This window comes from Pholcus phalangioides, unplaced genomic scaffold, assembly GCF_987345545.1.
Source record: "Pholcus phalangioides strain wild (caught in Gottingen) unplaced genomic scaffold, Ppha-v1.0 ptg000017l_1, whole genome shotgun sequence".
Taxonomy (NCBI): Eukaryota; Metazoa; Arthropoda; class Arachnida; order Araneae; family Pholcidae; genus Pholcus; species Pholcus phalangioides.
This window is the reverse complement of record NW_028301610.1, coordinates 37,032,343-37,097,793: the sequence shown is the minus strand read 5'-3', so window position 1 is coordinate 37,097,793 and position 65,451 is coordinate 37,032,343. Positions and strand designations below refer to the sequence as shown.

Here is a 65,451-nt window from a genome sequence, read left to right as displayed (position 1 = left end):
TTACTATCCTAGTTTAAAATATCTGTTTAGTCAACAGCTGGACATTTTAAAAATTTATCTGTGCCATTTTTTAGTGATGTTCAATTTTTCTCTTATTTTTATAACTGAGATATGTATTTTGTAATTCAAAGGTTTACAAAGCATTGAAGCACGTGCTAGACTGATGTAAGCAGACTAGCTATTGTAACTCATTGTATGGATTAATAAATGACATTTATTTGCACATTTTTTTATATTTTTACTTCATTGGTAGAAAGTCTCCAAGAGTTACTTTTTGGGGGCATTTACAGAATTCTGTATTTTCTTTTATTGATCTATATTTGAAAATGCTGTAGTTTGCTTATTTCATTATTGGAATTTTGATAATGAATAGTCCCCCATAAGCGGGACGATTGCCCCCACCCCACCGATGAAGAAATTGTATTATTGGCATAGGCTGGAGGGCAGAGGTGGACATTTGCCCCCCCCCCTCCCTCGTTCACTATGCATACTTTCCAAAAATTCCGGTGAAACACGGGCTGAATGAGAGATAAATGCACCATTCGCAAATTTTTTATTCTTGAGCAGAGTTTATGTATCATGTGAATTTCTTAGTTTTAAATTATCAGTATATGAACTTGTTGGTGTATAAATTCTTTTATATACTTTTTCTGGCTTCTATGTTTTTGAATGCCAAAATATTAGTTATTCAATCAAATGGACTTGAGATTTTGAAATAGTGCTCGATATATTAAGATTTTCTCCCCACAGTTGACAAAAAAGAAGCAGCATTTGAAATACATGAACTTTTTTTCATCAAAAAACGTATGCTGCTCTCTACAGCTGCATTGGATAAAAATACAGTTGATGCCGCTTATTATAATCAAGGACAATGTTATCATTTGGGTATTGTTTTTACTTTCGCAAAACATGGAGCCGACCTATATTATATGAGAAAAATTTAATAAAATTAATTAAAATTTTTCATCCAAAGTTTTTTTTGTGCATTTTCAAGCTGAAGTTGTACCAAGCTTTCTTTCTATCTAGCAATCAGTCTTAAAGACTGTAGGAGGTCAGAATGTGTACCCCTTTTCTTATTGACAATTGTTTCTGTACTTGGTTCAAAATGTTTAATCAGGACATAGTAGCCATCATAAACCAAGTACGTGTGGAGCTACTTTTGCAATGCCTTTCTATTATTCAGCCCGGATTGTTGTGAGGTTCAAACATAAGGTTAAAAAAATAAAGCTCTTGCTTTATTTCAGTTACCAGATTCATACCTCCTCGGCTAAAAGACTCCCTCAAGGGATCTATAGAATGTACAGTTCATTAAAAAGCATCGTAATAAGCATTAAACATTCATTCTGATTTCTCACAATGACTGAATCAAAAAAAAGGCGATCACAGCTTTAAGGGAGAAAAAATTCTGTTTTGGAGCACCATGTTAAAATGATAATAATTAGAGCCTGGATTTTATATGCAAATGCATATGTGTTTGCATATTTTGGCCTTATTTAGCATTAATGTATATAAATGCATGAAATTGAATAATTTCCAGAAAATGTATATTTTTGAAGCGTTATGGAAGCTCAATCCCTTTTTTTTTGTATAATTTTTCAAATGGATATTGCTCAATATATTTTCATAACATCTGTTTTTTTTCCGCAGGTGAGATTTAGTGAGTTAATAGAGATGTTTGTGGGATACATTCTAAATACCAACCGTTTTATTGATAAATGATTTGCGAAAAAAAATTCAAAAATAAGTTGTGACCAGCTTGTTCAAATCTTCAGATTCAAATGTTATTCACCCACACTACTAGAGCAGGCTGCCATTTTTTTATTTTGTTAATAATAACTGATAATTTGTTTAAAATTTCATACAAAGGCAGCTCAAAAAATATGGCACCAGATCATAAAATGTCCCACTGTTACCAGTGAGATTTTTCAATTATGTGTGTCTTGAAGAATAAAACAGCTTGCTACAAATTACTAAGTTCGTTATCATATTGTAGTGCGATCAAAATTGAAATATTATATAATTATGAGGTTGAATTATATTAATATAAGCACATGAAATTTAGTACTTTGTAATAGTTTAATGATTGTTGTGAGCAGGACTCAACCCTCAGCAACTTCGAGCTATGATGGACCATAACTGGAGGTCAGGTGCACATTTGTTTGGCACATTTTTTTAGGTAGTGCAAAAAGTGGTAATTTTTTTTCCTAGAAATAGCATCAAAATTTCTTCATTACTGATACTTTCTTAGTGAGCAGCTATGATCTAAACTTCAAGATTTTTCAGTGCATATTTCAGGTTTTTAATGCATATTTTGGAATTTTGAAGTGCATATTTTTAGAACATATAGGACAATCTCTCATAAGTCAAAGTGTGATTCTAGAGATCAAAATAAAGTAAAGTAGATTTAGTAATTCAACTCCTTATTTCGTTTATTCATAGATAATAGCATAAGATTTTTAGGACGAGATGACGTAAAAGCAGGGTGACGTGTTGTAGAGGGGATTTCTGAATAAATTCTGGGGGGGGGGGGTGCTCAGAACGATGTGGGTGATTGAGAGCACCCGCTGCACCCCTGGATCTGATGCCACTGTCTGGATCCCTGTGTCTGGTTCACGGCTCTGAATCAAACGGAGGCCACAGAAGTATTGCAAACTTTCACAAATTCTGAAATTTTGTCTTTCATAAATTTTGAATTTGCATTAATTCTGGAACTATTTCTCTCATAAGTTTTCGATTTTTTTATTCATCAATTTTCGATTATTTTATTAATTAATTTTCAAATATTTTACTTCTTCATTCTGACTTCAATTTTTTCCCGAATACTGAATTTTCAATGAATCCCGAATCACATTTTCAATCAGTCAAAATTTCTGGAATTGTTTCTTAAATTAATTTTTTTTTTTAGTGGCATTTTTTGTTTAGATATTCGCTCGCGCATATAGGACTACCTAGGTTTGTGAAGCAGTGAAAATTGAATAAAAATTTCGTCCTATACCCGAGTAAATACGATAATCCGTGCTCTAATAATAATACTAAATAATGTCAGGGTGGAATGTAGCGGCATGATCGCGAACATTTTGCAACTAATTCTGTGTAAAAGAAAAAAACTTAACCATTTTTCACATGAAATGGGGAACATATGATCATAGTATTTACGTCTGGATTTCTTTAGGTTATAGTTGTAAATTGGCTATTGTTACCAGAAACCCGGGGTCCTGATATGATCGCATTGAGAGTGGGAATCCCGAGATATCTCGTCAAACTTGATCTGCTTTGTTTAGGTCACCCCGAAATATCTTGGGTTCTTAACACGCTTTTATTTCCAATGTGGCAGTTACAATGCGGATCAAGAAAAATTTAAAAACCGCTTAAAGGGTTAAAACTATGCACTTATATCTATGAGAATATGGTAACTATGGTAGAGGCTCAACCCGAAAGACGATTCTCGAAAATGTGAAAAAAAAATCGGATTATTGATCATTTTTGTCACACCATGGTCATTTTCTGCACACGAGGGCTAATTAGACCGGGATCTACAATTTATTGCCGATTCTAAACGGCAGCTTTTTTTATATACTCACCGAGAGGATGGTGCGCTAACCCCTCGGAGTGGGACAAAAAAATCTGATCACATCAACGTAAATTTATTTAAAATCAAACTCACCTCATGGTAAACATAAGAATTACGCTAAATTATTTTGAAATGACAAGTTTGTCTGGTTTCTTTACCCGTCATGAACCGCTCTAAGCTAGTGAAAGGTGTACGCGACTTTGGTCTGGTCACATGCCTCAGTTAATAAAAACTTGATTAATCAACTCTAGGCTCTACTGTAACCTAGTTTAATTCTTTAAAATTGAAACCTTCAAATGCGTTTTAGTTTTACATGAATTTCAGTGAACTGTAAAATAAAAGAGAGATGCCTTAACATTCTACCTACTAAAAATAACATTTTGCATACACAGATAATATGAAAAGAATAAAACAACAACGCTTTCGTGGCCATATAGTGTAGCATTCATACAAGTTTTAGGTATACGTGACAAAGTTTTTATCTTTCGCACGAGTGGCGAATATTTTCTCCCATTGGCAGAAATTGTTTAAAATTGCTCTGGATAGTACGTGGGTGTCAATTTCATCATCTTCAAGACGAAAAACCAAACACTGTTGATCTTCTTTCTCTCTTTTCTATTGAAGCAGTTCTTGTGCTTCTGAATCTATTGCTTCTCTAAATATGAGTGGAAAATATTTTATGTCGCTGGATAATACTTGGCTGTTCGCGAAGAGAATTTTGTGATTATTGGTCAGGACATGCTCAGCTACTGCTGACTAGGCAACCTGACCCAGTCTACAATTTCGTTTGTGCTCGACTTGGCTGATATCGATCTTTTTGTATATAGTGCCTATACAGGGTGCATAGGTAACACTACTTCACCAAACACCAACTCTGGTCATATCACTATATTGCAATTTACTGCCGTTAATGAGATGGATTGGAAATGAAGGCGCTCTGCATCGGTAATCGCCTCAAGTTCATTTTGGGAAAATATGTTACCTATATCATCTCTAGGGTTTAAACCCTGGACCGTGGTGGCAACCTTCACGGTAGTAGACGAGCACCACGCCCGAGTGACGTGGTGGTAAGATGCTCAGTGCATAGGTTAACAGGGCGTATGACATTTTACTGGCGAACCGTTGATCCTAGATGCATACATCTAACTAGAAAAAGTTTTCAAATACCGTGTAGTACTCAGATGTCATTCATGTTGCAAGGGAATGTATAGTATATAGTGTGGGTTAAAAAAGAAATTCTCTTTTATCAAGGGGGCACAGTGATAAAAAGGTGTTAAATGGTCTCAAAATAACACGTAATTTTTTTTTTTTTTACATTCTGATAAGTGTAACTGCCTCCGAATTGATGTTATTTTTTCGGTATTTTTGATATTTTTTTTTCGAGGTAAGTTTAGTTAGGGTTCCGACCAATTAATGTTACTTTCTTAAAACATAGACACTGCGTCACGTTGTTCGTGTGAGGGGCAGATGGGTGTGTAGAGTGGGGGAGAGTCTAGTTGTTCTAGGAAGACCCCACGCGTGCTCCAAGATGTTATGAAGTTCTATGAGTGGAACCGCCATAAGATATAATGTGATAAGGAAACTAATAAAGAAATAGAGGACATTGTCCTGGAAAAAACTGAATAAATTTGATCAAACGCTTCTATTCCTACTGTCCAACATAAACGAGTGAAAGAGATGTTGAAGGCGTATTATCTTGACACTCAAAAATCTTTCAAAATCACACCCTAAAATACCTCGAAGAAGGAATTAGAGGAGTTTCCCTGTACCAATAATTGTTGTTTGACATTTCATTTTGCAAGCGTAAGAACAATATCTGTCAGAGAGAAAAGTTTCATTTATCGACCAACGAACCACTAGAAAAGTGGTGATCGGAACCGTAGATATTGTTACAACGAATAAAATAACGAACAGTTTGAAAAGGAAGATGTGTGCTAAAGCAAAAATCACAGTTTTAGTCTCAAAAAGAAAGCATACAGAAACTTAATGTGTCAACTTCATCTGAATCTGGTCAATCGGACAATGACAATGTATTCCAGCTATATTCACAAGCTTCAACGTCGGCGGCTGCTGTCGATATGCGTACCGCGTTACGAACAGTGCAGTAGACTACGCTTAACTTTCAAGAACGTGTGATAGATCAGACAGGGCTGGGGCAGCTATTGCTTCAGCAGTTCTTCACACTTTCACTTCAGAAGTTATTGATAAAAATAATCTTCACCGGAAATGCCATATAGGACGAAAATTGGCCACTGAAGAAGACAAAGTCTAAAGACAAAACTAAAACAAATATATACCTGCTTTATACTTCGACGGAAGAAAAGATAAAACTTTATTTATAACAGAAAGAAGGACATTCTTGAAGAGCCTATTCCATTCATAATGGAACCAGAGTCGAAGTTCTTGGGTTGTATTACACCAGCTTCTGGCACATCTGAATGCATAGAACAATCCCCGATTTCTTCCTGGAATCAGAAATATCTATGGAGTCGTTGGTGGCAGTTGGGTGTGATAGAACTAATGTGAACGTTGGTAAATCTGTGTCATACGTCTGCTTGAAGAAAAGGTTAGATAAATCATTGCAGTGGGTTATCTGCCTACTGCATATGAACGAATTACCCTTCCGACACTTGTTTTTGCATATTGACGGCAGCACATCGGGACCCAAAACAATTTCAGGGAGAATCTAGCAAAGATCTAGAAAGTGTGGAAAAATTCTCGTTGTTTCGTTTCAACAGAGTTACCAGAGTTTCCCGTTCAAGGTGTTAGGGGTCCGTTCAATTATTACGTCATCATCTAGGGGGGGGGGGTCCGATTTGCTGACTTTTGATGATAAGGGGGAGGGGGGTTTGGATGATGCTTTCGTCATCACACACCCTTCATGAAAATATGAAATATTTTTGATGACACTCGGTGCGCCAAAAACGAGGAAAAACCTTTCGATAGTTTGTGGGCACTTGAAGTAACATCCCCCCCTATTGATAAGTGTCCTACAGAGAGCCACTTTAGTAATCTCTAAATGTTTCGCGGATCCAAGTGATCTGGAAATGTGCCACGCATCACTCAAGTGATCCGTAATTATATGCCGCGGATCACTTGAATAATCTGAGAATGTGCCGCGGGTAACTTGAGTGATGTAGAACCGCACTGGGGGGGCTGCTTAAGTGCTCTAAAACTACGTCACATGTCACTCAAGGGATCTCTAAATGTGTTACGGATCGCTTAAGTGTTCTGGAACTGTGTCCCGGGTCATTTAAGTGATCTGAAAATGTGCCACGGGCAGCTTAAATGTTCTGGAATCGTACCACGGGACACTTAAGCGATCTGTAAATGTGCTGCTTAGTTCATTTTTACAAAATTAGGTTGAGGAGGGCAGGCGACACATCAGATAACCCCCATGGCCATATTTGGTCCGCGGTACAAGGACCTTTATGCGATTTATCATTATATAGCTTATAGATGGTGGGTCGCAATGAATTTATTAAAGATAAATTTTGAGTTCATAGCCTTCAAATAACCTTGAAATTAACAGAAATTGATTATAATAACACATAAAGTTATTTTCTTCCAATATTTCAATTCAAAAATATTTTTTTTGCATTAAAAAAATAAATTTTTGATCGTCGGGGGGGGGGGGCGTCAAAGTCTGGCCCGGGTCATTTTGACGGGCCCCACTAGTGAATTTATAGCGTGAAAAACATAAAAGTTGAATCATATATATCTCGGGCCCTGTCAACCCTACCCCTGTGGGGGGGGGGGGTTATGGCCCTACTTGGTAAATTCTCGAGAATTTCAACGAGTTCTCATTTTTGTCAGGGCCCCTATCTTCTTTTGAGGTCCCCGGGCAGTGCCCAGGTTCGACAGAGCATGGGTGTCTCGCGGTTTCTCCAGTTCTCCAGTTCCAGTGCCCAGGTTGGCCCATGCGTTAAGACGGTACTGCTTCGAAGTATACCTACCCTGTGTAATCATGCTTTTTTGGAACCAGAGAACCGTTGCTCCTTAAGCAAATTCTTTATCCGAGGAAAAAGGAAAAAGTCACATGGGGCGAGATCAGGGAAATAAGCTGGTTGTGGAAGTATCAAAATGTGACGGGTCAAGATTAAAGGAGGCGACGGGGGCCGCCTACGTCATCACGACAGGCAAGGAGATCATCGCTACCTGGAAGGCCAAGCTGAAGTCCAGGAACACAGTTTTCCAGGCGGAGCTTCTGGCCATACTGGAAGCAGTCAAGGACGCAGCAAAGAGAGGCCTTTCCAGCCTACTGGCCCTCAGGAGCCCTATATCAGAACACGATATGGTCAGGCGAGCCAGAAACGTACTGATTAGACATCCAGAGATCCAGCTTTCATGGGTCAAAGCCCACGAGGGCACCTGGGACAACGAGATAGCTGACCAAATAGCAAAAGATGCCACCATAAACGGAACTGAATGGAACACGGTCAAGCTACCACACTCAGCGGCCAAAGCGATGCTAAGGGCGGACCTCCTCAGGAAGTGGCAATCTAGATGGGACAACCCGGAGGCCAAAGGTCGCTCCACCCACGAGGTGCTGAAAACTGTGAGTCTGAAAAGTAGCAATTGGAAAAGGGAAGTGACAATGTTTATCACAGGACACGGGCCATTTTCGGCAAATTTGAGGAGGTTCAAACTGATCCCGAATGACAAGTGCAGTTGTGGGTCGACGAGCTCTAAATGAACACACAAGGATTTTTCACTTCCAGGCTCCGGATGAACAATACGAGATCGCCTGGATCAAAGCAATCCTTGACAGACCTGAATCTACAAGGAAGCTGGTGGAAATGGTCAAATTCCTGAAAAATCACCCAGAAAAAGCCAAACTGGATGAAGATAACAGCCCAGATGAGGAGACGACATCAGCAAACAGGGGCCAACTCAGGTGATCTGCCAGACTGGTCAACAGACGAGTCGAATATGCAGAACAACATCTCACCGACGAAGAAGATGATGCGGAGAACCCGTAAGAGTCAAAGTTCACAGCACTTGGCTGCAGAGGGCCAATTTAATATATCTGCAGTATTTTTTGATGTGGCACATGTGACTTTGGCAAATTGCAGCTTTGACTGTCGCACCCGCATGTGGCTCCTCGGGTGAAAAGAGGGACGGGAGGCCGGACCGTTCGGAGGTGCGGGAAGTGGCAAGGAGGGCGGGATTGGGTGTCGGCGGGTCAAATGGCTTCATGCGTGGTCAGGAGTGGCGCGCCCATTGAGGCCCTTGTCGCGAGGCGTTCCATGTTTTCCTTGATGAGGGGTGGTGTTCCCGTCCTGTGGCAGGTTCTCTCTCGTGTCCGCAGTGGAGGTTCTTGGGGGTGGGGGGGCTCCCTTCGCGGGGCGTGTTGGGGCGCTATGAACCGCACCGGCGGGCCTTGTCGCGGGTGTCGGGACTGAGGGAGGGGTCGCGCCAGTGGACTTTGTCGAGCGGCGATGTGCCCTGGGATTGGAGGTTTGGGTGTGGGGGTGTGGTTGTGCTGCTTGGGGGGTTGGCGGGATGTTGGTCCGAACCGGGTGTGCTTTCCCGACCGGCTTGCCGGTTTGAGTTTTTACCGGCACGTCCACGATTTTAATCATACATGTTCTACCCATGGCCAACAGGCCAAATATGGCCCTACGAGTAATCTGATTTGGCCGAAGACCTCGAACCTAATTCGAGATCAGTTAACGAGATCAAAAAGAGAGAGAGACAGAGAGATAATGTTTATTCACATGCACCTTATTGTCAATCAGGATGACAAATTTCCAACAATACAATAGCAATATGTAGCAAACAGTACTCATTAGAAGAAAATAAAAAAACAAGTTAATTGAAATACAAATCAATAAATAAGACATACACATTCTAGGAATATAACATTTGGGGGGGGGGGGTGGTTAATCTTCCAGAGTCACAAGGTGACAAAAGTGAGCTCGTCCTCCATAAACCTTGAAATACAATAGCATTTTCCTGATGTTAGCACATTAAAAAAAAAGATGCATAGTTAGGAGGGGATAAGTTGTTGTGAACGAACTTAGAAATATTAGCTGATCGGAGAGGGGTGAAAATATATACACTGCTGGCCACCCAAATTGCAACACCAAGAAAGACAAGAGATATCGCAACAATATTTATTTTGTAGATAACATGTTGACCAAGCATCAAATGATTAAATTTATAGACTTCTGTGAAGTGTGGTTCCTGCCAAAATCAGTAGCCAGAGTAGCCGCCATTGTTGGAGATCACCGCTGCCACACGCCTCGGCATTGATTCAAAGAGACTTTGGATGTGTTCTTGGGGTACAGCAGACCAAGCAGCTTCCACGCGTTGCCAAAGTTGATCTGGTGTGGCAGCTGGGGATGTAATCTGGGTCAATTGTTGAGCAACCATGGACCACATGTTTTCTATCGGCGAAAGATCCGGAGAGCGAGCTGGCCAGGGAAGCAATTCAATCTGGCGATTGACGAAGAACCTTTGGACAATGCGTGCCACGTGTGGTCGCGCATTATCCTGTTGAAATATGGCTGTGGGCAAGCCCTAAAGGTAAGGAAGGACAACTGGCTCCAACACCTCGGAGATGTAGCGCTGGCTTTTTAAAGTACCGGCAATGCGTACTAGAGGAGTGCGAGAGTGATATCCAATACCGCCCCATACCATAATACCCGGAGCAGGACCAGTGTGGCGGTGCATAACGCAGCTGTTCAGCATCCTCTCTCCACGGTGTCTCCAGACTCGAATCCGACCATCGTGGTGTTGCAGACAGAAGCGTGACTCGTCAGTAAAGACAATTTCATTCCATTGTGCCGTCCACATCCTTCTTTCATCGCACCATTGGCGGCGAAGACGTCTGTGGTTCTGCGTCAAGGGTAGACGAAGCAATGGACGTCTTGCGGACAGACCACTCTGCTGTAAACGGCGTCGAATGGTACGCGCAGACACTGGATGATGCGGTACAGACTGAATGTGCTGTGCTGTGGTTCGTGATGTGGCTTAGCGATCCGTCACTGCCATACGCACAATACGCCTGTCATCACGTGAAGTGGTGCACTGAGGTGGATGCGATCGAACACGTCGGTCCGTCGTACCCTCCTGCATCCAACGATCACATATCCGCATTACAGTTGTTTGGTTTCGTCCAACACGACTACCGATTTCCCTGAAAGATAATCCACAATCTCGGTAGGCCACTATCCTTCCTCTGTCGAACTCGGATACTTGATCAAAAGATGATCGCTGTTTCCTACGAGGCATAATTGATTGTTTTTTTGAAAAAACCACAAGAAAAACACAATTGCCGTACTTCAAATCGTCGAAATCTCCAAGCCTTAAATAGCGCTTTGAAGTGGCGCCACAGGCGCGCGTGATGTGCGCTGCGCTGAAATTCTAATCATTTGCATATCTCACCTCCGCTACTGCATGCTGTAAATTTCATATTATTTGCATGCTTCCTTCAGGGTGCTGCATTTACGGTGGCCAGCAGTGTACATTCGAAAAACACATGTAGTGATAACACACATAAATAATTTAGTTCAAAAGTGTCATAGCAAAAAGTGCACGAGTTTTCTGGATTGAATTTGTACAATATAGAAACAATTTTAAATGCACAGTGTGATTATAACTAAAGTTCTCGTATTCTGATAAGTTTTTCTCAATAACTGCTTATCCGAACACAGCCAAATTTTTAGGATATCCTAATGAGACCATGGGAGAGCGATTTATAAAATAAAATTGAAAAATAGCTCAATTTTCAACCACCAGGTCAAAAAGTGGCGCTTTTTATTGAATTTTCCTTTTTCTCATGGACCATATAGCGTATATATCAAGTTTCAATGGAATACGTCCTCCAGAACGGGCGCTGCATAGATCGGAATAGAGTCAGTATACTGACGGGTGCTACATTGGTCTAAGCAATATCAGTATACTGAAACTACTCAGACCTATATACCCGTTCTGGTAGACGCACTCCATTGAAACTTGGTACATACGCTATATGGTCATGGGAAAATGTAAAATGCAATAAAAAAGCGCCACTTTTTCACCCGGTGGTAGAAAATTTAACTTTTTTTTTTATCTCATAAATCTCTCTCTTATGGTCTCGTTAAGATATCCTAAAAATCTGGCCACATTCGGATAAGCAGTTTTTGAGAAAAACTACTCAGACAGTACGGGAACTTTAATTATAATTACCCTGTATATTAGCGTAGTCTGGCAATCATTCGATATTCTGCTTATAGGAATAGGGATGTTTAGCAGAAGGTAATCTTGTCATAGGTTATTAAAACGGTAATTAGCAGCACAAAAAAACTTGTATGTATGTAAATAAATAAATAATATATATATATATCTTGTGGATGTGTGATCTGATTTTATCAAGGGCTTGATTATATGTATAGTCTATTCAGGTCTGGACAAATCCCAGGCACCAGGCCGCCATGGCAACTAAAAAACTGGCATTGGTAAAATTTTATTTGTGTAATTACTAAATTGCAGGCTAAGCAGTACAAAATATGTTTGGACTTTATAGTAGCATATCTGCCAACATGAAAGAGGGTAACTTTGCCCTAAAAGTCAAAAAAGCATTATTTTGGATAAAAAAAATTTTAGCGCCTAAATTTTTTTCTGGTGCCTGGATCTTTTTGCGATTTTTCCAGCCCTGGTCTATGTACTGTGTGATAACAGAAGTTATTACGTTTGAAGTAAGAAGAAGTAGGAGAAGTTCCCGTGAACTAGTTTATAAAAAGTTGTTTTCATATCAGTTGCCCAATTACAGAAATTAAAAAGTTTGTTAAGTTCAGTAAAACAAAGTTTAAGTAATCTATTCGGGTCCATATTCTGAAGTTTGATACAAAAAATGATATAATGTTCAAAAATATAAACCGATATCGAGAGCGCCTTCCACATTTGAGTCTATGAAAGCTCTGTAGGTATGTTTGATAGCAGTGTATAGCAGGTTTAAGAAATCTGTATGAGCCTTCTCAAGAATATCTGAGTATATGAATGCCCGTACTGGGTAAGCATAGCATAGCATGGAGCGAGACACGCTGTCATATAATTTAGCAGCGACCAAGATACAGGGATTTTTTTGGATTTCCGTAAAATATCTATAATCTGACTTGAAGCAGTGAAATTTTTTTTAAAGGTTTTTGCAGCATGGGAGAATTTTCCGCTAGACGGGAAAACAAGTTCTATAGGTAGTACATTCTATACGTAGGGCCCCACTATACGGTGTGTCGTCTCAGTCCTGAATATATTTTCATTAAAAATAAACTGAAGAGAAGTGGGGAAGCACCGGCTCTCTCTCTACAAAATGCCCTTAGATATTGGGAAGGTATCCGCATAACCTTTACCCCTTGAATTCTGACCTTACCCTGACCAAAAATAGAATGATAGAATCTTGGGACTGACGTCCATATACCTACGTTTGTTCCATAGACTATTTTACCATACACTAACTCCGGTCATATCACCATACGGCAACTTCGTACTGATGGATTTGGGTAGAAAATGAAAGCGCCGTCCAATGGGGTTCGCTTTTTGCAGATTGGGGAGATTATAACTTCACTTCACTCCCCCAGGATTTTGGGATTGTATTGGATCTGAAAGTGAAATTAAAAAAATTAATCAGATAAAATTGTGTCCTGATTGCAGATTTATCAAAAATTCATTTGGTATATTATTCATTTTGCCGGAAGCTTTTTTGTATTTAAGAAGGGAAAGAGCCGAGAAATATATATTCGGAACTAGATTTTGATCAAGAGTTTCAGAGTACGTTCAAGCCCCGTGTGCCAACAAGAATACACCCTTCTTCGCACACCCTCAACCAAGTCTATCACTACGTTCAAAAATTTCCGGAACTTATTTTATTACTGAAAAATAAGTGCAGATAGAACCTGTTTATTTTGTGTTTCCTTCGAAGCGTACCTACACTGTGCAATCAAGCATTTTTGCCATCGTTCATACAAAGACGTAAATGCTGTTTGTAAGCCTACTTTTGCCACATCTTCCAGTGTCTTCGTCGCTGTACTTCTTCGGAACCTGAGAATCGTTGCTCTTTAAGCAAATTCTTTATCTGAAGAAAAAGGGGGAAAAGTCTCATGGGGTGAGATCAGGGGAATAATCTGATTGTGGAAGTATCGAAAGATTGTTTCGACTGGTAATCTGCACCAGGCGGGACCTGTGAGCCGATGCATCATCGTGATGGGGCGCCCATGACTTAGCCTTCCCAAGATCTGGTCGCTTGCTTCTCACCGAAACATGCGGACCTTTAAGGACTTCTTATCCTAATTTGTCTGTTAAAATTGTATGGCAACTTCCAACTGAGATGCCAACAAGTTCTACAATCAGGAATTCAAGAAAGAAGATCCCACCAAGGGGTTAGCGCACCAATCCTTTGGTTAGGGGTCGTTCAAGTATTACGTAAGCAAATTTTTAGTCATTTTTGACCTCCTCCTCCCCCCCCCTTGTCAGCAAAATTTCGTCATCGCTGCCCCCTACCTCTTAATGCATAATGATGGTATCAGAAACGTACGCAGGAGGGGGGAGGGGTGGCGCACGAGCCCACCCCCCCCCACCCCCGACGAAAAAAAAATATTTTTTTAATGCAAATATATTTTTTAAAAAAATTAAAATTTCGAAAGAAAATATCTTTATATGTTATTATAATCGATTTCTGTTAATTTCAATGCTATTTAAAGGGTAAGAACTCAAAATTTCTCTTTAAAAAATTCATTGCGACCCACCCTTTGAGCCATATATGGTACACAATTGACTCGCAGACCAAATGTGGCCCTGAAGGTTATCTGATGTGGCTTGCTCCCTCAAGCCTAATTTTGTAAAAATGAACTAAGCGGCACATTTTTACAAATCACTTAAATGACCCGTGGTACAATTCCAGAGCATTTAAGTGGCCCGTTGCACATTTTCAGATCACTGAAGTAGGCCTCAAAGATCACTTTCACATTCAAAGATCACCTAAGTAACTCGCGACACAGTTACAGAACACTTAAACGATCCGTAACACATTTATAGATCCCTTGAGTGACATGTGACGTAGTTTTAGAGCACTTAAGCAGCCCCCCAGTGCGGTTCTACATCACTCAAGTTACCCGCGGAACATTCCCAGATTACTTGTGATCCATGGCATAATTATGGATCACTTGAGTGCTGCAGAGCACTTAAGCGGCCCGGAAACATTTCCAGAACACTTGAAAGATCCGTGAAACATTTATAGATCTCATTAAAGTAGCTCTGTAGGGGACTTATCAATAGGTAGAATGTTAGTTCAGGTGCCCAATAACTATCGAAAGGTTTTTTCCGTTTTTGGCGCACCGAATAATATTCCATTAAGAATATTTCACATCTTCATAAAGGGTGGTGGATGACGTAAGCATCATCCAAACTCCCCTCCCTCCTTGTCATCAAAAGTCAGCAAATCGGAAACCCCCCATCGATGCTGACGTAATACTTGAATGACCCCTTAGATCTTTATCTGCATCCTGCGTCAGCGTTTATTTTTTTACAGGTATCGTTTCGAGCCATTCATGGTTTTTTGCTGCGCCGATCACTTTGGAATGCATAAAAGCGGGTATTGCTATTTGAATTTTCCGAAATGTTTTGCTGTAACCGTAATCGCGAGAGATAAGTTTTGTTTCTCATATCATTCTCGAGCGCATATATATTTTGAGAAACACGTATATCTCGAATTTCATTCACATTAGTTGATTTTTGCGACCACTTGGGGCTCGTATACCGACAAAGTTGTTTTATGACCACCCTGTATATGAACATGAAACTTTTCCGTGATTTAGAAATCAGTTCCGCAGGCTTGCATCGTATCCACCATTTTTTACAGAGAAGGTCACAATTTCATATCAGAATTCCAATTTTATTGACGGCCTTGAAAAAAATTCGTTTGATGTGATGCTTTTTGTTGATTCCATTTTTGACTTCCATTTGCACAAATTTTAGGGAAATACTGCTTTTTTTAAGGACCGTATTGTAGTCATAAGGTAGCTTAAATTTTATGAAGCCATGGGAAAAAATAGTGGTACACCTACAGCAAAAAAGAAGAAGGCAGACGTTTTTCCTATATTTTGGTCCCAATTAATTAAAATTTATAATTATTTCCGTGCAAAATCGCACCCCATGCATCGCTGGTCTCGGCTATTGCGTATCTTTGGGTATTGGTGTATTTTCATTCTAATTTACTGCTTTGTTCTGAAAAACATCTCTGGATTAAGTTCAGCAACAATGTGTAGTAACAAAAAGAAATCAATCAGCCGAGTATCCCAGCATATCTAGTTAACGACTATGCCTGTCTATCAATGGACATTTTCATCTCTGAACGGGAACGATATTTCCTGGATAACAAAGATATCGAAAAAATGATTGAACTACAAAAAAAAAATTGTTTCGAAGAGCACGAAATATCATTGAAACTCTTGACCACATCACCAAGTCCTGACCTTAAGCTATTAGGAAGAATACATCGATTATTTTAATTTTTTTATGAAAGCCCCAATTTTTTTAAATTCCAAAACAGGCCTTGTTTTGTTTATGTGACGCTTAGAACCGAAGTTACGCCCTTTAATTGCATTTTTAATTGGGTTGCTGTATTTTTGATATATATGACATCCATATTTATTATGGGCATCTTTTTCTCAGCCACCTCGTTGGGCATTTTCCCTGTTGTGGCGTTGTATTTGTATTTTTATTAGTATTGCATTTTTACATCAAGTCATCTATGACTTTAAACGTGTTACGAAGAATTCTATTTTTGACATTTTAACTTTTGAGTTTGAAATATGACTTCTAAAAAACTGTTGATTTGTATCATTACAAAATTTCAATATAATAGTTTGCCATACATTCTTAAAGTTATAAACCAAAATCTGAAGTCTATCACATGTATTTGTCTGATTACAATGTTTTATATACACGATATGTCAAATGAAATTTCAAAAACTTCACACGTGCATCAACAGATTTTGGTGTAACTCATGAGCATATTATACAATCCTTTAAATTTTAAATTTTGGTTCATAACCTGTACCATTACTAGCTGAATGTACTGTGAAAATAATAATACATTGAAACATTTCATTCATAAAATTGTTTGCAATCGCGTTTCGAATATTACATGAACATAGCTTAAAATTTGACATAAAAATTACTTTTTCATAGAAAATGGCATAAATAGGCCAAAATTTAATATTGTTTTCACCATTTTGAGACACTTTCTATCAAAAATTGTTGCTTTATATCAAAATTGTTCACTCCAGTACATTTTGTATAAAAGTGATAAGAAAGGCTGTCGGATAACTTAATCCAGTGGAGAGCCCATGAAAATTCTTACATTGGGATCCGAGGATCATTCGACTCTTTATTAATTCACCAAGGATACTGGCAAACCATTATTTTTAACCAGACTAAATGTATGGTATATATAGTTTTTAGTTTTTATGATTGCATTTGTAATTGGGTTGGTGTATTTTTGGAAATATATGGCATCCATATTTGTTATGGGCATCTTTTTCTCAGCCACCTCGTTGGGCATTTTACCTATTGTGGCCTTGTATTTGTATTTGCAATGTTGAGATATTGCAATATGAAATTAATTCCATGATGGATGCATGCTATAGTGCTTCCAAAACAATCATTTTAAATGTTGAATAAAGCCACGCACTTGCAAAGATGGCAATCTTTAATATTGGCTTCTTCTCATGATACATATTATTGCGGTGAAAACATTTCACAGGAAAATCAGTTTTCATTTTTTACCGTAGGAGAAATTAATTTCATCAAAAATTTAGAACGATTTATTACATTCGTATGATTTCGGCCACAAATTAAAAATTAATTCCAACTTTCAGATTCAGGAGGGGAATCCGAATATTCCTAATAGCATGGAATATTCCATACATTTAATAGCATGGAATATTCCATACATTTAATAGCATGGAATATTCCATACATTTAATAGCATGGAATATTCCATACATTTAATAGCATGGAATATTCCATACATTTAATAGCATGGAATATTCCATACATTTAATAGCATGGATTTGTTTTCACAAAATTGCTAGCCGCTTCGCCTTTCCTGAAATGGCGAAGTAAAAACTAAACTTTCAGTGGAGAGCGTCGATCAACTGAAATAATTTTTAATCAAAATAATTCTTTCAACAAAACAATGGTTTTGAAAAGTCAAGAAAAACCAACCGAGCCTGAAAATAACTACTGAAATACTCTAGTTTTATATTAATATTTTTAATTAATTTTTTGGGTTTTATTGTTTTTTTACACGTACCTCAATATCTATAATTGAAATAATTGACATTTTAATGTAATATTTCTAGTGGTTATAATGAAAAATGTGTCACTTTATTATTATTTTTTATTTTAACTGCAAATGGAAATATTGTTCGAATTAAATTTATCCCATGCATTGTTCTTGTTATAGAGCAGTGTTTCCCAAAGTGGGCAATATCGCCCCCGGTAGGCGATGGAATGGTCCAGGAGGGTGATAGAAGCTAAGGATTTAACATATGATCCTATGGGTTCACTTGAGTTGGGGGGCGATGGGAGGAAAAACTTTCTAACGAAGGGGGCGATGGAATAAAAAGTTAGGGAAACTGTTATAGAGAATCAGTTGCTATAGAAAATCACGTATTGGTAAAGTGATAGCCATCACAGCTGTTAAGGATGGTTTTCAATGGTTATCATTTTTCTATTATCCACAACTTACCCTCAATATGAACACTTATGGACATCTGATTGTCGTTTCTTCAATTAACGGCGCCATTTTTCTTTTCTTAATAAAATAGTTAGCCCGTAAGCTTATTAAATTTCCAAATGTTTTAGATTTTATTTTTTTACACACACAGACGGCGAAGCATGAGTGAAGGCTTTACACTGTCACGAACACCTAAGAAAAATGCTCAAATTTTTGGCAGGACTAAATACATATTTCTCGACATCATATTACGCAACCATTCACAACTAGGGCCGTCTAGCGAGGGTCCGGGGCCAAAATATTTTTTTAGCCTCCTTGAGCCCCTACTTTAAAAATATGGGGGGGGGGGGGTGGGGAAGAAGTCAACATCAAAAAGATATTCATATTACTGAATGTACAGAAAAGCTAAAAAACTGACAACTGAAAAATGAGTAAAAAACACTGAACAAAGTCTAATGAAAATTTCGAATTAATGAAAGAAATGTTTCCAGTAACAATAAAAATTTAGAATTTGTGAAAGAAATTATTTCAGACATTCGTCTATACAACTTCAAAAAACATTTTCACAAATTAATTTTTTTCACTATCTATTTGTCTATCTGAAAATAAAATTCCAGCTAGTATGCAGTATTATACAGGGTGATTCAAAAGTCAACGTACAAACTTTTAGGGGAGGTAGAAAACACAAAAACAAAACAGAATCACAACTTTTTTTTTTTTTTTTGCATAACTGTGGATAGTAAGAACTATGAGCACTTGTGAAACTTGACGTGCACACGTATTGTCCTCGTGTAAAATATCGCTAAATAAAGAGTTTTTCCCCCATCATCGGCTTGTCATTTCTGCATCTTCGTTTATCCTCCAGCTGATCAGGTTGGGGTTTCCAGTCATACATTCCTATGCGATTTTGTTTTGTTTTTGTGTTTTCTACCTCCCCTAAAAGTTTGTACGTTGAGTTTCGAATCACCCTGTAAAATCCGCACTGAAAAATTCCGATGTTTTTATACGTATAATAGGAGGATTATACGCATAAAAATATTGTAGTGAAAATTTAGAATTAACGAAAGAAATAATTCAAGAACTAACAAAAATTCAGAATTAAGAGAATAATTAATTTCGGAATCGAAAATAATTCAGAATTAATGAAAGTCTTCATTCAATAATTTGGAAGAACTTATTTGACTTGTGGCTTTGGGGCCCGTTTGCCCACCCGTTCAGACACGCCACCGTTTGTAACTAAAGACAGCCACGGCGTCTACGGCTACAGACTGTCAGTAGACCGCGTATGAAAAGTTCCAAAGTATCCTTCAAGGCAAGGCCGTAGCAAGAGGGGGAGAAACCCGCCCCTCCCCCCCCCAAGATGATGGAAAATTGCATATATATAGGGAATAACATGCTTAACTCTATTGTTCTGTCACTTTGGTTCCCTTCCCTCCTCCGAAATGAATATTTCTGGCAACGGCATTACTTCAAGGTATCAAGTCAAAAACTTCTGGCGAATCTTGGAAGTTTAACCGCGTGATTCCCGAAAGTAATCATCCTAATTTGATACCCTTGTTTACGAAAGCATTTCTCGGAAAATCATTTTATCCCCGTATAGATAGATATAGTCGACTAAAAAAAGGGATTTACTCAAAGTACTTACTTCTAGATCTTTAAGAAACGCAAAGAGCCTACAGTTTCGGAAGTAACAGAAAAGATCAAATCATCCAATCAAGACCAGACATGTCAGATGCAATGGAAAAAGACGCTATTTTTATATAAGATACCACATTTTTTTTTCATCCCTCTTACAGTTTTATATATTAAGATAAGTTCGGGAATCAGCTAAAGATCTCCTGAGACTGGCGGCATCAGCGCCAGCAACAGGTGCCGGATTTCAGCAGCAGGATTTTCAGGGAGCCAAGAACACGTGTTTTCTTAGAAAGGGCAGTTGAGCGACTAAAAATGAGGAGAAAACAGGAAAAAAAAATATATGTTTTTTTTTTTTAGTCGATGTTTCATGGATAGTCTTTTTGTATTGTCGAAGGCTAATAGTCTGGATATCGATCGATTGGAAGTTCGGGCTGTGGGCGAATGGAGAAATCCCTTTTTCCGATTGAATCTTGCTGATCCTTTCTCCCTCCAACTTCATATCTAGCGCCCCCTCCCCTGTAAATCTTGTTGAATATAAATAGAGGTTTCTGATTGGCTCAATGTCGGCGGGACTCTGATAGTCGAGAAATACCCTCTCATAACTCCTTTGTACCACAACTGAACAAGTCCATTCCATCGCAAGAAAACACTCCTCAACTTCGCAGACTTTTTTTAACCCCATCTTCAGTATCAGCTCTGTCAGGTATGTTCAATTTATAGTTTTTAAACTTGAAAAATTTTGAAACTTCAGGCTTATTAAACTTTTAATTTTCTTTAAATTTTTGAATATGCACTTCGAACTTTTCTGCGTCTAACTGCACTTGAATTTTTGTACTACCTCCACCACAAAAGTATTTTAATACGGTGAAACCCCAATATAATGATATTCTGCGGACCAAGAAAAAATTTCGTTGTAGAGGGATTATCGTTATATCGAAAGGTTATATTATCATCAAGTTCAACGAAATTTATATTCTGTTGTTGGCATCTTTTCTAAATCAGCGTTGTTAGTAACTCCAGAAAATGCGTTTTTAAGTGTATTATTCACCGCAAAAAATATTTAATCGATTCAGAAAAACCCCAGAATTAGTGAAAGAAATTATTTCAGACCTTCGTCTATACATTCCCAAAAAAAAATTTTCACAAATTAATTTTTTTTACTATTTATTTGTCTCTCGGAAAAACAAAACTCCAGTTCTCTAATATGCAGATAATGGGCACTGAGAAATTCTGATGTTTTTGGAGGTACAATAGGCGGATTATGAGCATAAAAATATAATTCAAGAACTAATAAAAATTTAGAATTAAGAAAAGAAGTAATTTCAGAATCGAAAATAATTCAGAATTAAAGACTTCGTCCAATAATTTGGAGGAGCTTATTTGACTTGTGGCCTTGTTTGCCCATCCGTTCAGACGCTACTGTTTCTAACTGAAGACTGCCACCGCGTCTACGGCTACAGACTGTCACTAGTCCGTAAGAAAAGTTTCAAAGTATCCTTCAAGGCAAGGCCGTAGCGGATGGGGGAACTAGGAGGCCCCCTCCACGAAATGGTGGAAAATGGCATATATATAGGGAATAACATGCTTAAGTCTATGGTTCTATTACTTTGGTCCCCATCCGAAGTAAATTTCTGACCATAGCTCTGCTTCAAGGCATCAGGTCAAAATCTTGATACCAGGTGTTTAACATAAGACTATTGGTGATTCTTCAAATAAGATTTGAAAAAATATCATTCAAGAGGAATTTATTGTTATATCGAATATCGTTGTAACGAGGTTTCACTGTATGTTTTAAATCTTTTACTTCTATGCTTCAAACCATGAAAAACATTTTTTTTTTAGATAACTACTACACTATAACACTACTGTCTTGAAACTATGCATGTTTCTTGGTACTTTAGTGTTTATAGAAACGTCCTCTCCACTTGTCAATACAAGATTCATCGAAAGACTGGTTATGTGTGGAGATGAAGATTACAAGGAAGAATTTGTCATTCACGAGCTATTAGTTGATTGTTGACGCCGTCCATGTACGGTGCCTTTCAACATATATATACGCCCCAAGGTTGAAATATTCTATCTGCTTCCAAAGCTTAGATGGTAGAGCACTTGTCCGGCAAGCGAGAGATCGGGGTTCGAGTCCCCGTGGGGGAAGTGATGAATTTTCTTCCTTGTAATCTTCATCTCCACAAATAACCAGTCTTTCGATGAATCTTGCACTTTAGTGGTGCATGCACCTCAAGCAATTTTATATGGTATAAACTATAAATAAATTCTGGTGATATTAAAAATTATTCAGCCATATAGAAACCAGAGAAGAGGAAATTAAAACAGCAAAATGACTATTCCTTATTTTTCATTTTCCAAATTTTTTGATAATACAAATAAAAGAAAAATACGGATTCGGCCTTAACGGAGACGTCAATAGTCAATCGACTTACCTAGAAATTTATTTTATTTATTTGATCAAAATTTATTTTTGAAAATATTCCATATATAAAATAATTATAACCAATAAATAAATCTTAAATAGTATGAAAGTATTCAGTCTTTTAGGAAAAATAATCAAGTGTCTGAAGTGAAAATAAAAAAAATTTAATGTTCTTTAACCCTCTATGGCTCACTCCCATGAAAACGTATTGAAAAATTTTTTTTTTAAGAAGTATGGATGCAAAATGGTGCTGTAAGCATATTTTCAATTGAAAAATACATCATTACAGCAGTTTAATTAATTAGAGTGGATCTTTTAATTAGCTAAAGTGGTTAACTGTGGTTAAAATATAGTTTGCCTTGATTTTAATGTTGTTTATAAACAGATAAAATCTTGCTTAGCAAAGTTGAATAGTTTTACCTTGAATTTTATTTTCAATTCCTCTAATTTTGGGCAATTTTATAAATCTCTGAACACGTAAAATTTTAGCATCTCTCACAAAAAAACACCAACAAGGAATCAACTCATTCTAGATTTTAAAAAAAGTATTGTATTTACATAGCCATATTTTTCATTGAAATGACACTAAAAGATATACTTTCTAAAATATCAACAAAAAAAATTCAGAAAAGAAATAGGTATATTATAGGATTTTTTTTGACCATATGTATTTGGTATGTATATTCAAATATACATGAGACCTAGAGGGTTAAAGAAAGGTGATTTTTCTCATAGAAAAAACAAACTAGATTCGAGTACCCTTAATAGAATTATTAATGCCAGTTAATACTAATTAAAAAATATGCATTCAAAATTTATTTAGTTTCTGGGAGAACTTTCGAATGTTAAAAAAGTTTATAATAATACAAATAAAAGAACAATACTGCAATAAACACCCTTGTGTTCAATTGATGTACTCAAAAGTTTATAAGTTTTATGTATTCAAAATCATTATTCACCAACTATATATTAATCGTTCCATGAATTTTAATTTCATAAATTTTTTGTCATGTTTTTCATTTTTAATTTCACATTATAATTTCTATAATCGATTTTTTTTGGATATAAAATAATTAGAATAATTCATTATAAATTGATTGTTCCCTGAATTGCAAGGCTAATAGTCATCGCGGCAGTTGTGGTATCAAATATTTCACCATATTATTCCACAAGTCCATATTATTTTTTCAAAGTATTCTGAGTGTTATGATTGGATTTTTCTCTATAAAAATGTATTTAAAAAGACCGAGAAAGTGTCAAAATGATCAAAAATACTCATTCTTCAAAAAATAATCTATTATTATCAACTATTTTTGATCAGTAACACTTATTATTTGGCTATATAACTAGCTACCAGAGAAGAAAAAATTAAAACTTCAATGACTTTCTCAATTTCAATTTTCAAAATTTTTCGATCATGCAAATGAAAGAAAAATACGGATTCAGTCTCAACAGATAAATTAATAGTTAATTGATTTAAAATTTATTCATGCGCTACTTATATTTAGAATCGTGTTATAATAACAGTCTTCGACATTAATTATTTCCATTAAAACCCATATTGTTTTCAATAAATATTATGTGATTCAATAAATATTATGATCTAATTCTTCACAATGAAAACCCATTCAATCATACGACGAAGAATCATGAAATGATCAAAAAATATATTTCTTTATATCCCATAATATTAATTATAAATGTTATTAATTCATGCAGCAGCAGTAGAAGAGAAAACTAAAATATCAATGAAAATTTATAAATTTTAATTGGATAGCAGTTTATAATAATGATGTTTTTCTTTTTGCATTTGAACTTGCTTTCAAATCAAATATAATCATACATTAGTTAGATATGCACATCTAAACTATCTATTCAATTATAGTTCGATAATGATTGATTGACGGAAATATTTGAATCGTTTTAGACCTAGGCAAAATATTAAGATTTGTATGGATCCAAATTATCGAGAATTTAATCTTTTAGGATGAAAGAAATCTACACTTTCTTAATATCACAAATTTTGATTGCAGAATTAATTTATACAGAAAGAGACAGTTATAAAATTTCTGGTATTGAATAATCCAATATATTACTCGAAATATAAGTTATAGTAGAGACTTTTCTTATATAATTATATAGTTAGGATTTTTTAGTGGTTTCTCTCAACATTTTTCTGAAAACCATCCGATAGTATATCTTTCATTATCGATTTTTATAATTGGAAATGATTCAGTAGTATAGCTCAAGTAACTACGATTATAAGTTACCCTATTCAAATGTGTTTGTCTTCGCGCGTTTCTTTAATGGATATAAGTTATACTTTTCTTCAGATAACTTTATCTATAATCGATGCTTACATATTCAAATTTCATCCGCGATATCAATTTACAATCATTTACCATGATGATGTGTTTTCTGCTGTTCCCGGAGCAACTGAAAGCAAAACTACTCTATCTCTGATTAATTTGAATAATTTAACGCCCTTTAATTATAAGATAAACTTTGGAGATGAATATTTCGGTTTAAATCTAGTTATTTATTCATGTTGGGCAGCAATAAACATTTGAAATGAAACTTATGAAAACATATCAATAAATCATGTTGGAAAATGATAAACAGCAGTAATTTGTGGCACTGAAAAATTCACAAAAATATTGAAAATAATTTCCAAAACTTCGTAAGTTTTCTTGAGTAAGATTTATAATTTTCGCTGGAATGTCATTGTTTCCAAAAATTTGAGTTTTCAAGACTTATATCATGTATTAGATACTTGTTCAACTGGTTATTTAGTGGAACTGGTAGTTTCTGTAACCGTGAAATGTTAATTCTTGATTTGTTATCAAAGTTAGGGTTGGATTCAGAATAGAACTGAATGACTGGATTCATTCACATATAAATGAAAAATCGTTTGCTTTGCAAAGATATCTTTAAAGATAAATCTGAGAAAAATTGAGTCGGCGAGAAGAAAAAGTACACATTCCATAAAAAATTGGGACATATTCTATGATATTTATGTTAATTTTTATCGTATAAAAACCAAAAATTATTTTTTCAGTCTATTCTACTCACTTGACGGTAAAAATTACCAATACAAATTTTTTCAATAAAAAAAGGTATTTGGTGTTGGGAATTAGCTTTTTTTCTCATTTCTCGAAAAAATTGAGTTCTATAAAATATCTTCCTTTTTCTTCTCACCGATTCAAAATTGATAAAAATGCATACACCATATCAAGCTTTAAACATCTCACCGATATTTGAAGGGTGAAAAAGGTAAACACACTGTAAGTGCCATAAAGGAAAATGTTAGAAAGTCGCAAGAAACTGTTTTTACAGCGTAGGGACGCTCAGATTTGCAATCTCTTTACACGCTCTTTTGAAACATTTGGAGCACTTTAACGTGAAAAACGGTGTGTTTGAATTTTTTTTTTTCAATTTAAAACTGTACCAACCTGAAAAGCAACTTAAAAGTAGGGCTGGGAATAGAATAAAATTTTTAACTGGTAAATCAAAATATTTTAATCGAATACTTTTAAATATCCCCTATATAGGGCGTATAGTATTTATTACTTTACTAACTAATACCCGGTGACGTTGCCCGCCCAGTAAAAAAATTATGTATCTATAGCTCATATTGGCCGGTATTTTCCAGGCTCATCTAAAAAAAGGGATTCAATAATGTTAAAAGTGACAATAAGATTTAATAGTATTTGAAAGTTCAAAAACTAATTTGTTTTCATTAATTATTTTGTAAGCAAAACAAATTTCTGCATCAAGTAAAAAAATAATAATTTTAATTAAAAATTTCAGGCAATCGCTTGTGGATACGCAATATTTTTTGTTATTGCGTAGATGTACAAATTTTTGGGATTACCAACACGCGACGTAACGCTGCCCGTGTGAAAAACAGGGCTGAAGTAGGTTGATACCTGCCAGTGCTAACGACTGTCCTTGCGCTTTGTTAATTGTCATGACCAAAGCTAAACGAATCAGGTAATCGCTTGAAAGTGAATGGCATTTCTTCAGTTATAATTGGGGTCCGTGGAATGAAGACGTCTTCTTTGGCACATTCAGTTAGAATCGTTGCTTCAATTATATAATTGTGCAATTTCTTCACGCAGAGTCCTGTGCTATTGCAGAGTCTCGGTGTCTCCAAATTTCTTCTAAGCGTTAAATAATTCTAAAGCATTATAGGTGCTTCGACTTTGAAGGTCAAGTTGTGTGGTGGCACACCCGGAATAGCCACAGAGTTCAGAAATTCTGCCGGATAGAGAACTGTCTGCGCTGTGTCTGTGACAGTGGCAACCGATTTGTAAGATTTGGATTCTCCTGGAAGAATTTTTAGGATTTTTCCGTTGATCTTGTTCACACTGTCACTTTTCGGTGCCAGAATCGCTCTCTCACAAAGCTACTCATGGTTTCGGTGATTTTTTTTAATGCTTGGAAAGACTTTGTCTGCAAGTTCTTGAACTGAGTTTAACAATTGGCGAAATCCATTTGGGAATGTAATCAGACCTGTGCTTGGGAATTCTTCCATTGCCAAGTTTGATCAACTGATGTGGAAATGATCGCAGTGTTGAGTCATTTTACAGTTGAACTCCCACGTTGGTGAATAATGGTAATTTTTTTTAAACTTCATGCCAGAGTGTTGATGATGTGAGGCAAGCATTGAAGCAGCACATAAGCTGGCGTTGAACGCGAAACAACAAGCAGAGTCCGACGAAAGTCTCCAGCTTACAAAACAACCACTTTTCCCATGAGCAGCTGATTTCCTTACAGATCTTTAAGTGTCATGTTGACAGCTTGTAGGGCACGTTTGTGAGATATTGTACACTCATCCCGAACTATGAGACTGTACTCTTGCAACATTTTTGCTGTTCCTGTTCCCTTGGCAATGTTGCAAACTGGAAATTCGTTATGGTTCAAGTCCAGTGGTAATTTGAAGGTTGCATGTGCCGTCCGACCTCTATTTAGTAGTATTTCGGCTATGTCAAGAGGCCACTGCTACTGCAATTTTCTTTTGTTGTCTCACTTTTGTCAAAAGTAAATTGATAAGGAACGTTTTTTGCTGAATACACTGATCACACCAACACTCTTGTACACACACACCAAAAGAAATACATTGATCAAAGTAACATTTGTACTCATAAATTAAGTTTGGGTATAGAACAAAAACCTATTTGACTCAATTATTTGTTAACCGATTTTTTTAAAATTCAAATTGCAATGGAAAACCCATTAAAATGCGCATCTTTTGTGTAGAAAAAATTTGGGAGAAAATTGTTGCATCTGATTGAAAACAAGGAAAAATGGTGAAAAAAAGGGGGATTTTTTTCGAGAAATTTATGCAATAAAAATTTTTTTTATAAAAATGTTTCTTTGGTGGGAATATACTTACAGCTCCTTCCACACATTAGCACGAAGAATCCTAAAAAAAATTTTGAGTGATACGATCAACAATGTGGATTTATATAAAGAGCAAACATACACACATACTTTCACATTTATATTATTTTATAATAATAATCTTATTAGGCAACTTTTTCTATCAATATATATATATAGATGCTATAAAAATTTTATTCATCTCTCTCACTCACCTATTCGCTTTAGATGTAAAAAATATTAGAGGAATTAAGAAATTAAGGCTCCACGCGCTTGAGGTGATGCTGAACATTTTTGTCAGATCCTGGAATTTCTTCAATAGGATCTTGACGTTTTTTTAGAAATTTAGAAAATCAATCATTTTAGGTTAGTCATTCATTTCAAAACTACATTCGATCTTCATATTATTACTTTTTTCCTTAGAAACTGCTCTCAAATGGTACAGAAGGAGGGGGGACTGATGTTTCCCGAATACAAAAAATACTGTTCACAATGAAGACAACAAATTTTGGTTTTGTCTTCTAAAACTGAAAAAATAACTGAAAAAAATCCCTTTGAAACTGATATCATCAGTAATTTTCGTTGAATCGACATGTATTTCTCCCATGTCGAAAAATTTGATCAAAATATTGATTCAAATATTTTTAAATATGGTCACTCGCACCTAAAGTGTTACATCTAAAAATATAATTTAAGACATTTATTGTATATTGTATATATTGTTTATAATTTTTATTAATTGCATTTTTAATTAAGTTGCTGTATTTTTGAAATATATGACATCCATATTTTTATGGGTATTTTATAGCCACCTCGTTGGGCATTTTGCCTGTCGTGGCGTTGTATTTGTATTTGTATTTAATCGGTTTCGTCAAACAAATAAAAATAAATTATAAAATTTTATTAAAAATTTTAATCTGATTAATCGAGTCGATTAACTCAACTAATATTTTGAACTGCCATTAGCAATTGATGGATTAACCGACTCGATTGATCGGACCAGCCTTACTTTAAAAAGTGAATATTAATGTGCATTATATGTATAAAAATACATACCTTTTGCCCACGATAATGTTAAAAATATCTCTTCATTTCAATTAATTTGCCTACACGTTTCGCCGTGATCCTCTTGCCCTGATGAAGCATTCTCGAATCTATCCGCAGGACGACAAAAGTGATTTTCATCTTTAGGATTGTATTTGCATAGTCTGTTTTAAACATCTCCACAAAAAGATATCCGAACTGATAAGATCTAAATATCTTGATGATTTAATACCGGGCTTACATCCCCATGGGACAGAGCCTGGGTAATGTCTGGTCCTACAGATATCTTAGTGGCCACAGGCGATTCGACAAAGTTTACGGAGTCCCATGTTATATAATTTTGGCGGCAATAAGCCTGAAATGAAACCATTCTTTTTCTTTCCGCACCACTATACAACGGTCGGTCCACCATTGCAAAAACAAAATAAATAATTCAATCCCAGATTCAATCGTACAATTTTAAATTGGACTCACTAACGTTTTTTATGTATGTGATTTTAATATATATAACACCGACCACAGCGTGTCATCAAAGTACAATTTACTGCACGTTTTCCCCAGCACTGTGGTCGCCCTCATCAGGACGAACTCATGCCGAACCCACTGCTCTTTAGCCCTTCGATTGAGGACAGATTAAATAACGGAAATAACAAAAGTACACGCACAAAATGGCTGCTATACATTGCACTGCGGTTGCAACGTCCAAGAGTAAAATAGAGATGGTAATCATGATTGCGGTGGGACTGTCTCATCGATGCTTCCCTTGCCGGATACAAGCAACAAAGTAGGAATGTTGGTACAGAAAATTTCAAGCAAAGAATGAGAAGTTATCATACAATGAAATCTTCAATTACTCCCCCTCCCCCCGATGTAGTACATACACCAGTTCTCCATAATCCTGCTTAGAAATTCTACTCGTATTTTGCCACGTGCGCTTTATTTATCTTCGGTTATTACGGTAAGTTTGCCGGGTAAAAAATGGCTTCATGCCTCATCAGTCTAAGTTATCTCGTCTAGCAGAGTTGAAGCGTGTGAATATATATATATCCAAGTTCCCTGAACTTTCATAATCGATAGAAATGTTGTAAATATCGATTTCGTTTCTTTTTTATGTTTTTTTTTTGGGGGTGGGGGCATAAAAAATTACTTTTTCGAAATTTTATTTTCTTCGTTTTTAACAGATAATCTTCGAGGAGAGTTTTCTTATCAATTCTATTGATATCGATATTTATAACACCAGACTTTTGTGATTTGGTTCAAGTACAGTCTAACTCAATTATATACAAATATATCCCGTATTTTCGCGTATTTTTAACCGTTCTGACTTTTTTTCCCATAAAAATGTCTCGTTTTTTTTTCCGTTTTTCAACGAAGTTTACTGGAATTTTTATTCTTTATTGAGATCAAGGACATGACGAAATCGGATCATATATAAAAGTTATTTTTACAATTTAAAAATTATATTATGATAATTCCGTGCTCAGATGGCAAAATGTTATGTCGTTTTTCCCCCTCGTGCCAGAAGCCTGAATGTGCAAATTTGCACTTTTTGGGTTTATTAGCTGGTTGGATCAGTTATTTTGATAAGTTTCGCCAGAAAGGCGAATGTTTAACCCCTATTGAAACGGATATTACAAAGCATTTTAGGGAAATGACGCTTATATAGTCATGGGTTATACATACATGGGTAGATTAAACATTCAAACATCCCATATTTTTGGAAATTTGCACATTTATGCTTCTGGCATGAGGGAGGATGACATATAAGTCACTTTTTAAAAATTTTCAAGATAGCAAATTGTAAATAACAATTTCTAAACTTGTGATTCTGTGGTTTTTTGACTTGTAACAATTTGCCTCCGTTGTTTTCTCATAAAGTGAAAGAGAAAGACATATATTTTGCCACCTCCTAAACATTAACGAACGAGACTCTGGAATTGATAAAAACTCAATTTTTTGGGAAAAGTGACTTATATCATTTTACCATCTGAGCACATACCGTAATTATTCATATTGGATGACTCTAGAAAATTTATGTTTTTGACCATACATTTTTATAAATGAAAAAAATATTGTTCTAGTGTTAATTAGTGAAAAATTAGTCCATTTTTTCGGAACACCCTGTATGTTGATTTTTGAAACTCAACACAATGACTTAGGATTTTAATTTTTGCACCAAATGGTTCCTAACGACAAATTAAAAGAATCAAGGGCGTGAAATTTTCAAATTTTGGAAAACAGAGCTGGTGATAAAATTTCCAACCGACACAATTTTTTGTACTCTTCAATGTATCGTAATTTGCGGTAAATAAGCTGTTGGTATGCATAATCCACACTAAAAAATTACCGAAAGAAAATGAAGTTTTGTGTAGAAACACCACTGCTTTTTAGCAAGGTTCTGCTTCGTATGAACTGCACGTAATTTTCATTCATGAACGAAAACAAACACCAATATCAAAATGAAATTGAATTTTGTGCATTTAACTTAGTTTTCTTTGAGAATTTCATAATATATTAAACGACATTATACATTATCCATAAGTGTAAGTTTGATTTTTAAGCTGTATTAAAAAATAAGTGCATAAAACATTTCTCATAAGAATTGATTAGAATTCCTTTGAAGTCATAACATCGGAGGAAAAAAATTGTATAGACCACGGATTTGAATTAGCCCCAAGAGACTACAAACTAACTAACTTTTAACCCTTCAGAGGCATAACAGAAATCACATAACCCCTTATAAAACGCCATAACTTTTTAAATTAAGTAGGCTCTCTTCTGATTTTCAGCAAATGCAAAGTACGGAATATAGGGGAAAATGTTTCATTGTCAAATCAATTTTACCAATATCTGGGCTTGTCAATGCTAAAATAAGAGATTTTTAAGGAGGCGAAATATCTCGTGTTTTATCCGTATGATCCACAGACTTGAATTTGCCGCAAGACCTAAAAATTAGCTTTTAAAAAGCCGTTGATTTGAATCAGCCACAAAATCCCAAAAATTAACTTTTAAAGCTATATATGCCGTGGATTAGAATTAGACGCAATGTCCTAAAAATTAGCTTTTAAAAAGTCTTGGATTTGAACTCTCCGCGAGAGACTAAAAATTAACTTTTAAAGTTATATAAGCCACGGCTTTATTACGGGAAATTGCGATAACAACAACCGAGTTTGACAGTATATTATCATGGCCACGATAAATAAATACGCGGAAATGTTATAAATATAGTACTTCATCAGTAGGGTTCCGTACATTTTACGAGCTATTCCTCCATATAAACAAATAACTGTATAACATATATTACGAATTACACAAATACAACATAACATCATTGAATTAAGCAAATAACATTTCTATAAAGAGAGTTCCGAAGCGCACACACGTGCCGTTAAAAATCTCAATCTACCAATCATTCAACGTGTGATCAATGAAGAGACTAATATCATGTCTGTGAGATTTTCATCGAAAATTGTCTGGGAAGTCTTTCATAACCAGAGACCATGAAATTGAATCTCCCGTGCGTTTTGTTCGAACTAAATTCCTCAATAGTGAAAAGGTCTGACAAAGAAAAAGAGGAATGCAAATAATGTATATTCCAATTTTCAATCCCTAATCAGTCAGCTTGAAGGAAAACTTTTGACGTCTCTCCCTTTCTCTGTTAAAATTACAAACTCCCTCGGGCAGTGAAGATCTCGCGATACATTCATTATTTTATCAATCAATTTGATGTTAACGTATTTGATTCCCATTGGTTAGATGAATAACATCATTTGACGGATTGGTTAGATGAATAAGTCAAATGAATAAAATCATTTGACAAAAAATGGAGAAGAAAATTATCTCATTTATTTCACTTTCTCTCCTAATGTGTCTTTTACTTTATTTTATTTTTCTGTTAGTGATAGATCAATACGCGCCCTCCGTTTCAATTACAACTTACTTTCTATTCTAACTTCTCTCAAGTTAATTTAACATTTAAATCTGTGTCTCGACTCTAAAACTTTTGTATTGGAAACATTTATAAATGTTTAAACACAAAAGTGCGAACACTTTAAAATCACTATGGCGAGTGTTTTGATCGCTTTGGGAATTGTCAATTATTGGCAATGCTATGCCCTAACTCATTCGGCTGTTGCTACCCTTTCAAAGACACAAATTGATTGGCTTTGCGTGAGCTTTTTAAAACTCCATTGGTACCAGTGATCAAATTTATCTCAGTGTACCAGTGTATTATTCCAAGTCTTCTTTTCATTAATACGTGTATATCGGATGTTTTATATTGAATCATTAACTATCTTTATTCATGTTTTGAGTCCAGTAGAAATTCTCAATTTGTGATTTTCTTGATACAGTTTGTTTCGATTGGAAACCCAGGAAAAATATTTTTACACATTTCTCTATTACTGTGTATTATCATATAGTTAAACCCCGTTATAAGATTTGATGAAACTGAATTTAAAATTAAAGGGAAACGTTATAACGAGTTTTGAGTTATGCAGGGGTCCTACAAGGTTGATATGGCTTTAGCTTTAAATTTTTACACCATAAATTTACTAGAAAATCAATGTGTTAGAGACCTCAGAAATCTTTATCTAGAGCTCTACTACGAGATGAAACGTTCATATTACGCATGTTGTAAAATATACGCGATTGATTTACGTATTTAAATAACCATACCTATACTCATTGATGAAATTTCATTAAGATGAACTTAATATATACTGTGAGAGAGAGAGAGACACTATAACATAACTACATGTATATAGGTTTAATATATTCATGGTTAAAGACATTTGCATTGAACGATTACGGTTGTATTGCCTGTTATTATATTTTTAATTCATTCTTTGTGGCATAACACATATTGTTTTCCAAAAAACTTACCGTATTAATGCAAAAATCAAATTTGACTTAAAAAAACAAATTCAATTTCCAAGAGATAAAAAGTGTTCAAATTTCAAAAATATTAGACTTCAACAATATATACTTCACCTTGTCATTTCGTTTTTCAACGGTATTACGTACCGATCCGATACCACGGTACTGTATTGCATCAAGACTATATAGATTGGATCATTCTACAAAAGTCATAGTCCGTTCAACAACTGATTTTTTGTCTCAAAAACAGAAGACAGAAATCAATCAAAATTGTAAAGCTCTCTCGATCTCATAGGATCATCTATAGTTCCTTCAGAATCACTCTAGAAGACAAAATCCATATGTTTTTAACAATCAGAAAAAATTGCAAAAGAGATCAAGACTCCTAAATTTCTAGACCTGGAATACGTCTAGAGAAAAAATAGAGTTATACAGTATATCTGACGATTTCTTTTTATACCTCAGATTTCAACATTCGAATTCATTCGTAAGACTTACGTGTTTTTTGATTTCTATATATACTTGTAACGATAACAACATCACAATAGAGACCAACCATGGAGAGATTCAGATCAATAGATAATCCAGAGAAAAGGACTCGATACGAAGCTATAAACCCCTATGGCAATAATGAGTATAACAAGAATAGTATCCAAATTGCAACAAGGAAAAGTTACAATAAAAGTGCAGCGTCCATTTATTGCCGCCATTTTATTCATGGTGAGATTTCGGCGCCCTGAAAACGAAATCGTGAATCATTATCTTTTCTTTGGCCTTTACACCCACCAGCAGCGCAAAAAAGAAAAACGGATAACAAACCAATAAATCCTTCGTTGTAGACTGATTATCAGGCGTATTTTATTTCAATGTAGCCTACCCACTATTCCTGACCAACGAAAGTCTATAATAATAATAATATTTACAATAGATCTATATATTAATTTATTTGTGCGTCGTGGTCTGGCAATAGTGGGCGTCATGGCTTATATTTTTTTTTCTCCTGCTATTTTAGCTTCGTCGATAACGTAACTATTTACACAATCAAGTATTATGCAGTGAAACTTCTCTTTTTTTACGGACGCCAACGGGACAAAAAAAATCGGCCGTAAAAGAAGGGTGACCGTTAAGAGGGGTCTTACCGTATAATAGTATGGTTTATTTTTCTCTTATTTTTATACGTGGGTCACTTAAAACAGCTTTACCTTAAATATACTGTCATATCATCACACAAATTCGCATAGGTTAAAAATCTGCAACATGATTGCACTTTTTTCATTTTTCAAAAACCGTATTTTGAAACATTCTGTAGCTTCTCGACTTGCCACTTTCTCAAAATGTCATTCACCCCATCAAACGCCGTTTTCACATCTGCAAACCATTTGGTATGAATGTGCCCTCTAGATTCGAGAAGAAAAAAGAATGTCGCACAGGTCTAGACAGTAGACTGGATGAGACAACAATTGAGTGCTTGAACACAAGGCTTGAGTTATCAAGAAAGACTTGATCTCTTGAATATGTTTAAACTGGAGGAACACAAGTGTCGGTGGATATGATCAGTGTTTACAATTTTCAACGGGATCGATAGGATTTACCATGAGTTATTAATACACTGTGAATCATCTCATCTACTCCGACGAAGGGGCACAAGTATCTTTGAGTAAGAGACAACTCCAGGTTGTGGTGTCGCAGAGGGTTTTTCTCTAAAGGGTTGTTAATAAATGGAATAGCTTACCTCCGTGCAGCAAATTTTAGTAATTAGTTGTCGATAACATCAACTTAGAACGGAATTAAGGTAGGTAACAAAATTTTAATAGCCCCGCAGTTGTCCAAGTTATAAATCCGCCTCTGGATCTAATGTCCATGTTCTGCTGAATCTCCTAGTGGTCCACGCAATATATTCGATTTCCATTAATAAACATAGTCACAAGGAAAGAATCTCTTTTTCTGGATATTATGCCGAGGTGAAGTCGGAAAGAAAATCGTGACGCCACAGTCCGTGAAATAAGGAAAGTAAGGTCGGGTCTCTAGTGGTGTATATGGTACCGCATTTATACCCGGTTTGCAGTCTACACCGGGATTCGGTTTTTGGCAGAGACCAGGAGACTTCTCTTTCCGAGTTCTCACCTCGGTATAATATCCCGAAAAAAACGTCTCTTTCTTGATATATTAACTTGAGTAAAAATCATCTCTAAACATAGTAACAGCTTGCGTGTTTTCGACAACTACACCCTCAGCAGGTCGTAGCACCTTGAGCATGTGTCATCTTCTAGATTTGATCATTCATGATGTAATTCTTAGTACAGTAAAATCCCTCTTTTGCTAACACCGGCGTGACACACAAAAAAAAACGTCCGTAAAAGAGGGGTTACCATATTTGGGGAGGAGTTGTTAACGAGGAGCTTTAAACTCGATTGTTTTTTGGCCGCAAAAGAGGGGTGACCGTTAAGAGAGGTTTCCCTGTACTGGTTTCCAACTATTGCTGTGATAGATGAAGTGACATAAAAAGCATTCGGAATGAAAAAAAAAAACAAAGGGAAAAAAAAGTTTCTAAAGCCTCCCAAAATTCATGTCCTAACATGCCTCGTAATCACAATAATCTTAATACCGCCATCTAATAGAGGTGTCTTATAAGTTTCAACTAACCATATGAAAGAATAAGTACAGTAAAACCTCTCTTTTGCGGTCACCGATGGGACAAAAAAATTCATCCGTAAAAGAGATGTGACCGTTAATCAGGGGTTTGAGATGCATACTTTCATTATACAAGGGGAAATTATAATGTGGCCTTAAAAGAGGGTAGACCGCATCTGAGGGGTGTCCGTTAAAAGGTTTTACTGTACTCATAGGTACAATCATACCAGGTATTAGTATAGGTACGAAAGAATAGGTACGAGTGGCGGATATATAGGATTTCCTAACAATTTCTTATCTATAAAATTATCGAATAAATTTTTTTAACTTATATATACACTTAACTTAAAAGGAAAGTATATTTAAAAACTTTTCCAAAAAATAATAATAATACACGTAAGGACTTTTTCTTGGAAAAGGATTTCTATGATGATGTTTTGCTTGTAGAGTTTCTTTCGAACTATTGTTTTTCTCTTTTGTTTCCACAAAAAAAACTTTTTGAAATCATAGTGTTAGAAATATTTTCTTTTACCTCTATAAATTGTATAAAAGAAAAACACACAAAGCATGATATACAGGATAATTCTAAATTCATGGGGCAAACTTTAAGAGTTGATAATGAGACACCTAAACAAGCATATTTTGGTCATAGAATGTGTGGTCGAATCGCTATAGAAACGGCCGTAGAGGTTGTTTTTAGAGAGTATTCTCAACAGCACTTCATCAAAAACAAATATCCCATTTTTCCGACGGATTTACTGTGATGTGCGCTTTCAACCATTTCAGGGTGCATATGCACCTTCAGATTGGATTGGAGTTGTTTTTCATTGGTGCAAGGACCATTAAGGTTATGCTGCGCAAAACAATGATCAAGCGGTATAATGACTGGTGGTAGAATTTGCGTTACCCAGGTTGCACCATGAGAAGGCCTACCCCATTACAATATCATGTATATACATATATTGTTTGTAATTTCATTTTTAGTTGTGTATTTGAAATATATGACTTCCATATTTGTTATGGGCATCTTTTTCTCAGCACACCTCGTTGGGCATTTTTCCCGTTGTGGCGTTGTATTTGTATTTGTATAATACTCCGCACCCTCGAATGGTTGATTGCACTTATTGCAGCAAATCCATCAGAAATATATGATATTTGCTTTTGGTGAAGTGCTGTTGCGCACTCTCTAAAAAGAACCTCTACCGCCTTTGCTAGTGCGAACCGATCACACATTCTATGACCAAAAATGCTTGTTTAGGAGCCTTATATCACATCTCAAAGTTTGTCTCATGAATTTAGAGTCACCCTGTGTTACGCTGGAATTGAAATTGATGTTAAGCTGGGTTTTCCTAGGAGCAGGTTTCTACAGCACACGCAGCGTGAAAACGCCGATTGGTCAAAAAGCTTGAATTTCAGGTTTTTAACCAATCAGCGTTTTCACGGCGCAAATGTTCTACTCCTAAGAAAACCCGGCTTTAATAACTTTTTTTTTTCATCATCACTAGTGTTAATACAGTATTAAATGCTATAAATTTTATAATGTAAATATATATAAATAAAAAAATATAAAAAAATAAAATAGAAAAAATTATAAAATGCTATACATTTTTAGTATAGAAGGGCTCGTGAAAAATCTGGCTTAGGGGCCCACCAAAAATCCCAACCTAGGGGCTCTGCTCCAGGATATGGGGGCCATTGTATTAACACCATTTATTTACAAATTTTATATAATTTCTCTCAGGACAGCATGAAGACTTGGATATTGGCATACTGTATATGCATGTGCATCCTAATGACTGCATGCAAGGCTATGCCGAATCAACTTTACAGCCGAACTCGACGAGCTAGACTTTGCGGTAATCAGCTCGCAGAAGCATTGGCTATGGTATGCGAATCTGTCTATTACACGCCGAGGGAGAAGAGATCTGTACCGATGCCAGTGGCAATGAAAGGTATTTTAAATCAATAATTCATGGCATTTTTAACTTATTTAATTCATTCGAATTAAAATCAAGAAAATGGATTCTAATTATAGTATGGTATTTGAATGGAAAAAAGATTACAAACTTATTTTCTAGTTTACTATTTTAACAAAAGTGATACATTGATTATAGTATCAAAGGTATGGTTGCCGTTAGGTTTTGAAACAGCTCGTGCTAGTCAGTAAGGACTGTTGTTTTCCCCACCCTCAAAATAAATACCCCAAAAGTCTTCACAGATTCCTATACTAGAAATTAATTTATTTTCTTGCTGAAGATTTCTTTCTTGTTTCGAAGTGATGGAGTAACAGCTATAAAAGAAATTGTTCCCAGTGGACATTTACCAATTACCTAGACAGCCACCGAGAGTTCGGCCTCTTAAATTTTACGAAACCACTTCATTTCTTTCTTTTCTAGAACAATTGTTATGCAAGAGTGGAAAAAATGAAATAGATGGCCATAATATAGACACAAATTTTAAAGCAAACAGTTAAATTCGGTTATAACGACCCCGGATATAGCGACGATCATCGATTCGCCCTGTCGATTCCAATAGAGGATATTGTTGATGAACCTCAGTTTTAACGTCAATGAAACGAAATTTCATTGACTATAACAATAAATATTTCAAGATTATATATTGCTTTCGTTTTTGTAGTTCCCCCGAAAAAAAATTCTTGAAATTTTAGTTCAACACAAGTAATGAAATGTTTGTCTGCTTTTCCTATTGATAACCATAAAAATTATACCCAGGATTCCTTGCTCGACCAATGCTCAGTTTTATCTATTCCTAGAACCCTGGATCCCCAAAGAATCTCTACCCCCCCCCCCCCACAGAATCTCTCTCGAGTGCAACGTGGGCCTTATGAAAATGAGACTTTGTTAAACTTTTCGAGAGTAAGCATGTAAAATGGCGGAAAGGCATTTCTAGCCTCAGAAAAATCACTTCGCCCGGGAGCTATGATGCTCTTAAGACGGCCCTAGCCCATATCATGCTCTAAGTAACAGTGGCATCTTAACGCATGGGCCCACGTTGGTGTGGCCCGAGGGCTTCAAGTGCAGAAGGGACCTCATAAAAATGAGACCTGGTTAGAATTTTCGAGTGTGAGCTAGTAAAATATAGCATGCATTTCAAGCCTTGGGGGCCTAAAAAGAATCAGATTCCCGTGATGCTCTTGAGACGGCCCTGATGAGTATCTCTCTAAAGATCGGGATCCTTAACTCTCTGTTTAATCCAAGCATTTATAATCTTTTTAAGCTTGGGTTTGAATGGCTTTCTGGAAATCCCTTAAATCTTCAAGATTCAATCTGAGTAAAAACACTTGTCGCTTTTATCATCAATTCAAAGTACAGGAAAGGAAAAAAGTCCGTAGAAAATTTAAAAATGCATAAAAACCGGCAAATTAACCGAAATAAAAAACGGTTTGCAGGGTTAACATCGCTAGGTCACGGGAATTTTTTAAGACAGGAAAAAAAACAGCCGATAGGTGGAACTATTTGTACACAAGTCAAAGAAAAGACACGTAAATAATGAACAGAATGCCTCCAAATCGTTTATTACAGCAGTATGTGTTCCACATGCCCACCACCACGGGGGATGACACATTGCAGGCGAGTAACAAATCCAGCAACGGCAGAGTGTAGCAGGTCCGGATGTATACATGACACCTCTCGCCGGATCGCATTTTTCAATTTCGACTGATTGGATGGACTGGATCGATACACCCGGGATTTCAAATATCCCCATAACCAGAAGGTCTGCCGGTGTCAAATCTGGAGACCGAGGAGGCCATGGGAACCTGCAAGGCCTGCTAATGATTATGTCTTCCCCGAACGTTTGTATCAGGAATGCCTTGATCAGAGTAGCAGTGTGACTAGTTGCTCCATCTTGCATAAACGTGACGGTAGAAAGCGCATCTCTCTCACGGACACATGACACGATTTTCTTGCGCAGAAGCGTTAATTAACATACACCGTAGCCGTTTTCTACCCATTTACTGGGCACTGTGTTTCAAAGAAGAAGTAAGGATCGTGTAAGAGAGCCGGACGACCATGTTTAAGGAAGGCACGTTCGCCGCGTGTTGCAGCCGAAATGGAAGCGTTAGCGTCCGAATTAGCTGCAAGGACCAGCAGTGCTCGTGAAGCAGCCAGACGCTTGGACTTACGACCATCCTCGATACGCAATATTCTTCATGGAATCCTTGATCTGTACCCATACAGATTGCAGTCGTGCCATGAACTTTTACCAGCGGATACCGCACAGAGGGAAGCATTTGCGAGGTGGGCTTTCTCCAAAACGAACAGAATCCCACTAGGGTTTTTAATATCTTGTGGATAGATGAAGCTCATTTTTCGCTTCATGACGACATTAATACCCATAACTGTCGCATCTGGGCGACGTCTAATCCACGTGAGTACACACAGAAACCATTGCATTCCCCAAAAGTGACAGTGTGGTGTGGGTTCACAGTTTCGTTTATCATAGGACCCTTCTTCTTTGAAACGCAGTGCCCAGTAAATGGGTGAAAAATGGCTACAGTGTGTGAATGCACAGCGTTATTTAACGTTTCTCCGCGAGAAGGTCGTGCCATGTTTACATGAAAGAGATGCGCTTTCTACAGTCACGTTTATGCAAGATTGAGCAACTAGTCACACTGCTACTCTGATCAAGGCATTCCTGATACAGACATTAGGGGAAGACAAAATCATTAGCAGGAGTTGCAGGTTCCCATGGCCTCCTCGGTCTCCAGATTTGACACCGGCAGACTTCTGATTATAGGGATATTTGAAATCCTGGGTGTATCGATCCAGTCCATCCAATCTGTCGAAATTAAAAAATGCGATCCGCTGAGAGGTGTTATGTATACATCCGGACCTGCTGCACTCTGCCGTTGCTGGATTTGTTACTCGCCTGCGGTGGTGGTCACGTGGAACACATACTGCTGCAATAAACGATTTGGAGGCATTCTGTTGGTTATTTGAGTATCTTTTCTTTGACTTGTGTACATCAGCGCCACCTATCGGGGTTTTTTTTCATGTCTTAAAAAAATTCCTGTGACCTAGCAATGCTAACCCTGTAAATCGTTTTTTATTTCGGTTGTTTTTCCGGTTTTTATGAATTTTTAAAGTTTCTACGGACTTTTTGACTTTTCCCTGTAGTTCAAATGTTAGTGATGAATATTCTAAATCACTCCCTGTGGATTTCTTTGCCTATATAAGCTATAGTCCAGGGCTTTCTCCGAAATAAGAAGTAAAGACGCACGCCTCCCTAGAAAACTTGAGGTCATTAATTTGATTCCTAAAATGGATTTGATACCAGTTTAATGTCATTATACAAGGTGTATAAGTAACAAGGCGTATGGCCCCCACACCCTGAAGCAGGGCCCCTAGGCTGGGATCTTTTATGGACCCCCCAACCAGACTTTCACGGGGCCCCCTTTGTGATGAATTTATAGAGTGAAAAAACAAAAAAGTGATTAAAATCCTCCCAGGCCCCAGGGCTGGAGCCTTGTCAGTCCACCCGCTGTGAGGGCCATGAACCGATGATCCTAGACGCTTACTTCCAGTTAGAAAAAGTATCCAAATAACGTACAGCAAATCAGGTGTGCGATTCATGTTGCAAGGGGTTGTATAGTTATAATAAAAAAATTAACTTTTTATACAGTCCCCGCGTGCCCAAAAACCCAATTAGAAAGTTGCTGCCCTGTCTCTCTTGATGCCAACTAAAAAATTCCACGTTTCTAAGTGCAATATTCACTATCCAGTTCCCCCCCCCCAACTTTTCTTCTTTATTTTTTAATTAAAATATCTCAGTGAATATTGCACTTAGATACGTAGAATTTTTTTAGTTGGCATCAAAAATAAGATTCAATGAATTTATGACAATGAAAAATACAAATTTCTTGTAATTGATGATACGGTGGTGTCATAGTCTATTTGCAAGAGTCACAAATGCAATGTTCCTAATCCGCCTCAAAACCGTCAAGGTTGGCCAGCACTTCCTAGAGATAGAAGGCCTCCACACGGGTTGTCATAAACGTCATTGAGGCTACCTACCAAGTTTGCCATATTTTGAAACACAGCATCCTATTTCGTTTCTTCTTATTTTAGCGTAGAATCTTCCTGATTGGCTCCCAAATACCGCATAGTGATTGGATGTGGGACATATAAATCGCCAATTCTGAGCCCGATCCTTTCTTTTCCGCACAACGGTGATACTGGCACGAGCAGAGAATTTTTTCCCTGAATATTCTGAGGGAAAATGGACTACTTACTGACGTCACAAGCAGCGTGCGGAGGCCTTCTATCTCTAGGAGGTGCTGAGTGGGCCCACAGAGAGCACACTCATTATTTCTAGATACCTATCCTGTTTTATCTTACTAAACTTTCCATTTTGAAGAAATATTCAAGCACAACTTAGATAATACATATAGTATTTCGTATTATCCGACACATCATCTGTGAAAAAATAGCGTTCCCTCTAACCGGAGAAAATCACACTTAAAAATTACACAGCACAATAAAATAAAGCACTTATGATGTATATAAGTCTGATCGCCTGGCAGTCGAGTGGTTAGGGCGATAGCCTCTCACTGTGCAGGTCTGGGTTCGAATCCCGGTTCAGGATTGGATGTCTACTAACACACCAACGAATTCCCTGCGCGGATCATGCTGAGCCCTTGGGAATACGTGAGAAAAAAATTGTGCTTAGTCTCTCAAATTCATGGCACATTTCCAATAATTAATAAACTCCTTTGTAAACTTGACTGAGTAAATTTCAGGAAGTAGAAAAAAAAGTGTGTGTCCTTCTATAGCGCAGCCGTGGTAATAACCGAGCGACACTGACTCTCTAGCATTAGGAGGGTCATTTTCAAGTGTTCCGTTTGGCGGCCATGCCTGAAAGCTGAGAAAACCCGTCATTTCATATTACCCGACTATTCCATAATACCCGAATGTACAACTGTGTGCCTACTTTATACCTTCTTCACTATTTAATATTGACCGTTACCACTTTATTGATAATTTTTGTCACACCATGGTCATTTTCTGCACACGAGGGCTAATTAGACCGAGACCTATAATTTATTGCCGATTCCGAACGGCACCTTCTTTTCATACTCACCGAGAGATAGGTACACTAACTCCTCGATGTGAGACTCACTGCGGTAGCAATCTTTTTCTGTGGTCATATCACCGTTTCTGCTGTACCCCTGTGTCAGGAAATTTTCTGACAAGGACCAACCGGGTATTGAACTCGCGACACCTCTAAACATCCTTTGGTCCTTTAGGCGAGTATCTTATCAACCTAGACCATCGCGCCCGTTAATATTTTATTCTTTAATTTAAAAAAAACCATTGTTGTTTTTGTTTTCAAAGGGATAAACCAGTGGTTCTCAAACTTTTTTCACCCGCGGCTGCCTTGCCCAGTTCATGAATCATCTGAGGCTCCCCAGATTAGTTTGGTAGATAATTTTCCCATATAAAAGAACCACTTCATAGCATAAATAGGCACACAAATCAATATTTCCAGCTCACCGCGACGCTACTCACAGAGGTTGGCGACGCACACTTTGAGAAACACTGGGATAAACTCTTCATGTAAAAAAGTAACTTCTTTTTTGTAGCAACAATTCGTTTTGTTACGTAAAACGCAAAGTTATACCTCCAGTGGAAACCATGGAACAAGAAGACCAACAGATTATAAGTACACACTGTACCGAAATTACTAGGATTTTTTTTCGGAAAAATAAATAAATCAAGCACCTGTCATTGTATATGATTGTTCTACGGACCATGATATGATGGTCTCTGGTTTTATTGAATTGAGATTTAATCTTGGTTGGTCCCTTCTCCCCCAAAAGTCCATTTCCTGATCGATCTGTTATTCGTCATCCCCTGTATGGACTCGATAAGATTTCACCACCCATCAACGTCACACTATTCACACTCAATTGCTTTGCAACAAAAACAACTTGCAAGATTTGCATCCATCTCTCTCACACCCGTGCTTTTTCTATTATACCCAGGGTTAATCTTGCGAACACGAAACAGCTGATGACGTAACTCTGGTGAGTCGAATCATCAGAATCAGTCATTTATCACCATCATTAATATAGTGTATTGCAATATACATATATATGTGTGTATAAATTCTGTGGTTAAATTTTAAAATTCAATTAAAATATGAGAAATAATTTACCCTTTAAAGGGTCTTTTTTTTTTTCTAGTGATGGTATATTAAAATATTTTTTTGGGATTGGAATTGATTTAAGAAAATAAATTCATTTAGATTATTAGATAAAATTAATTTTAAAAAAATTATTAATAATTAATTTTAAAAAAATTATTAATAATTAATTTTAAAAAATTATTAATAATTAATTTTAAAAAAATTATTAATAATTAATTTTAAAAAAATTATTAATAATTAATTTAAAAAAAATTAGTTAAATAATTAATTTATTTATTTATTTTATTTTTTTAAGTTATTTGGGTAATTTTTTTCTGAAGTTATGAAAAGGCAGTAACTCTAAATGAGAAATGGTGAAATATAGCTTATATAACATACCATGGGCATTTAAAAATTGATGAATTTGGTAGGAAATATACTTCCCACGGCCTTAATAACGATTAATGAACAAATTGATAGTTGCAGCCCGAAAAAAAATTGTTACTGGGGAAAACACAGAAATATATATTCTTAACATGTCTATACGGCCTTTTCAACCAAAAACATGTCAATCGGTGAAATTTATGCTTCTGTCGGTTATACCAAAAAAAATTTACCCCATAATAATTGAATGAAAATTTCTCTGAGATGTCGGAGATTTAAATTCTTGAATTTTTTCCCTTTTTACGTGAGTCTCAAAAAGTTTCGGGACTTTCTCAGGCAAAAATCAAGAATTCTATTGTTATGGGGGTGAATTTCTTTCGGTATTATTTATAGAGAGGGACAAATTTTACTAGTTGGCATTTTTGCAAATCTGCTCTCTTTGCTGATTATTTTTCATATTTTACTAGTATTTTCAAATGATCCGCATATTTTATATTTCCGGATATTTTTGTAAACACCCTATTCACTGAATGAATCACGAGTATAATCTCCGAATTCTTAATTACAATCTATTTACCTGGTATTCAAATTGCATTCGTGTAATGCAATATTTCTGTATGACGTACCAGAGATTCTCTCAGCTGAGTAACTTCCAATTATAAAAAGTTTCCAATATTCAAGTGCAATATTGACTGAGATATTCGAATTCAAAAAACGGAGGACAGTTGGGAAAGAACAGCTCTAAATGTGGAAAAACCAGCATTTTAGGATGTTTTTTTTTTTACCAAATTTCCTCCGTTTTCGAATTTGAATATCTCAGTGAATATTGCACTTGGAAACGTGGATTTTTTTTTTGTTGCCATCAGGAGAGACAGGGAAACAACTTAACTGGGTTTTGGGGCACATGGGACTGTATAAAAAGTGTTTTTTTTTTATTTTAATAACTATACAGCTCCTTGAAATATGAATTACATATGAGTATTACACGTTATTTGAAAACTTTTTCTAATTGGAAGTATGCTAGGATCAACGGTTCGCCAGTGAAATGCCACACCCCCCTATTTGCTATGTACCCTGTATATACTGCATCAAGTTTCAGTGGAATACATGGAATACATCCACTAGAACGGGCGCTATATAGATCTGGGTGGTTTCGGTATACTGACAATGCTCAGACCTATGCAGCGCCCGTCAGTATACTGACACTACTCAGACCTATGAAACGCCCGTTCTGATCGAGGTATTCCATCGAAACTTGGTATATACGCTATATGGACCATGGAAAAAAGAAAAATTCAATAAAAAAAGCGCCACTTATTCACCTGGTGGTCAAAAATCGAACTATTTTCATTGCATAAATCTCTCTCCCGTGGTCTCATTAATTAATATATCCTGAAAATTTGGCTTTATTCGGATGAGTAGGTTTTGAGAAAACTACTCACAATGTACGGGAACTTTAATTATAATCATCCTGTATAAGAATATCTTAAAGGGGTGGCAAAATTAGTAGTGCCTAGGGCAGCGAAATCCCGAAGTCCGTCTCTGCTAAGAAGGGCCGATATTACAGCCCCGTATAAATAAGCCCCAAAATGAAAATCCATCTTAAAAAAATGACCAAATTCTGCGGAAATCGTGCAAACTGGAATAAATTTCAACATCGAACCTGTTACGAGTAAAAAGCTTCAACGAAGATCGTAAAAATGGTAGCTTGACGAAGAAGGTGTACTGGTAGAAACGGTAAAATAATAACAACGATTTTCACACAATCAGAAACTTTCAATCAAACTAATTATTTTATGAACTGGCATATTCAAAATAATTAGTAGTTACGGATTTCATCGTCTTATTTTCATACCGATTTTTACATGTTGCAATGAAGATTTTTCATTTCCTTGTGACTTCAATTGATTTTTATCGCATTGAAATGTTAATAAATTTTTACTTTACCCTTTTACAAGAAGGATTTTGACAATTTCGAATTTATTCCAGCCTACTATCGTGCAGAACTTGGTCATTTTTTCGGATGAAGTTCCATTCGGATGCGTATTTATAAGGGGCGGTTGTCTTGAGCCCCTCTTGGCAGACACGGAATTTAGGCTCTCGTCGTTCTAGGGATTTCTAATTTTGAAGCCCCGTATGTGAGATGCTCTTATGTTTCTTTCTTAATATTTTTTCACCGAAAAATCGTGCCCTTCCTCCTCCCCCAGCTATAAATTTTCAAAATGAAGCCATCTCTACACTGTTTGTTCTCTAAATAGGTTTTTGAGTATTGTTTCATACACTCACATAACATAAATGAGATGCCGTAAATATTTTAACCTTTTATATCCGCCATTGTGAAAAGTAAAAAAAGTAGAAATTATAATAAATTAATATAAAAGTATAAATGTAATGATAATAATAAGTACTTATCATGTAAATTACTTGGTAGGTCATTTTAGTTCTAATTAAAGACAGAAAAGAATGTTTTTGAAGCAATTAATTAGTTCAAAACAAATTATCTAACCTGTATTCTCCAAAGTACCGTCAGGATAATAAAGGGTTAAACTATATTTGTTAGACTTCATCGTAACAATTTGTAACTGCAATCGATTTAATTCAACAAGCTTATTGTGTTCATCAAGTTAATTGTCTTGCAGAATTACGAAAAGCCGTGGAGCAACCATGGCCCGCGACATCTAGGGCAGTGGTACTAGACTGAGATCTTTCACGGGCCCTTCTATAGTGAAATAATAGCATGAAAAAAAAAAAGATGATATTTGTCCCGAGCACCAGAGCTAGGGTCCTATCAGCCCCACCTGTGTGGGAACCATGGATGCAGGACCGTCTTAAGAGCACTATGGACTCTTGGCTAAGAGATTTTTCTGAGGCCCCACCAGGCAAATTTACAGATATCCTTCTCGAAAATTTCAACTATATCTCATTTTTGTGAGAGCCCTCTTCTCTTGAGGCCCGTGTGGGCCCATGCGTCAAGATGGCACTGTATGGATACAATATTTGAATCTTCGGAAACTTCGAAGTTGGAGTTTGAAAAAAAAATCTCATCTTGAAATTGTTAGTGATACTTAATTTTATTTTTTCTTTTAAACCAAAAAAATCAAGTGCACACAGACGTTGAACACAACAAAAACATTTTTAATTTTGGGTATAACGATTGAGGAAAAATTTGAAAGCGTACACACACACACCAGAGGGGGAAAATGGTTTGCTTTTTTCGATTTCGCTTTAGGGTTGTATCATTGTCATATAATTCCCCTCTCGAAAATTTTGGAAATTATTATCAAAAGGCAATTGGTGAAGTGGATAGACGAGAATATATATAATGTATTGTCGGATAATCAGTATGGGTTCAGGAAGGGGCAGTCATGTAACTAACCTCTTTTGCTTCTATGATCACGTGACGAAAGCTTTGGGTAAGAGCAAAAATGTAGATGTTGTTTACCTTGACTTCCAGAAGGCATTTGATCGGGTCCAACATGGTAAACTCTTGAGGCGTTTACACGACATTGGGATCCAGGGCAACTTGCTTAATTGGAAAGAATCGTGGTTAAGAGATATTTCACAATGAGTTATGGTAAACGGGGAATTCTCTGGTTGAACAGGCGTCACAAGTTGAGTTCCTCAAAGAAGTGCCCTTGGCCCCATACTTTCCACTTTTTATCGATAAACTCGATCAGGGTATCGATGGGATTGCTAGTAAATTCGCAGATGACGTGAAGCTAGTGGGGGTAATCGGGAATCAAAGCGATAGGGAGTTGCTCCAGACCAACTTAAGCAGGATTAAAGCATGGGAAAATGAATGGAACATGACGTTTCGCATTGACAAGTGCATGGTCGCTCATTTTGGTTCGAACAACCCACGTTTCTCTTACGAGTTGAATGGTGTCACTATCCTGGATACAACTAGGGTCACCGATTTCGGAATTTCCATTGACGAGCGGCTTAGGTTTTCTGAACATTGTTCAGCGGTGGTCAAAAAATTGAATAGAATGCTCGGTTTCATTTTCAAAAAGGTCTCTTCGTGTTCTCCTAAAGTCAATTTTCCGCTTTTCCGAGGCTTAGTTCGTCCTGGACTGGAGTATGCTTTAAGGTTTTGGAGATCATACCTACAGAGGGACATAGACTTGGCTGAAGGGGTGCAGAGAAGAGCTACGCGTGTCTTTATTTGCACACAGAGAGCTTGAGTTATGAAGAGAGACTTAGTTTTTTGAATGTATTTACATTGGATGAATGCAGGTATCGGGGAGATATGATCGAAGTGTTCAAAATTTTGTACAGTATGGATAGGATGGACCATGATTTATTAATTCGCTGTCAATCAACTGTCTTTACGAGGGGACACCAGTATCTCGTATGATAAGGGAGAATTCTAGGTTGTGGTGTCGCAGGGAATTTTTCTGTAATAGGGTTGTTAATAAATGGAATAGCTCACCCCGTAGGTAGTAAGTTACAACACAATTGACACGTTTAAAAAGAAATACGATAAACATGTTGGGGTAAATCGAGAAGCTATCCATATTTAGAATAAGACAACCATAATATAATATTTTATCATATATATATATATATTGCTTTTAATTGCATTTGTAATTGAAATGCTGTATTTTTGAAATATATGACATCCAAATTTGTTATGGGCATCTTTCTCTCAGCCACCTCGTTGGGCATTTTGTCTGTTGTGGTGTTGTATTTGCATTTGTATATAGTTTCAAAAACGCAAGTTGTACGTTTGGTGTACGTTCGGGGAATCTGGCAGGATTATGAAATGACGTAATCAGTTTTTTTTAAAGCGTTATAACACTAATTATGGGTCAAATCAAAAAAAAAACTGAAAACACTCTTCATATTAGTTTTTTCCCAAACTTTCCTTCGTTTTTCAAATTCGAATATGTCAGTGAATATTGCACTTAGAAACGTGGAATTTCTTTTTGTTGGCATGTGGAGGCCAACAACTTTCTAATTGGGTTTTTGAGCACAGGGTGTTCGTATAAAAAGTTGGCATTTTTATTTTAATAACTACACAACTCCTTGGAATATGAATGTGACATATCTGAGTAATACGCGTTATTTAGATACTTTCCTAATTAGAAGAGTACCTCTAGGATGAACGGTTTGCCCATAATGCCATGTTGCCTATGTACCCTGTATGTATAGTCCGTACTCATTTATAGCTCATCGAAGACTCCGCGAATTTTTATCATTGTATAACCGAGGTGTTGTTACAACCAAAGTTTTCAAGACCTTTAAATATGAAAAATATAATCAGATGCAATCAAGTAGTGTGCAATTAGTTGTTGTTTACTGTGATTAGGGTGACCTTATTTGATCAGGAACAATTGGGATCATCGCCAATTCTCTCTAAAAGTGTTGCCAATTGTCGGCGAAGTTGCCAATTATTCCTTACAAATAACTCTTGATAAAATAGATGCAGTGCTATAGCAAGTCTGAAGTGATTTGAAATGTATATCAGAGAGGAAATTTATATATATATATATATTTTGGGAGATTAATATTATATTATATTACTATAATATATAGTTTATAAATTATGCAAATTATCTTCATTCCGCATGTTTGTGAGGGTTATAAATTAAAGTAAGCTTCGTTGAAAAAAAAGACGGGCATTTTTATAAAACAAGTCAGGATGGGCGAAATTATTAAATGTTCCTTATACGTGTTATATTATCACCGTAAATATATGATAAATAATACGGAATATAACGACCAAAAATGTGTCGTTATATCCGAGGTCGTTACGTTTTCATTGCTGATATAAGCAAAGTTTATTAGCATTATTCTTTTTAGAAATCAGCCGGAACCGCCCATTATTGACTTTCAGGGGGTTGCCGTTACAACCGAGGTTGTTATAACCAAGTTCATCTTTAATTTTAGAAATTTCAACTTGTCATTATTTTTCCCTCACACTTGACACCGTTTATCACTAAACATCATGTCAAAATTTAGACTCAAAGATTAGGTGCATACGACCTTCATTACGACAGAAGTGTCAGTTTACTTTTTGAAGGGTCATTTTTTCAGCAAAAATATTTTTGGGATTGAGATTGGCTTAAGAAAATAAATTTATTTAGCTTATTAGGTGACATTAATTTAAAAAATTAATTAAATAATAAATTATTCAATTTTTTTTAATTATTTAGATAAATTAATTTTCGGTTGTTTCTGAAGTTGTTAATAGATGAGAGGTGGTAAAACAGCTTACCATGGACATTTTTAAAAATTGATGAATTTGGTGGGAAGTATTCTTCTTACGGTCTTAGAAAGGGCCCGCAATAAGTAATCCAGGGTCCGTAGCCAGAAATTTAGTTCTGAGGGCGACCAATTTCATTTGGGGGGGGGGGGACCAAAGTGATAGAACAATAGATTTGGCCATCTTTTTCTCTTTTTTCGGTCATTTTCTCAAATTTCGGGGGGGACTAGACCCTCCCCCCCCCCCCCCGCAAAGCCAAGTCCTCCACCCTCGCTACTGTATTGGGTTAATCTTAATTGCTTTTCATGCACAAAAATGATTCGAAGGTTTTGATCTGATGCGAAGATAAATCCAACAAAAAAATTACAACTGCCTTTGTGGGCACCACCTAGAGATAGAAGGTATCTGCAGTGTTTGCCATAAACGTCATTCAGACTACCCAGCAAATTTGCCACATTTTGAAACGCAGGATCCTATTTCGTTTCTTGTTATTTTGGCGTAAAATCTTCCTGATTGGCTCACGAATACTGGGTAGTGATTGGATGTGGGGTATATAAATCGCCAATTCTGAGCCCGATCATTTCTTTTCCGCACAACCATGATACTACTACTACTACACCGCACACCAACTCCTGTCATATATCGCCATACGGCAATTTCCAACCAGTGATACTAGCACGAGCAGGGCTTTTTTTTCCCCTGAATATTCTGAGGGAAAATGGACTACTTACTCACGTCACAAGCAGACTCTGCGGAGGCTTTCTATCTCTAGGAGGTTCCTATCAGACCTATGTTCTTTCACCTACCGGATGAGCTCGCTAGACCACTGCGCTGCAAAAGCAATGAATCCTCTCCCCTCAGTGCTTATGTGCGCTGAACGGGTCTTGGACAACCAGACGTAACTCGAGCCAAAGCTCACATTGCTACCAGATGGCGAATTATGAGCTGATGTCACTCCCCGCCTATTAAGGCCGAACACATAGTGGAACAAAAGGTACACGATGCAAGAATTGCGACTATAAAGAGAAAAAATTGCATGGGGTGGAGAAAGATATGGGCACATAAGCAAGGAGGAGGAAGATAGAGAAAATGACCGGAGGGGCTCTGAAATGTGAGGGTGTGGTGATGATGATGATGATCCCTCCGCAGAAGAGGGAAAGAAAAAATGAGAAAAGGAACAATCTCTCTCAGCAGATAGCGAAAATTATCAAATCGAGCGGAAAAGAAATAGGTTAGTGTGTTCAAGTAGCGCACCTCGTTGAGTGGCCTCTTTCTTTCCTTCGTCTCGCTTCTCGAGTATGTGCGGGTGAGGAACAAAACAATACAATTGATTTCGTCACTAGTCTCTATTATCCACTACCGTACTTCTTTCGTCGCACTATGTGCATGGCCTGATACAGTGGAACCTCGTTTATACGTCGTTCAGTTGCATGACTTTCACGTTCATACGACGTTTGGCTTTTGTCGCAATTGGTTGCTATGCATTTTAATGTTAAAATTTTTCATTTATTCAATGCAAAACCTTATTCGACGTTTTCACTTCAACTCGAACTCCGAATCTTTTGAAAAACGTCATTTATTTCCATCTAATGCACACAATTTTTGTATTCATTGAAAACGTGTTGCTGCCAGAGTTCTTACAAATTGTCGCCTTAAAAGCCATAAATTTTAGAGTGATTGCTGACGTTTACAATAATATCGGCTGATGGCTATTTAGAGTGAACACTCAAGTGATTTGTTTATTGCTTGTTTCTGAGAATACGCAGACGTGGCGAGCCCCAAAGAAACGAGTTTCAATTGTTTTGACCGCCATATATCCTTCCAGAATTTATTTTCTCCCAGTGTTTTCAGCGTTATCCCAGAGGGTAAGAAAGTCCACACACACATTGTAAGCATTTGGATGGTACAGGTCTGCGGATAAGAGACACACAGTATGTGTTCTTTTGATCATTTCTTGTAGAATTTTCTTTCGTTGTGGTGCTTTGCTTGCTTTCTGTGTTCAGTCAACCGTTCCTGATGTCGAGAAAACAAAAAGCACTTTCTCTAAAAAAACAATGGAAATATTTGGGAAGAATTCGACGGGGATTTTAAATTAATGACGAAAAAGTTGATTTTGCAAAACAGTTGAATATTCCTGTGTCAACTTTGAAAACGATTATAAAGCAGAGAAACAAAATCAGGACGACCAAGCTGCTGGTTGCAAATCATCTTACTTTCAAAAAAATGAGAGTCCAAGATGTGAAATTTTTCCATGTCGAGAAAATTTCGTTGCAATTTTTTTACCCAATGTCGTTGTCCCAAAAAGGTATAATGTTCTGCTAAATTTTATTTCTTTAATAAAAAGTGATTTGAAATGTGACGATTTATTTTTTCCCCCTCACTCAAGTACGATTGAAATGTTATCTTTTTGTAAGAGATTAGCTTGCCCGTCGCGCGTTGCTGCGATCTCAGAAGAAAGGAAATTCAAGCAAATGAAGGAAAGGAAGCAAAAATTCAAAAAAAAAAAAAAACTATGCCAGAGAAACCTTCGCGGGGGTGTACTTCAACAACTTCTCAAAGTTTCATGGGTGCGGGGGAGGGTTCTACAGCGCGTGCAGCGTGAAAACACTGATTGGTCAAAATACCTTAAAAAAACCTGAATTTCAGGTTTTCAACCAATCAGCGTTTTCGCGCTGCACACGACGCAGAAATTCCACTCCTAGGAAAACCCGGCTTAAGTCTCAGTTATTCGACTTACACATTTATACGACGTTTTGACTCGGCCTCTTGTACGTCGTATAAACGAGGTTCCACTGTACGAAGATTTTTTTTTCTTTTTCTGGATTTATCTTCGCATCAGCCAGCTGTCGAAACCTTCATATTAATAGCAAAGGCGCATTTATGGTTTTGCAGCCTGTGGGTTACACGAACTTTGCCGCTAGTGGGTTACATGAATTTTGCCGCCCTTCTCCTATTTTAGTTTAATTTTCCTGACTACTCTTTCCTTGAATTCACCACCCTTTACTATAACCCGCTTGACCTCCACTCCCCCATTCCTGCAACTACACGTGTGTCTCTGAAGTCACTCTTTTAGTCATTCACATGCTTGCACACTGTTTTGGTCACTCACGTGCATAGGCGCCGGAATCCGAGGGCTGAGGTCGTTTGAGCCCTCCCCCCTCCTCGTCCCTTATATACGGGATTCAAGCCACGGGTTCCAACACAAAATTTATTGGGGGAGGGCGTCATGTAGTAGATCCGAGACCACGCCCACTGAGTAAAAGGCAAGCGCGATTCCAACGGGATGAAAAACAGCCCTTACTATATAGACATGGTTGAAACCCGAAATTACAGAATTAGAGCAACTGAAAATCCAAATACCATACACTACGTCAGGGGCAGTACTGTCTACTACTACTCGTGCTTATCAGAAATGCGATCCGTATCCGCGCCGATTATGAAAATACAGCCGAACCTCGCTATAGTGAACCCGGGATATAGTGAACTCCTATAGGGATATATAGTCACTGCTCAAACACTTTTTTTTAGCAGACGGCATCAGCACACAAAACGTGCAGAAAATTGATGTGGCTTTGTTCACATATTTGCTTATTTTACTATTTCAAGTGAGTGGCAACGAGAGAATTTAAGTCTCTCGTTCATGGTGTTGTTTCAGTGCCACAGGTATTGTGAGTGTGTATTTTTATATTATTTTTATAATCTTTAAGCTAAGAAATTAAATCCAAGGAATAGTTGGTAAGTAAATATATATCTTTTAATATATATATATTAGCATTCAAAATGATATAATATTAGCATTCAAAATGATATAATATTAACTTCAAACATTTTTATTAGGATTTTTTTTAATATTTGTTTCCGATGTTTTTGTTGCAGTTGTATTGGTAATAACGAAGTTTCTCCAAAGCTTCTAAAAGTAACACCTAATTTAAACGAAAACAAAAAGATAATCAAAAATGATTGTAAAGTTCCGAAGATAATTGAAAGTATCTGTCTCGAGTGTTGACTTCCAATCAACCCAATAAAAGTTAACCAACGTACGTGATTGAACTGAAATGGATCCGAGAAGAACATTCTTAGTGGAAGTTTTCTCAGCCTCCTCGTTGGCTGAGTAAATTTTGCTGTTGGCATTTTGCCTGTTGTGGCCTTGTATTTGTATAAGTTGTTACCTTATAAATAGGCTGGCCATATTCGCTCGACTTTTATTGACGTGATGATCAAAATTAAACACGGGAAAAATTTCCACTTTTGGGTTCATCATTTTGAAATGCATGCCACCAAGAGTATGGGGTGTTATATTTATTACTGTATTTTTGTGTGACTTTCCTCCCGTAATAAATCACAAACTATCTATTCAGCAGGAAAATATTCACCGGACAAAAATTCTATTATCATAGAGGTTTTATTCACGAAAAATTTCAAAATCACACATTATATTTCAAACTGTATTTTGAAATCAGAAATTTAACCATCGCAATTTCTTGCAGGTGAATCGATTTGGCGTCATCCAGAAACTGGTAAATATAAGAGCTTCTTGATACAGAACAGTTTGGGACAGAAAATCAGTAACAACCAACACGGTTTGCTTTCTATTGCTGGGAAGCAGGAATACTTCGCCAGAAAGACAAGACAAGGTGTTGTTGATGAATGTTGCCGCAAGAGCTGTTCCTTCGATGAACTCAGGGCTTATTGCGCTTCTTCTACCTACTACGAAGACGAAGATGAGCAGTAGAAAGTTTCAAAACAAACAAAAAAAACTGACAAATCCAAAAAATATATAATATATATTATAAAGGAAGAAAAAATACAAATTCTTTTTAATATTCAATTTAAAATAGTTTTATCAGTTCTCATATTTTTCTCATCGCTGTTAAGTTGGAGGGTGGGAAATCATTTGAAATTTCGTGATTTCAATTATGGTGTACAATCGTGTAAAATGTGATGGTTTTATTATTGAAACACGCATGACACTTGGATTATTTTCAAGTCGGTGTTGCACTTCTAGCTGTTTCGATAGCCCCCCATGAAGTACCATTGAAAGATCGAAGAGCGTGAAATTGTTAAACAACATGTATATTAATACATATTTGGATATATTGATATTTATATACATATATTTATGCATCCTCGAAAAATGCTTACACGCCATTTGGTTTTTTTTTTACATTTTAGTTTTTGTAATATAATAGTTTTTTTTTTATTATTATTGTTTCGTACTTGATGGATATACTAATTGGCGGCAGAGTTGTCATCATTGCATGCATATTAATTAAATTGAACCTACGAGTATGTTTGTTGAATGTGATGCTTGGTCTATGTATTGATTATAAGGAAACATTAAATAATAAACTAGATCATATAGTGAGTTGGTTTTTTTTTTTTTTGTTTTTTTTATGAAAGAAATTTTGTCAAAATTAAATAGTAAGGGCGGGATTACACTATAAAAGTTTTACAAAAGTCCTTTTATGAAACATGAAAAATTCCCCCAATAAGCTTATCGGTTGCATTTGCTCGAATGTAACCTATGAGCTTTATTGGTTGGATTTTTTTAAATTTTATAAGAGGGATTTTATCAAACTTTTATAGTGTAATACCGGCCTAATTCCCTATGTCTATTCACAAGTGTTAGTTGCTTAACCCTTTCTCCGGCGTAGCAGAAATCACTAAAACCTCAGTAAAATGCTGTATCTTTTTTTTATGGCCTTTCTAATTTTCAGCAGGTGCATAGTAAGATGAGATAGGAAAATGTGTTCCCATTGAGAAATAAGCTTTACAAAATACCTAGATCTGCTTGCCATTGCTGAAATAAAACGCTTTTAAGGCGGCGAGATGTCTCGTCGATTCCGGTGAGAGGATTAAAGCACAATTTTTCATGCATTTACAAGGGTTCATTTTGCAGCCTCAGATTTCTTGACCAAATTTTTCAAGCAAACGGTGAATGAATCTTTTATTTGTTCCTCTACCGAATGTTTTATTGATGTTTTTTGCTCCAAAATTTCCTAATTCGAACTCATGAAGGTATAGCAAACCTTAATTGAAAGGTTTTATATATACAGTTGAATCCCGTTATAACGAACTCCAAGAGACCTGAGAAATCCCTTCGTTATAACGAAATTTTGTTATAAAGGAATTCTAGGTTTTTGCATTGTTCCTATGTAAATCTATCTAGAGGATTCAGAAAAGTTTTCGTTAAAACGAGATTTTCACTATAACGGTATTCGTTAAAACGGGATTCGACTGTATAACAGGACATTTTTTAAAATAAAAATATATCCCAGTATTTTCCCTTATTTTCAACGAAGCTTTCTTGAATTTATAGTATTTACTAACAACGGGGATGAGGATTATTTACATAGCTTAATTATGATAAGTCTGACTATAATTATGAATAGAGCCAGGATTATATGCAAATGCATATGCATTGCATATGTGCAACCAAGTTGTTGCTACCAAGTGTTCTATTTTTAAGGATACTTTCTAGAGATTTTTCAAAAGCGTTCAATTTTTTCAGAAATAGTGTCGAAATTTACTGGTATTGCGTTACTGAGCAGCTACAACAAACTAGAAATTAAAAATGCCTAAATAAAAATTTTTTTTTGCATATGTATAGTATGTACACTTTTTGTAAATTAATATGCACTAAGAAATAGAAAATATTCATTTAAAAAGTATATCTGTTTTTTTTTTGTTTTTTTTTTGCGTGGTGATTGTTTTAAACGCATATTTTCCCATTTTTGGTAATTTTTAACTTTTCCAGGATTCCTTTAGTGCAGTGATTCCCAACGTGGGCGTTAACGCCTCCTGGGAGGGGGGGGATGTTATGTTCCAGGGGGGCGGTAGAAGCTGTGTATAGCATAGGATTCTATGGGTTAAATTGAGTTTGGGGCGATGGGAGAAAAAAGGTTGGTAAACTACGCTTTAGTGTATATTTTGGGTTTTTAATGCGTATTTTTGCATTTTAAGTGCATATTTGCATATTTTTAGAGCATATTTTGGCATTTTTAAGTGCATATTTTGGCATTTTTAAGTGCATATTTTGGCATTTTTAAGTGCATATTTTGGCATTTTTAAGTGCATATTTTGGCATTTTTAAGTGCATATTTTGGCATTTTTAAGTGCATATTTTGGCATTTTTAAGTGCATATTTTGGCATTTTTAAGTGCATATTTTGGCATTTTTAAGTGCATATTTGCATATTTTTAGAGCATATTTCGCCACTTTTTAGTACATATAATCCGGGTGCTAATTATGAATATTCATTTCGTTTTTTTTTTTTTTGTTTTTTTTCCCCGTGAAATATCTTTTTATTCACTGCGATTTAAGATATCCCGATATGGAAGCTGAGTCTGTAAACATGAAAATTGGTCAGTAGTTCTATTTTATAACATAGAAGCTCACTAAGAAGGGGTTTTCTCAAAATTCAACTCCTAAGGGGGGTCATAAATGGGGTTCAAAGGTTATATGGAGACATCATCGCCGAGCCAAAACCCCTAAAGCTGTAAATATGAAATTTGGTCAGTAGTTTTATTTTATAATGCAGAGAACACTCACAAAGAGAAGTAATTTATCAAAGCTAAACACCTAAAGGGGGTCATGGGGGAAATGTGCAGATTGCGAAATCCACGCGAGTGAAGCCGCGGGTAACATATATATATATAAATATATATATATATTTATTTATTTATTTATTTATTTATTTATTTATTCCCACACATTCAATGTCCCAAAAGTGTTTTGTGTTTTGAAATATGCGACATCTTCATCGCTTGTTTCAGTGCAACGAGTGTACCGAAGAAAATATGGAGCACAATCGTCGTCCCAGAGTCTCTAAGGCCGGGATTACACTATAAAAGTTTTGTAAAAGCTCTTTGATAAAACACGAGAAATTCAACCAATAAGATCACCGTTTGCATTTTCTCGAACGTAACCGATGCGCTTATTGGTTGAATTTTTTCAGTTTTATAACAGATCTTTTATCAAAATTTTACAGTGTAATCCCGGCCTAAGGCAGTGGTTTCCAACCGGGGGTGCGAGACGGGGAAAAAAATTACAAAATGATGACCGATTATTCAGGAAAATGAAGATAAAAAAATTTAATTTTTCAATTTCTAAAAAAATATGAATCATACCAATCTTTTGATGATCAATTTTTGACTTTTGATAGCAGAAATGTGTCATAGAAATGTTGAGTTGTAAAAGTTTTTTTGGATTAGCGATCATATTTGTTTTCCATTTCGGTTGAGAAGAAAATACCTTTATACTTATTTAAACTATTTCGTGGTTTGTTTACATTGGTACCTCGTGTTATTAGCACGTTATGCTTAGATTTGATACTGTCGTGTACTCACGACTCAGGGAAAAACGTCAAAAAATTCACTCAAGTGTCAAAGAAACATTAATTTATAGTTCAGATTGTCATCAACCTTTTTCCCATTCACTAGCACTGCCTTTACCCATCATCAAAAGAAGAGCACCCTTACGGTGATCAATTTTGTCGCACCACGGTCATTTTCTGCACTCGAGGGCTAATTTTTTTTAGACCGGCCGATTAGTTGCCGATTCCGAACGGCAGGCTTGTTTTTTATACTCATCGAGACGTCGTTGCGCTAACCCCTCGATGGGGACTCCCTGTGGTAGCAATTTTTTCTGCGGTCATGCGGCCGTTTTTGTTGTACCTCTGTGTCAGGAAAGTTTTCTGACAAGGACGAACCGGGTATCGAACTCGCAACACCTCTAAACATCTTACGCAGGGCCGTCTTAAGAGTATCATGGGTCCCGGGCAGCCCTACCAAACAACTTCTCGAAAATTTCAACCAGATCTCATTTTTGTGAGGCCCTTCTTCGCTTAAGGCCCCCGGGCCGTGCCCGGGTGGGCCCATGCCTTAAGCCGTAAGGCCCTTACGGTTAAGTTTGTTATGTTAAGTATGTAAGGTATGTTAAGTTTAACATACTAATGCATGAAATGACGTGGATTTCGATCCTTGAATACAATTCCTCTATGGTGTTTAATTGGAACATTGATCAAGTGCTCACGAGCATAAAATCGGACCCGAGCATCAAGCAATCTTGGTACTTCTGGGGAGCACCGTGGTGCTCGCGAGCAACGGGTTGAAGATGCCTGTTACAGTTGTTGCGGCTGGAATCAATAAGTGAAGAACTGTTTTCAATGGATTTTTTTTTTACAAATCGCAAATAAATTATAAAAAAATAGTAAGTTTTTGTAGTTTCGCTTTTGAATTAATTTTCAAAGAAAAAAAGAATCCAAAATTAAATATTTTCTGTTTTAAATCTCAATATTTCTGAAATATCATTTGTTTCAGTAATTCTGTAACTATTTTTACATTAATTATAGACTTTCGTCAATTATTTCTTTCAAAAAGTTGTAATTTCTTTCACTTTTGACAATTTTGAAACTACTCTTGACACTTCTGAAATTATTCGCAATAATTCTGAAACTATTTCTTTCAGTAATTCTGTAACATTTTTTTATTAATTATAAATTTACATGAATTATTAAATGATTTTTTTCAAAAATTGAAAAAATTATTTTTTTCAGAAATTCAAAAATCATTTCTTTCATTAAGATGTTTTTTGGTATTTCTGAAATTCTGTATTCATTTTCAATTAAAAATTTGGCCAATCGAAATATGTTGCCTATATGAAGCCATGAGAGGCCTCAAAAAAAGCCTACAGAGAAAATAGGAAGCAAAAGGCCTATAGGCCTATATATATAGAGAATATCTAGATTGTTTTAAATTCAGTTTGTTTCCTAATAGCATAGTTGAATGTTACAAAACATCTCTGTGAAATCTACCGCGTCCTCTTGTATAGTCCTGAAAGGCCAACAATAAATTGCATAAATAAATAAATAAAAACTGTTTTGGCTCGGGGTTCCATGGAATGGCCCGTTCAGTGTATCAAATGCACAGAATTACTGTTGAATCTGGAAAGTATCTCGAGTTCTAAAAATATAGCAGTACAGATTTCAGTGGCCAGAGCTCTCTCTTTAACAAATTTTTTTTTTTTTTTGGATTTTAATCTTTTTTCTATGTAAAAAGTAGGTATTTTCAAAAATTGGTCGGTGGGCCACAGCAAAAAAGCTCGGAAGGCGATATTTGGCACGCTGGCCATGGGTTGAAGATCGCTGATGTAGGTTGTGCAACCTATGCGGAGGGGCGAAAGGGAAAAATAGTTATAAAAATTGAAAAAGTTTTAATGCAAAATTTCAAACTAGAAGCATACTGAACTGAATGATTTGCAGAGAAAACCGTGATTTTTAACGCATTTCATCAGGCTGCGAACACAGCGGAGAGTTTGCGAGATTATTTTACTGGTGGGGCTTATACGCCAAAGGGGCAACGAAATTGTCTCGCGTGGGTAATAATAATTAACGATAAGATAACGCTGCTGAATTCATCATCACCCACACATTCGTGCCTTATTCATTGCATCGTTCCTGGAAACATGGAGTTGATCCGATAATGACTCATAATCATAAAGATTTGCACATTTATGTCCTTATTCTGTACAACTTGGCTAACTCTTAATTCGTGGGTCTCATTCGGATGCAGCCCGAGGACCACATGACAATTAGATCTGTTTAAAATTTTCGACAGTATGTATGTAAATTGGCAAGTAGGTATTTTTAGCTAGGTACGAGGACCTCAGAAAACTCAGTTTGCCCAAGGGGTCTGTGATGCTGTTCAGAAGGCCTAAGCTTACTTTATTGAAATTGTACAAAATCTCAGCACTAACATGATCTTTAGTTTGTAATACTCTTGGTTTTTCTGCATTTATGCCGTCCTTTTGAAGACGGTCTTCAACTATGCAATCAATCGAAAATTCTAGGATTTTTTTTTCCGGATGGTTGATGCTGAAAAGAATTTGTGCATAAAAAAACCATTTTGATAACTTTTTGTGGTGCCCCGCCCCTTTTTTCCTGATGCCCTTAGCACGTGCTTATTTTGCCTAATGATAAATCCGGCATTGGGTCTAACGTGAAACGGCCGCTCCGCAAACGTTAAAACGGCATTCCTGTTGAAATTTATCGGGAGAGAAAAAACACTATATGTATGCAAATGTAACCTAAAGAAGAAGAAGAAGAAGAAACCGTATGCAAATCTGCGTCACAGTGAATAAAAGGCGCGGACGCCAGCCCTGTGAAGTTATTCTAGCGAGCAACCGCGCGCGCGCACGTTCTAACAGTTGTAACGTACGGGATAATGGCGCAATTTAGTAATACTGAAAAAACAGACATGCTTACACACATTTACGGAGCTGCAAACGGACGTACAGTGGAACTTCGGTTAACGAGCTTAATTCGTTCCACCAACGTGCTCGTTATCCGAATAGCTCGTTATTCGAATCAAACTTCCCCATAGGAAATAATGGAAACTCGGATAATTCGTTCCACAATATTAGTCATTCACATAAAAATAACTAATAAAAACGACATTGAATCAATAATTAAACACAATAATAATGATATATAATACAATAAAATATAAATAACGACATAAATAAACATAAAATACGATAATGTTTATAAACATTATTGACTATTAACTTACTCTAAACGACAAGAGAGAGGAGAACTATCGTTTAGGACAATTTACAGACTCCTTATTGTTTGCAAACTTTTTTTTTTGCATGACTTAAAGATCCTTATCCAGTGACACTTGCTTTTGCCTCCTTTTTAGGAGTTCTAGGAAATGGGGAATTGCAGTGTTCGTTGGATAGATTCATTGCTCGAACGCTGCCACAGCTTCATTTGGGTGGTTCTTTTCTACAGAGTTTTGCACAGATTCCCACATTCTACACATCGCTCTAACCTCATTTTATGCGAGGGACATATCCTTACTTCTCTCTCTCTTCCTCAGATGAGATACCGTCCAATTGACTCTTGCTGATGCGTGTAAAAGAGATCCATCACTTCATCTATCGTCAACTCCTAGACATTTTTCACCACTAGTTCTTGAATGCCATCCTCATACACCTCCAGTCCCTGGTCTTCCCCTAGCACAAGTAGTAGTATCTCTTCGACAAGTAGTGGCTCCTGTTCATGAGCTGTCCCTTCAAAGTCACGTTCAATAATTCAAACCAGCCTACAGTTTTCTCCAAGCAGAATTTGGAAAAAAAAATTCAAGCACACGTACGCATGGCTGCAATGCTACATCTAGTTTCTTATCGTAAATATTCACACTCACACGTGCGTTAATTTTCCGAGTGAGGCACGCTTACTGGAGACTTTAGGGGAGAATATTATCCGCAATTCCATAACACGTGTGTGAGCGGAAGCAAAAAATCATGAGCTCAGTTGTAATAACGTGGAAATAAACGAACAAAGCGCAAAATTTTTGCTCGTTAACCGAGTCAAAATTTGTTGAACAAATTTTGACTCGATCAACAAATTTGGTCGGTTCAACAAATTTTGACTGATCAACAAAACATCGCTCGTTAACCGAAGCTCCACTGTACCACAGAGCCAGCACGAATGTACAGTGAGCTTCTTCCCCGCAGGCGGTTGCCCAATCCGAAAACATTTGCGCGCTTGCATTGGCAGCTGTGTGAAACGGGATCCTTTCTTGCTTCCTGGTCTGATGCAGGTTGTACAAGGACTGCCAGAACAGGTGCGGGAGACGAGATTTTGGAAGACGAGAATACTTGCCCAGGTAACATTTGCATAATGCATGGTGTTCTTTTTCTCCCCGATAAATTTCAACAGGAATGCCGTTTTAACGTTTGCGGAGCTGCCGTTTTGAAACGCACTAGCGCGTTTGCGTTTCATGTTAGACCATGCATTCTTTGATTACAATTGTTTGTATTGGTGTGTACTATCACCTCTTAAAGAGTTTTCCCCATCTTTTCTGAATCACCCTGTATAAAGTAAGATCAAATCTCGACTACGGTTCCATTGTATACGGGTCAGCACCTCGGAGGCTCGACCCAGTTCACCATCTATTCCTCCGGATTTGTTCAGGAGATTTGAACTTCTCCCATGGAAAGTTTTTACATAGAACGCAACGAGCCATCTATTACAGCAAGACGCGCGCGTCAGCAATTTCCCTTGAAATATTATATCAAAATGAAGTCTTTACAGATCATCCATTTCATCGCGTCGTTTTCAACCCTTCATTTCACACTTTTCACTGTTTGCCCTTCATGTGTTCTATGTTACGACCTTCGTATGAGGGCACTCGTGGAAGAATTACAAGTAGATATCAGTCGCATGGTACCAATTGCCCAATAACTGGCACAGTGGGAACAGTTTCCGCCAGATGTCTCTCTACCATTATCATCATGCCATAAGCGCCACACATCAGATGTCATATATCGGCATATATTCTTTAGGCACAGGAGTAGGTACTACAGGTACTTCCGCATATATACCGATTTCTCAAAGAGCCCTCGCCATGTGGGTTTTGCCTACATTTGCTGTGTGTAAGAAGACATCTTTCAAACTACGAGACACATTCACTATTTATTCCGCGGAACTCTACGCTATCCTTCAGTCTCTACTTCATATACGATGCAAACACCACCGACGATGTATAGTTTATAGTGACTCTCTCAGCTCATTTCAAGTTCCTTTACATTTCACATTCATTCATTTATTCATGTCATTTTTCATGAATTATATTATCTCTCACATCATGGTACCACACAGTAAAATTTTACTGGGTACCGGTAGGAATACCGGCAATGAGAAAGCAGGCACACCACAGCTTGAACAACAACTAACATTGGCAATTATCTTTTGGTCCCTGCCAGTGACCACTTATTCCTCTGGGAAGTGATGCATCGCCGCTGGCAGGATCATTGGTATAACCAAATAAATAACAAATTACATGCTATCAAGCTGACACTCGGCCATTAGCGTTTGAACTGCAAGACAAACCGAAAGGAGGAGTCTTGTTCGCCCTGTTGCGCATAGGACACAGTCACCTCTCACAATCTTATCTTTTATTAAGAGAGAGTCAACCAGAGTGCCCACATTGTCGAAGTCCGTAGACCATCGCTCATGCTTTTACTTCTTCACATCATTGTCATCATTTTACGAACGCTTTTGGTCATAGCCATTTTCACTTTGTGACATTTTGAATGACCATTGCGAGGCATCTCGCATTTTTGAATTCATCCAGGCCATTGGTTTATAGAATAAATTAGTTTTTTTATAATCTATGACATTGTTTTACGTTTCACGCAATATATTTTTTTTATCATGCATACTTTTACTTTCTTGACATGACAAGAATAAGTCTTATCTTATTTTTACTTGGTCATTTGTTTTGGCGCAGCTTGACCTGATTGGTCCTTGTGCCAATAAAATCAAAATCCAATCCAATCGGATTTCAAAGTAATGTATTTCAAAAAGTATTACAGATAGCAAGATGGATAATACCCAGGGGCGTAGC

At 36.6% G+C, this 65,451-nt stretch overlaps 1 protein-coding gene across 2 annotated transcripts; it reads left to right on the top strand.

Moving 5' to 3' along the window:
* The first annotated feature begins 20,490 nt into the window (after nucleotides 1-20,490).
* Nucleotides 20,491-56,401, top strand: LOC149072974 (insulin-like peptide 5). 2 transcript variants are annotated; one of them, XM_089246498.1, is made up of 3 exons: nucleotides 20,491-20,631; nucleotides 38,039-38,249; nucleotides 55,525-56,401. In XM_089246498.1, the coding sequence occupies exons 2-3, from the start codon at nucleotides 38,045-38,047 to the stop codon at nucleotides 55,767-55,769; spliced, it is 450 nt and encodes a 149-aa protein (XP_089102624.1). In that variant the 5' UTR covers nucleotides 20,491-20,631; nucleotides 38,039-38,044; the 3' UTR covers nucleotides 55,770-56,401. The 2 variants fall into 2 exon arrangements, with proteins under 2 accessions (XP_089102624.1, XP_089102622.1); XM_089246496.1 differs by having other exon boundaries at nucleotides 20,507-20,631; nucleotides 38,044-38,249; nucleotides 55,525-56,362.
* Nucleotides 56,402-65,451: the final 9,050 nt, after the last annotated feature.

What these genes read in the sequence shown, in the direction of transcription:
- LOC149072974 (XM_089246498.1), top strand. Translation starts at nt 38,045, where the DNA reads ATGAAGACTTGGATATTGGCATACTGTATATGCATGTGCATCCTAATG. An exon ending in GATGCCAGTGGCAATGAAAG is followed by an intron (nt 38,250 to 55,524) that starts GTATTTTAAATC and finishes AATTTCTTGCAG; the next exon opens with GTGAATCGATTTGGCGTCAT.